Source organism: Onthophagus taurus, chromosome 6, assembly GCF_036711975.1.
Source record: "Onthophagus taurus isolate NC chromosome 6, IU_Otau_3.0, whole genome shotgun sequence".
In the NCBI taxonomy this organism is placed as follows: domain Eukaryota; kingdom Metazoa; phylum Arthropoda; class Insecta; order Coleoptera; family Scarabaeidae; genus Onthophagus; species Onthophagus taurus.
The window spans coordinates 27,422,138-27,494,226 of NC_091971.1; the positions used below are offsets into that span (position 1 = coordinate 27,422,138).

Genomic DNA, 72,089 nt, shown 5'->3' on the forward strand with positions numbered 1-72,089 from the left:
ATTTCTAAAAATAGACCCCTGTACACCGTTGCCAGTGATGACCGACTTAGGCCCCATTCACTTCTCATGATTCCCCTAAATTTATTTACTGCGACAATAATTTTAGTCTTCATGTGCTCTAAATGTGGCAGGAATATCCAACCCTCATCTAATATTACTCCTAAATACTTTATCACTTTATTATACTTTATTGCAACTTCATTAACTTTTATTATCGGATTTCGTTTTAGTTTCCCCTTTATTAATATCATCTGTGTTTTGTGGGTCGCTATTTTAAGTTTGTTTTCTATCAACCAACTGTTAATTTCACTCATAGAATGATTTCCTCTTACTTCCAGTTCGTTCCGACTATTCCCCTCAATAAGCACAAAGACATCATCTGCATAAGCCACTATATTTACGCCTTCATATTCATTCTTTAGCAGATCATCTAGCAAGATGGACCAAAATCGTGGGCACAATACCGAGCCTTGCGGACATCCCCTTGTTATTGGCGTTGTAATTCTGTTTTCTCCCGCACTTATTGTTAATGTTCTTTCCCTAAAATAGTCTGTGATTATGTTATAGATCACTTCTGTAATTTTCGCTTTTCTGAGCCTTTGAAGCACAGAAGGCCACCACACATTATCGAATGCACCTGCCACATCGATGCAAATACCTAAAACATATTTAGCATTCGAGTTATTTTTAATAGATCTCACCTTTAGTAGCGCATCCACAGTTCCTTTTCCGGCCTTAAAGCCGTATTGTCTATCGTTTTGCAAGCCCATTTCCTCATACTTTGTTTCTATTTTGTTCTACAGGATCCGCTCCAACAGTTTTCCAATCACAGGCAAAAGGGAAATTATCCTGTAAGCCTTAGGGTCATTTGACATTTTGTTGTGTTCTTTGGTTAAAAGCGCCGCTTCAGCTTGTTTCCATTTAGTTGGAAATTTTTGGGTTTCAATACACTTATTTAACATTGTCTTTATTATTCCAGGCCTATAATTCCAAAGACTCCGAAGATATTCGGGAAAAATCCCATCATTCCCCGGCGCCTTTCCCATTTTCATAACTTTCATGGCAGCATTAATTTCACCCATAGTAATCCAATCCTGATGATAATATGTATTGCATTTCATCACCTCTCCCAAGACCATATCGTCATTCGCGTTCCCTACAATCAAAGCATCAACAACGCCCCGAGCCATTTCCTCCCAGCCCCTTGTTTCAGTATCATTAACTCTGACTGAGTTGTAAAGATTTCCTATTGTTATTTTCTTCATAGTTAATCTATAAAGTACCCCCAGGGGTCATTACGGCTATTTTCAACTGATCTTTGTCCGCACTGCCTTTTCTCTCTTATAATCTTTCCCTTATATTCGTTTAGTCAAGTCCTGTACTCCCGCCTCATTCTCACTATCACCTCCTCGTCCGCGTCCTCAGATATTTTATTTCTTAATTCCTTTCGTACTCTTTTCACGATTCTTTTATCACTCTCTAATTCTCTGTTCCACCATCTATTTTTACTAATACTTTGACGACCTTTGCTTGGAAGTGTAACACTCATTACATGATTCATTGATTCATTTATCATATTAACCGTCTCATTTACATCTGTCAATCTATTTAACTTCCAGACAAACGGGTTGTTAAAGACACTTCTCAATTCCTCCTCCACCCTATCCCATTTAACCTTTCTAATATTACCACCTTCATTAGTCATATTAATCATATTTTCTGTTTCAGATTCAAGACCCGATTGGACGTCAAAGAGAAGGCTACCGTGATCAGAGGCAGTCGTGGACAGGACCTTCCATTCGGAAATCATAGACAGCGCCGGACCTGACACCATCGTAACATCGATAGCAGAATGCCCATTTACAGTCTCGAAAGTAGGTAAGTTCCCAGGTTCATTTATTATATATAAGTCCCTGGACAAAACATAATCCTGCAGTATTTCCCCCCTATAATCTAATATGCGGTCGTGCCACAATGGTGATCTGGCGTTTACATCGGCCCCTATTACAACGGGAATACCCTGAAACACATTAATTATTGTCTCTAATTTATGTAAATACCTGTCTATGTCCTCGTTGTATTTGCAATACATTGAAACAAATACTGTAATTTTTGAGCCATTTTCCACGGTTATAACCACACAATTTCCATCCGTGGACTGAACCGTTACAATTAGGCTGTTGTTTAGGACTAGAATTGCGGCCCCTATTTCACCAGAATCATTTCTTATAACTCGGCCCAGCCTATTATGCCACATCGGTCTACCGCTCGGTAAGTATGGTTCCTGCAACAAGAAAATATCCGTGTTCCCCTGCGAAGCAAGGTACTCTACCTCCCCCATTACAGCCCTGGCGTTCTGGCAGTTTAGTTGCATAATGCTTAACTTAAACATAGTTTGTCTTTTCACGTCTTAACGATACTTGCCGCAAAAATTCTGGGCACGTAGTGGAAGTTGGGGAGTGGTTATATTGTTTGTTTCGGTTCTGGCAGATTTTGCAAGTGGCTTCCTTTTGTTTATCCGGGCAGTTATTATTAGTATGTCCCGTTTTCGAACAATGTCGGCACGTATCTTCCCTTGCATACTTTTGATATATGACCATACTCCAGGCACTTAAAGCACCTGGTTACAAGAACATAATCCATTACTCTACAGGATCGTGGTCCTATGTACACACGCCCTAAATTCGTTAATACTTTCCAGACGTTAGTTGGTACTTCGAAAATTATATTTGATTCGCTTTCTCGTTTCGCAACTCTTGTTATTATTTTACAACCATTTTTGAAAGATTCGTACGTTATGCCTTCTTTGCCTTCGATATTTCGGTTATATATATTATCTATTCAATTCTCTTCTGTTACTTCATTAGGGACGTCAAACATTTGTACTGCCGGTCTCAAGCTTTTTGGTGTTTCAACTTTTAAGCCAACTTCTTGCAATTTTGCACAATTCCTTACTTTTTGAACCTCTTGTTCATCCGCCAACTCCACAACTACACCCGAATTGCGTATAGTTTTTATCTTATCGATCTTAACGTTGTTCAATTTCTTCTGTATTATTTTGCATACCTTTTCCTTTACAATTTCACTACTTACACCTTCCTCTTGGGTATTATTTTTAATCAAGACTTTTTTCTTTTTTTCAGGTATTCGGACATCATTAAGTTTTGCCACACCGCCTGTTTTCGCCATCGCACCAGCTCCAGCCACCACCTTCGCGAAGGATCGGGTCTGCGCCGATGGACCAGGAATCTGATCAGGTAAGTTACTCTTTATTTCATTAAGTTTCTTTAGATATTTATTCTGTTCCCCCAGCTTTATATTTTCTACTATAACTTCCCTCAAGTCGTCCTCAAGGGAGTTTCATTTTTCAAGAATAACTACAGAGGCTTCTTTAGATATTTTGGTCGCACTCGACAAAAGATAAGCCTGCAAAGCAGATCTTTCTTTCTTAATATGTTCTATCTTATCTTCTTCTCTTTCTTTCTGTTTATTTATGTCTTCATCTTCCTCATTATCTTTACGGCGTCTTTTATTCGAAGTCACAGAAGACACGGACGACGCCCGGCTTCTCGACTCTTCAACCTCCATCGACTCACCAGCCGAAGCGGCGACCTCTTTAGCTGTACTTTTTGTCTGTACACTTGTGGGCGGACTTCTCATCACTTTACTGTTCCTTCTCTGGAACACATTTGCTAACTCATCAAACGTGTCACCATCCCCTCCTCCCCCCATATATCCCGCATAGAACTTTCCCTCCTGTCCCCTACCTTTACCTTTATCCCCCTTATCCCCTTTATCCCCCATGTTGCCGAGAGCTTCGACCGGGTCGGCACCCCCGGTCTCCCCTCCCAGTCCCCTTCTGCCGGGGTGGCTTCCGCTGAGCGGTACCTTTGGCCGTACAGAGATACTTACGGCTCTAATGCGCTAGGTTTTGCCTTACCCAACTTGCCGGCACCCGCTTCGTTTCCGAGGTTACCGCGGGGAGGTAGGTTGTCCCCCTCAGCTGAGGTGCTACACACACACGTGCTCGCACAATTGCTAGGTCCAATACCCCTAGGACAAACAATAGCGACAAAAACAAAAAAAAATAAAAAATAAATAAATAAACAGAATAAATAACACTCAGTGTAGATAAACTCTGTGATGTATAAATATATCTATGACAAGCACTAAATATTTACTCTAAACACACTAACACACTTAGCACAGATGCAGTAACTCCATTGGTTACGATACTGCCACTGCGCAAAGTTTATCACCGTCACGTCGATGTTTGATTCTCCGTTGTCGCTGGAAAACGTCGTCAGTGGCCCCTCCTAATTCGCCAGGTGAAGACGGCTAGACAGCATGAAGTCCTGCAGCTTTTCTCCCTTCTCATCTAGAATCCTGTCGAACCAGAGCGGTGACCGCGCGTTCGCGTCCATGGCAACAACTACCGCTCCGTTCCCGAACTCGCGATCAAGATTCTCTAATTTAGTAATGTACTCATCAATTCTGTCTCTGTATTGACAGTACATCGACATAAAAATTAACCGCGCTCGCCTGAACTCACAGACTACCGTAATAACATTAGGGCCCCCGTGCAGGCCCAGCACGGTGACCACGAATGTCTCGTTCAGGATTACGATGGCCGCGCCAGAAGGATCGCCCGCACTCTTGACGAGTCTTCCCACTTTTGTCAAGGAAGCCTCTACCTCGCGAGAGAAGTAGGGCTCCTGCAACATCAAAACGTCTACCCCCCTCTCCGTCGCGCACTGCACTACCTCCCCCATCACTGCCTTTGAGTTTTCCCCGTGCTGAACAAAGCTTGCAACGCGCAGGGCGATCCTTGCCGGGACACTCGCTCTCGCTGTGGCCCTTGCCCGCACAGTGCCTACAGGCCACCTCCTCGGTACACATGCGGGCGATGTGGCCAAACTCCAAACATTTAAAGCATCGCGTAACCGGAACGTAATCGACGACTCCTGCACACACGACGGTCGATGTATATGCGCTGCAGGTTGATCATCTCCAGCCACACGGTCAGTGTCACCTCGAGAACAACGGCGCTGGTGTTGGTGCTCTCCTTCTTCCCCAGCCTCGTCACCAGTTTGGTCTCCCTGTTGAACGCGTCCCATCTCATGCCCTTCTCCTCCAGGTTCTTGTTGAAAATGTCCTCTTTTAGTTCATCGTCCTTCAAGTCGAGAGGCACGTCATAGATCTGGACCGTAGGCATCATCGCCTTCGGCTTCTCAACCCTGTAACCAAGCTCCCCTATTTTCGGGCATGTTAGTATCTTACTTACCTCAGCCTTATTAGCCGCCTCCAGCAGTATCCCAGTGTTTCTGGTCGTCCGGTATTCCGTATGAATAATCGACGAAGACTGAAGCAAAGAACCCCTAGACAATGGATCCTCAAGAAAGCGGATTGGTCACGTTTTGTTCTTGAACTCCGTCAACCGGCTTTCCGGGGCGACATCATGAACGATGTGGCCGCTTTCACGGAGGCAATTCAGAGCGCAGCCGAAGCGTCTATGCCACGTACGAGCGGACGCCTAAGAGCGGGATCCGTTCCGTAGTGGAACGCAGATATAGAGGAGGCCATTAAGGAGAAGAAAAAAGCGTTCAACTGTTTTAAAAATGTACCGACTCGGGAACGTCTCATAGAATTTAAAAAGCGCGCGCCAAAGCCAGACGTCTCGCTAACGCACTCCGTGAAGTACGACGGCAACTTCCTCGCTCTTAAAATGGCGAAGGAATCGGCGCGCGCCCCTTGATTTCGTTGACGAAACGTACAATTTGCCTTTTACAATTGGCGAACTCCAGGAATGCTTTTAAAATACTAAGCCGTCGTCCACTGGCCCCGACACGATCCCGTACGAATTCGTAAAACATTTTCCCATGATTGGCTGAAGCTGTTGCTAGACCTTTATAACGCTGTGTGGGCTACCGGGACGTATCCGGCTTTATGGAAGATTTCGATAATTGTCTCTATTTTAAAGCAGAGTAAAGACCCCACATTGGTGAATAGTTATCGTCCCATAAGCTTAATGTGTTGCCTAGGTAAACTGTTTGAGAAGATGGTGAACGCGAGGCTGATGTGGGTTCTTGAAAGCAAGCATCTCCTCTCCGATCATCACTTCGGTTTTCGTCGGAGTCGTTCAACCACGGACAATCTGCTGATTTTGGAGAGGGCGGTGCAGGACGCCTTCTTCAGACGTGCACATGTGGTCGCCGCCTTTTTCGATATCGAGAAAGCGTATGACATGACGTGGCGATACGGTATATTGAACCAACTCCACCAATGGGGCTTTCGAGGCATCCTCCCGCTGTTTGTCATGTCCTTTTTGGAAGACCGTAATTTTAGAGTGCGAATAGGGGACGTTCTGTCCGAAGCAAGGGTCTTAGAACGGCATCCCTCAGGGGTCTACCTTGAGCGTCACCCTATTCTTAGTGGCCATAAACCGTATAACATCCGGACTTAACCCGGATATCGATCGTTGTAGTTGTGTGGACGGCGTAGCCATATACTGCGGCGGCAGGGATATGGCCGAAGTAACGCAGCGGCTACAATCGTCGATTGATAAGGTCTTAGACAACGCGTTTTCCTCGGGTTTTAAGCTATCGAGGGAAAAGACGAATTACATGCATATCTCCAGATTGCGACGACCACACGCCGAGCCAAATCTGCGGATATCCAATTCACAGATCGGCTGTGTGGAATCGTTAAGGTTTTTAGGCGTCCTTTTCGATAAAGGCTTAAGATGGTCTGCGCATGTAAATGAGCTCGTAACCCGAGAAAGGAAAGCCCTTAATGTTATTAGAATGACATCTAATATGAGAAGGGGGGCGGATACGACCGTTCTCCTGAAACTATATAGGGCATTGGTACTACCTATTTTTGATTACGGGGCCGTTGTGTACTCGTCGGCCAGACATTCCTTGTTAAGGAAGTTGGACGTCGTGCACCACCTGGGGCTCCGGTACGCCATTGGCGCCTTTTCGACAACTCCCGTTGTGAGCCTTCTCTGCGAGACTGGCGTTCAGTTTCTGTGGAAAAGGAGGGAGAGAATTCTCCTTACTTACGCGACTAAAATTCGCGCTCGCCCGAACCACCCTGTTTACGATAGCCTCTTCGACCAACCGCTACGGTACCCCTCGTGTCCCACTGTTACTCGGCCTTGCGAGGTAAGAGTAAAAGAGCTTCTTGAGCGAATAGGTTGGGATCTACCGCCCGTTAGAAGGGTCGAGGTCTGCGGAGCAGCGCCTTGGGTTGTCGAAACCGCAGGCGCGACAGCCACCGAGCCTGACGATACCTTACCGCCCCAGCAAGAACAATTAATTAAAATTATTAAAGAGGGGGTTATGAGTAGATAGCAATGCGAGTGGGACGTCGACGGACACCCATATTTCCGTAGCGTAAAGCCGACAGTGGAGGGTTGGAAATTCCCCTCGGGTATTCCCAGGGCGAACCAGGTTCCGTTCCACAGACTAAAGGTTGGTTACACGGCCCTGACGTCCGCCTAGCTACTTAAGGTGCATACACATCAAGCGAACGAACAGCGAACTCCGAACAACAAACGTTTGTTGTTCGTTTGTTCAATATTTGGAAGTTTATACACACGAAGCACACGATTAACAAATCGAACGTTTTCTCCATGTTCGCTGTTTGCACTTACTACTCGGGGCATAATAAATAGGTTTTAAAATTGTAGCTATGTCGGATGAAGTAGTCATTGCCGCTGCTTGTTGTGTTATCCTTAGTGGGTTAAAAAATTGGCCTAAACAATATTTAGGCCAATTTCATAATTTCTGAAGGATGTCAGCAAGTGATTTCGAATTTTTAGTAAATCACGGTGTGTTTACTTATACTTATAAAATGAATACGTATATGTAGTACTAGTACAAACCTAGAGATGGCGCTGCGAGCGCTATTTGCAATCTGTATTATCTGCACAAAACAAAGAGCGCATGCGTGGTTATACTTTCAACAAGTATCAGTGTTTTGTTCGACAGATTCAATCATTACTATTATGCCAAAAGAGGCTTGTCAAACTGCTCAAATTTTAAAATTTTTTGATAATGTGTTTGACTCGGTGAATGGAACCTTAAAAAGGAACAGAGAAGGCAAACCACTCAAGATGGTTGTGACCAAATCGAGTGAACACCGAAACTTTTGGAGATGTATGGTAATGAAATAGTAAAATGCAATGTTCATCAACATTGCATTTTACTATTTTTTTTTTATGCATTGTTGTTTTAGATATCTAATTTTCTTTTTTATTATTATTGTTCGCTCCGCTTATATATTTTTAGTGCGCATGTGCGACATTCGCCCCCGCTCAGTGTGAGTTTCACCCGCTTGGTCCGCATGCGCACCCTTAACGCACTCCGCTTTTAATTTTAATACGTATTACGACTCAGTTCAGTTAAAACGCATTTTGAATACTACGCATCCGCTTCGCATCCGCCAAAAATTCAGTTTAGTTCTCTACCGCATCGCTACGCCGCTTCAGAAGGTAATTAATCAATTATCATTTGTTTTATTTAAATTTTTAATTAAGAATTATATTTTTTTATTACAATCATCTTGTTTTTTTTTATTATTGCTAATTTTTGAAACCAGCACCTCCGCTGTTATTGTCGCCTATAATTAGAGCGCACAATTTTTTGGTCCTTCGAGCCGGATATCCGGATTTAATTTCATTTTCATTCAATTTCATTTAATTTTATACGCCATTTTTGGACGAGATTTCGAACATTTACCGTCGCTACTTCTTTTTGGTTTCGTTCTCGTCCGTGTTCGCAAAACATCTGGTGCACATCTGCCAATTTTTGTTGTCTTTTATGGTAACAAACAACTCGGTGTTTCTTTTCTTTTATACAGGATCGTCATTTATTATTTTAATTTAAAAATTTTCGATCACTTTGAATTTTCTAAATTTCGCAAATATGGCCGACAAGTTACCCAAAATGATCCTGAAACGTAGTGGATTTTTAAATCGATTAATTGAAACCGTAGATGTTGGTAACGGTATAGATAATACTGAGCAGGAATCATTATTTATTGTTCGCGCTACTGATTCACATCACACCTATGATGAGTTTATAAAAATCCATAATTCAATTATTTCGTTGATCGCTGATGATGATTTTGAAACGCACGATGATGTACGTCGTCAAGCTGATATCGCATACTATTCCATAAAGGCCCGTATGGCTCGTATAACTGAGTCCAAACTTGCATCTGCGACACCTGCACCTGTGACACCTAATCCGATTACCACACCTAAACTACAAAAAATCACCTTACCCATTTTTTCTGGTGATTTTAAAACCTGGTCTAGTTTCCATGATTTATATCGGACAATGGTCCATGAAAATACAACGCTTTCCAACGTCGCCAAATACCAATATATGATGACGTCACTATCGGGAGAACCGTACCATCTGCTTCAGGGATTACCGGTGACCAGTGACAACTACGAAATTGCTTATCAAACATTGAAAAACCGCTATCAAAATAAACGGCATTTGGCCACAATTTATTATAATGAAATACAAAATATTCATATGAAACATGAGGACTCCTCAAAGGCATATCGGCTACTGATCGACACCTTCACGGAAAATCTCGGAGGTTTAAAAACGCTCGGTTTCCCGGTGGACGCTTGGGACTTTCTGCTCCTTAATATTCTGCTTCAGAAATTGGATTTGTCAATTCGAACGAAGTTTGAGACAGAATACAGTAAGGTTGAAATACCTACATACAATCAGCTAATTGAATTTCTGGAAAGTCATTCCAAAGCCTTGGAATCCGTGAAAATGATTTCCTCCTCCAAAGTCGCTAAATCCTCTCCGAGTCGTCCTTTGAAAACCTACCCAGCTACATTGGATACTGAGAACAAACAGAAATTAACAAATTTAGCATGCATTCTATGTGAAGATTCACATTACTTATATCAATGTTCAAAATTTCATGAAAGAACACCATCGCAAAGATTAGCCTGCGCCAACAGTCATAAGTTATGTAAGAATTGTTTAAGCTCCCGTCATACCACCAATAACTGCAAATCCACTCACACTTGTCGAGTATGCAATCGGAGACATCACACGCTGCTACACCTAAATTCAAATAATTTATCTCCGAAGCCAGAAGTTTCAAAACCTAGTCCTCCATGTGTCCCCGAAACCACGGCTGGATCTGTAATGAGTTCATTACTCACTGTTGTCCTGCCTGTCGCTGAGGTGGAAATTGAAGATTGTTTTGGGGCGTTTCATAGGGTCAGAGCATTAATTGATTCCGGCAGTATGATCAATTTCATAACCGAAGAACTTCAGAATCGCCTTAAAATCGCTAGAACAAAGCACTCCATTGCCATTGAGGGACTAAACCAAATGAATTCGACATGTAAGAAGGGCAGTGTCATTTGTGCCATCAAACCATGTAATTCTATGCAATCTACGATTAAATTTTCTGCTGTCGTAACCAGCAAAATTTGTTCCAAGCAACCAAGAGTACCTATTGAATTGTCAAGATATCCTCATCTTCGTAATCTCAACATAACAAAGAGTCAATTATTACCTGGATCTATTGATTTATTGTTGGGGTCCGAATTAGTGCCATATATTTTAACTGGAAATCGTCAAATAGGTAAAATGGACGAGCCAGCCGCTTTGGAATCTGTTTTCGGGTGGTTGGTGATGGGTAAACTGACTGATTTTCCACCGTCAACGTCCAATACGTCTTTAATGACTGAGCCGTCTCTGGACATCTGTATGCAGAAGTTTTGGGAGGTTGATCAGGTGAAGGGGATCATCGCTGGGTCACCGGAGGATAATCAATGTGAAGATCGGTTCAAATCCACGTACCAACGTACTGAGACTGGTCGATTCATGGTCATGTTGCCTTTCAGGACAACAGATTTGGAATTGGGTGAATCTTATTCCCAAGCTCTTCATAGATTTTTATCTCTAGAAAAGAGACTAATCAAAGCTTCTGATATATTTGAGAAATATAAGCAATTTATGGAAGATTACCTGTCAACGGGCCACATGTCTCCTGTTCCCAAGACAGATTATTCTAATACTACCGCATATTACATCCCGCATCATTATGTTGTGAATCCTAACTCTTCCAAACTCCGAGTTGTCTTTGATGCTTCCGCCAAGACTTCCTCTGGGAAATCTTTAAACGACATTCTGCTTACCGGTCCCAAACTGCAGCGCGATCTCGTTTCCATTCTCATTAATTTTCGCTGTTTTCCTATTGTATTCATTTGTGATATCAAACAAATGTACCGCCAAATATTAATTGTGCCTCATCAGCGCGATTTTCAAAGAATTATCTGGAAGGATTACAAAACTAATGAGCTACTTGAATATCGGTTGAACACGGTCACATACGAGGTTTCTTCTTCTCCATTCCTGGCACTGCGGGCGGTAAGAGAATTAGCTACAATTTACTCGGAGCAGTTTCCGGAAGCATCGCGAGTGGTTTTGAACGACATGTATGTTGACGACATCGTAACCGGCAGTTTCTCGGTACAACACGCGTTAAGTCTGCAGCAGCAAATTATAAAATTATTATCATTGGGAGGTTTTGAGCTCGCGAAGTGGGCAAGTAACTCGCCAGAATTATACAAATCAATCAACGGCTGCAAGGATGGGGTTGCTGTATCATTGGATCAAAAGGAGGATGGTTTCATAAAGGTGTTGGGTCTCCATTGGGATCCTCAGGCCGACGCCTTTGGGTTTTCCTACATTCCTCGAGAGACACCATGTAGCAAGAGAGCTATATTATCAAGCATAGCTCGTATTTATGATCCGATGGGGCTAATTACTCCTTGCATTCTCGCCGCTAAACATCTTATTCAGAAGCTTTGGCTGGAGAGATTAAATTGGGATGATCTTCCATCTCAGGAAATCCAGAATTATTGGCATCAATATAAAATGCAGCTGCCACTTCTGTCAAAATTGAAGATTCCACGACAAATACAACCATCATCAAGTGAAACTGTGGAACTTCATCTCTTCTCGGACGCCTCTTCAGTGGGCTACTGTGCGGTGGCGTATCTGCGTACTGTTTTATTTGACAATACTATTAAACTGAATTTTGTCTATGCTAAGTCTAGGGTTGCCCCGCTAAAGGTTATTTCTATACCTCGACTGGAGTTGTGTGGTGCTGTCCTGTTAGCGGATTTAGCAAGATTCCTGATGTCAAGCTTCCCATCATTCCTTAAACCGAAGATCTTCGCCTGGTGTGATTCCATGATAGTGCTGAATTGGCTTGATTCAGCTCCGCACCGCTGGAAGACTTTTGTTGCCAATCGGATAGGCCACATTCAGGACATCATCCCCAGAGATTGTTGGCATCATGTACCATCGCACGAAAACCCTGCCGATCCAGGTTCGCGAGGGCTTCTTCCCGCCGATTTGGTTCAGTGCAGGCTGTGGTGGCAGGGACCTGATTGGTTGTCACTCTCATCATCGAACTGGCCATCCAGACGGACCATTACATGCAACAATGAGGCCTTATCCGAAGAAAAACAACAAACTGTGACTCACGTAACAAAAAAACCTGATAACTTTCTAATTACCTTACTCAATCGCTTTTCATCTTTGAATAAAATTAAAAATATAACCGCATATGTTTTGAGATTTGTTTCAGGGTGTCGGAAACAGAACAAACATTATCACCAAGCTCTTTCCATTTTCGAAAAGCAACAGGCTTTACACACAATCGCACGTGAAGTCCAAAAGGAGTACTTTTCTGAACTATACCAACAAATAAAAAATAATAAGCTGCCTGCAAAACAATATAGAAAACTCGCACCTTTCATAAGCCGGGAGAAATTGCTAAGAGTGGGTGGACGTCTTCGGAACTCGGAACTCGGCTTCGACACTAAACATCCAATTCTTTTACCCGGCAAGCATCGATTGAGTGAATTGATCGTCGAAGAATTGCATCGTCAACATTTACATCCAGGGTTTCGTACACTATCAGCCATTATTGCCAACCAATTTTGGATTCTATCGCCCAGAAACACAATTTATAAAGTATTATCGCGATGTATTAATTGCTTTAGAAACAATCCAAAATCCTATACACCAATTATGGCCGATTTGCCAGCTTTTCGAGTGAATCAGATGAAGGCATTTACTACGGTGGGCATTGATTTCGCTGGACCTTTCACAACCACAGTACGGAAACATCGAGGAGCCAAAGCTTTTAAATCCTACCTATGCATCTTCGTTTGTGCCGTCACAAAGGCGGTGCACTTGGAATTGGTGACTGATTTGTCTTCCGATGCATTTTTGGCTGCATTGAGGCGCTTCGTGGCACGTCGAGGAAGATGTATCAGAATATTTTCCGACAGGGGAACTAATTTCGTAGGCGCCTACAATCAAATGTTACAGATTGCACAACAGGCGGGTGGACGACTTGGTATTGAGTGGCTGTTCAACCCTCCGGCTGCACCTAATTTTAATGGTTTGACGGAGGCTGGAGTTAAATCAGTAAAAACCCATTTAAAAAGGGTTGTGGGTAACCAAATCTTAACATTCGAAGAATTTTATACCGTACTTACCCAAATAGAATCCGTCCTCAATTCTCGTCCGCTTTGTCCTCTCAGTTCGGATCCGAATGACTGTCAAGCTCTCACTCCTGGCCATTTCCTCGTATTAACACCGCTAAATACTGAAATTCCCTGTAAAGATTTCCAGGATACGCCGTCCAACCGATTGTCGCGCTGGGAATTGCTTCAAAAAATGGTCCAGCATTTCTGGATGAGGTGGAGTCAAGAGTATCTTCATACCATCCAGCAAAGGGCAAAATGGAATAAAACGTACAACAATATCTCACCTGGAACACTTGTAATCATTCGAAATGAATGTTTTCCGCCCTTGACATGGAAGTTTGGCCGCGTTGAGGAATGTTTTCCTGGGCGAGATGGTGTCATCCGCGTCGTAACGGTTAAGACCGCGCATGGTCGATTACAGCGACCTGTTTCGCAACTTTGTCCGTTGCCAATTGAATATTGTTGATTTTTATTTTGTATCATGTTTTAAGTTGCTTGTACATTTACTGTTATTCGCGGCACAATTTATGTTTATTTACTTTTCCTTGTTGTTAAAAACATTCGTTTTTGGCGGGTGTTTGTTCGCTCCGCTTATATATTTTTAGTGCGCATGTGCGACATTCGCCCCCGCTCAGTGTGAGTTTCACCCGCTTGGTCCGCATGCGCACCCTTAACGCACTCCGCTTTTAATTTTAATACGTATTACGACTCAGTTCAGTTAAAACGCATTTTGAATACTACGCATCCGCTTCGCATCCGCCAAAAATTCAGTTTAGTTCTCTACCGCATCGCTACGCCGCTTCAGAAGGTAATTAATCAATTATCATTTGTTTTATTTAAATTTTTAATTAAGAATTATATTTTTTTATTACAATCATCTTGTTTTTTTTTATTATTGCTAATTTTTGAAACCAGCACCTCCGCTGTTATTGTCGCCTATAATTAGAGCGCACAATTATAATATATATATTATTATATTCAGTAAATTTTAAATAAAAATATTTAATTAATAAATGTAGCTTTTTTTATTTAAAAACAAATAAACAAAACCACTATACTATATAAAAATTATCCATCTAAATTTCGCGGCTTATCGAAAGAAGTACTAGTACATTCCGCTAATGGCGCTGAATTTCATTTCGACTAAATAATGGTGGGGAGTAAAGCTTCTATATACATACATATAATATATTTTTCTATGTAGTAAATAAAGTTGGTCCAAAAATTGTAAAGAAAAGTACAAATTTTCGACAAGCTTTCGCATTTCTGGCAACGGGGGATTCATATTCAAGTTTTATGTATTCAAAGATTGTTCCAGAAGTGTGTGCAGCTATAATAGAAGAATTACAGGAATTTATTAAGGTAAGAATAGCCATATTTCTAGGTTAATTTATTTATTTAAAATAGTTATCAAAATACATACATTAAATAAAAATTATTTTTCTTTAAAAGTACTTATCAATTCAATAATATCTGTTGGAGTTTCTTGATTATATAAGGAATCTGTTATTAAAGATGTGTGTGGTAGCTGCTCGTTATTGTATGAAGGAGATGGTAGTGGTGTTTGTCGGCTATATGATGATAATGTAGACGGATGGGGAGATGATACTGACATACGCGTATTGGCTAAGTATGCATGATGTGGATGTGTCAAATTGCCCATATCCGCTTCAAATAAAATATTTACATGATGTTCCACAATACTTCTGGTATGTTGATCATATTTGTGATGTTTATTAGCTACATGTTCACCAAATACAGTACTTTCGTTTCTCGTTAATTTGTTTCGAAAATTTGTTGTTTCAATCGTAGATTTCAAAATGTCATAAGCTTCATTCATTCTAGGATCCTCGTTGTTCTTCCTCCTTTTTTGATTTTGTGAAGAGAAAGATCTTGCTGTAGTCACTGCTTCTTTTAAGTTTTCCGATATTACCCAGATAGCTATATTATGAACAGCAAATCTGCTTTAAAGATGTCGGCCACGTTATAGACCACACAATATGAACTGAACTTGCATCTTTATTGAATGATTTTTATATGCTATAAGTATTTTCGTACAAAACCACACCTCAATACATCTATTGCCATATTACGGTTTTTAACGGTTACATCAAGGTCAACAGTGTTACCAACATAAAACATTAAAAAAAAAACAACTTAAGAAACTAAAACCCCAACATACCGGCCGCCTTGACATATCTATGTCAAAAAAAAATTAATATCAAATATTAAACTAAAGTCTTACGATCAGTTTGTGTTTTTTTTTATTCACTCTTAGGTAAAAAGCACACCTTTTTCACACCACGTTTCACCTCACCCCGATTAGTACGAACACTCACCACTCGTATTGCTCCATCATTGCCAGGATGCAACTCGGTCACTAGTCCTAAAGGCCAAAGTAGCGGAGGAGTGTTGTCCTCCTTAAGTAGTACCAAGTCACCTATTCGGATACCTTCTGGAACGTCGATTCGCCATTTGTTGCGTTGTTGGACAGTATGTAAATACTCTGAAGACCATTTTTTCCAAAAATTTTGGCACATTTGTTGTAATTGTTGAAAATTATTTAATGTATTGGTTGGTATTTCCGTAACGTTTCGTTGAGGTAGGGTAGTCAATGACTCACCAATCAAGAAATGCCCCGGTCTAAGTGCTTGTAAGTCATAAGGATCTTGGGATAAAGGGCACAATGGTCTGGAATTTAGGATTGATTCGATTTGGACTAGTAAAGCATAAAAAGATTCGTAAGTCAATCGCGCATTTTGTACAATTCTTTTTAGATGATACTTCGCCGATTTCACCGCTGCCAAAGACCTCCGAAATGTGGTGTACGAGCTGGGATGAATTGCCATTTTATTTGCTTTACCTCAAAATTTATCAGTTTTTCATCCTTCTGTAACTCGGTTACAATCTTAAACAATTCATTATTAGTTCCCTTAAAATTAGTCGCGTTATCAGAGTATATAGTTCCGCATAAGAGATTTATTGGAAGGCGCGGCTTCCAATAAATCTCTTCAAACAATTTAAAAATGCGTCCGTCGACAAGTCAGTCACCAATTCTAAGTGTACTGCTTTCGTCACAAAATATACAAATATACAGATATAAGCCTTTAGGAATTTGCGATTTCTCAAATGACTATTCTTTATTAAAAATGGACCTGCATAGTCTATACCCGTTATGTAAAAGGGTCTAACCGGTACGGTTCTGTCTCGAGGCAATTCGCCCATTTTTGGATTTCAAAAATTTGTCGGATTTGCTCTAAAACATATGATGCATTCTCTTAAAACCTTTTTTATTATGTTTTTACCGTTTATCGACCAAAATTTTTGACGAATGATCGTTAAAAGGGTTTGAGTTCCAGCATGTAGATGTTCTAAATGTTTTTGTTTTATCAACAGGTATGTAAATCTGTGCTGTGGTAAAATAGTAGGGTGTTTTTGATTAAAATCTATTGGTGCGTTTTTGAGTCTACCATCTACACGTAATATACCGTTTTCATCTAAATAAGGATCCAAAGAAATTAACTTGCTACTTCGATGTACAGTTCTGCCATTCTCCAAATCGCTTATTTCTCTTTTGTATACCGTTTTTTGCACAATTTTGATTAAAATGTCAAATCCAGTATTATATTCTGTTAGTGACAATGTATCTAATTTACGATCTGCTTTAGAAATCTTGCAGTTGTTGGAAAATCTGAAGCATAAAACCGTTACGTGCACCAATGTGCGAAGAGAAGAGAATCTCTCGAAAAGATCGAAGTCGAAATCTTGATGAGTTACTTTGAAAGATCTTATATCCGGTAGGCTTTCGTGTTGTATTCTATCATACTTTGTATTTGGCCATTCGTGTTCCATTAACTTCAACCAACGAGGACCTGTCCACCACAAATCAGATTCCTCTAGGTCGGTAGTAGAGATTCCTCTAGAAATAATGTCAGCAGGATTCTCTTTGGTCGATATGTGTCTCCAATGACTTACATTTGAAGATTGAATTTTAGAGACTCGATTAGCGACAAATGTTTTTAGTTTATCTGTCCAACACCATATGTCGTCGAATTTCATGTTTAAAGCTTTTATTGAACTGGTGATCAACTTCGTCAGCAATTCAGCTGCACATAGTTCAAGTCGAGGAATAGATATTACCTTTAATGGTGCTACTCGCGATTTTGCCGTCAGCAGACGTACTATAATTTTTCCTTTAGAATCGATGCTTCTTACGTAAACACAGGCTCCATACGCTAGACTGGATGCATCACAAAAACCGTGTATCTGAACATGAACGCTTTCTAACACTAATACATGTCGTGGTACACTAATTTTATTAACAATTTTTAAGTCGTCAAAAAGTGTAAAAGATTCGTTATGAATGTCTGGTGGTACTGTTTCATCCCATGATATTTTTAACAGCCATAATTTTGAAGCAATATTTTGGCTCTAATGATGATTGGACCGATTAAACCCAGTGGATCAAAAATTTGAGATGTAATAGACAATATAGTTCTTTTCGTAATACGTTTATTCTTAACATCCAAATCCACTGCATACGCAAATTTATCTATTTCAGCCTTCCATATAATTCCAAGCGTTTTTGTCTCTATTAAACAAACGTCATTCGCAAATCTGCTCATTATAATTTCATTGCTATTAGAATTAAATTTTCTAAGTTCAAATTTTCCTTTATGTAAAATGGAAATTATATCATCAGCCAATTTTATCGCATTTTCAATTGAATTTGATCCCGTCAACAGGTCATCCATGTAAAAATCCTCCTCAATAGCGCGTGCTGCTGCTGGGTATGATTGTTTATTTTCAATGGATAGCTGTTTCAGACAACGTGTACTCAAAAATGAAGCCGGAGCTGTTCCGTAAGTGTTTAAAACATAATGTTCAATCTCGTTATCCGGATCTGTGCGCCATACAATTCGTTGTAAATGAGTTTGTTCCTGTTGTATTTTTATCTGTCTATACATTTTTGTTAAATCTCCAGTGACCACGTAATTGTGTTTTCGAAATCTTAATAAAATTGAACAAAGATCATCTTGTATGACTGGTCCTGTATGTAAAACATCATTTAGTGATACACCATTGGTCGTTTTTGCTGATGCGTCAAACACTACCCTCAATTTAGTAGTTGTACTACTTGGTTTCCACACACAATGATGTGGTAAATAATTGTTATTACATTGCTACATTCGGGTGTTCAAGGAGTGTCATGTGGCCCAACCTTTTATATTCGTCCAAAAACTTTACGTATTCATTCCTTAACGATTCATTTTTTGTAAATTTTCTTTCCATTGCGTGTAAACGTTTTGTTGCATTTTCCAGTGATTCGCCTAACTGAACCTTCTTTGTTTTTGTCGGTAATGTTACCAAAAATCTACCATCTTCATCACGTCGATGAGTGTTTTGAAAATGGGTTTCGCAGTATTGTTCGTCTTCTGATAAAAGTTTCTCATGTGTTCTTACCTCTTCGAGTTGCCAAAATTTTTCAATACTATTTTGAATCTCCTGATTTACACTTAAATGGCAGTGGTTATTATTAAAATATATATTTAATAATTTATATTTTGGTGAATATGGATAACTTTCGTGATATTATTAAAATTATCATTGAATAATCCTCCTGATATTAACCATCCTAACTTAGTTTTCTGAAGCATCGGTTTGTTATGACCTAGCTTTATTTGACCTACACATAATAAATCAAAAAATATACCAACTCCTAATAATACCTCTATGGTATCAGGGTTATAAAATTCTGGATCCGCCATCGCTATATTTTGAGGGATACGCCAATCAGATATATCTAAGTTTTGTTGGGGCAATCGATCAGTGATTTTATCAATAATTAGGAAAGATAGTTTCTTCTTATAATTTTCATTTGTTGAGCTTATCTGAGCTTGAGTCATATGGGATATCTTGGCAGATGATTCGTTTATATCTACAACTGGTATAGACACGTTAGATTTTTTCAGTTTTAACTTTAAAAATAGATCCTTTGTTATGAAATTAGATTGAGAACCAGAATCTATTAGTGCACGACACTTTATCGGTTGATTATTAACATCTTTTATAATTATAATTGCTGTCGACAATAAAACATATTCGAACCTTTTGCACATTGTATGTCCGCTTACTACTGACGACTCAGCCGGTTTTTCAATTGGTTTCTCTTACATTTTATTAACAACGTGTTCAAAATGCAATAATGTATTATGTGGTTTATTACACTTTTTACATGTACTTGCTTTACAATCTTTGGTTACGTGATTGGGTTTTAAACAATTTATGCATAAGTTTAACTTTTTTATCGTTTCAAGTCTCGCCTTTATTGATAATTTTAAATATTTATCACATCTATAAAGAAAATGATTTTCCTTGCATAAATAACAATTAGAATTTGTTGTTGATAAACACGAATTTCTGTTTTGCTTTGATGTGGCTTTGCCCTTATCTAAAGTTTCCAGCAAAATGCATTGTTTAATTAAAAAACCCAAAAGTTGTTTTAATGTTGGCAATTCTGTGGTTGTTATTGAACATTCCCATGCTCTTTTAGTTTTATTATCTAGCTTAGAAACTATTAAATGAATCAAAATTGTGTCCCAACTATTGGTTGGTTGACCCAAACTGTCCAAAGCTCGTAAGTGTTTTCGAAAATGGTCGACTAATCTTCTTAAATGCGTATGTGATTCTTGGTTTAAAGCATTTAATTCAAACATTTCCCTTACGTAAGTATGCACGATGATACGTTTGTTTTCATACCGGTTTCTTAGTAATTCCCACGCGACGAGATAATTCGCGTCTGACGCTTCAAGCGCGTTTATGACCTGCGCCGCTTCACCCTTCAAACACGATCTCAAATAATAAAATTTTTGTGTTTTATTTAGCTGATCATTCTCATCAGTTAACGATTTAAAGGTATCCGAAAACATTAACCATTTATCATACCATCCATGAAATTCTGGTAATGAAATTTTGGGTAATTTAATATTTAACGTGTTATTTGTAAAATCGCCTGATGCCGAAAACGTTGCCGAATCAACGATTTTTGTGTTATTTAAAATTAAATTTTTTGATTTTGCGACTAATTCGTAATATTTGTCTTCAAATGTTTCGCGATCAGTTTCTTGAGTTTTATCGAGCGCTTCGATTTGATCTTGTAAAGCCTCATGTAAATCCGACAAAAAACCACCTTTCTAATCTAACCTCCAATTGATCGACTTTATCGTTCGTAAATTCATCAATAAACGTTTGAAATCGAGTTAATTGAGCTTTTATTGTTCCGCGTTTTCGTAATAATCTTGTAAATCCATTGTTGAACACGATAGTTAAAGGATTCACAGGAAATCAAGGAATAAAAAGGAGCCTTACTTACTTTTCCTTTCTCAAGTTCGTATTTCACGTGCTCTACGCCCTTAACCTCTCTTGCCGCTTCCACGTCGTTATGGTCGTCTCAAAAAATGTAGCTCGAAGGACCAAAATGAAAATGTTGATAGTAGAATTGCGTTGAAACGCAATATATATATGCTATAAGTATTTTCGTACAAAACCACACCTCAATACATCTATTGCCATATTACGGTTTTTTTACGGTTACATCAAGGTCAACAGTGTTACCAACATAAAACATAAAAAAAAAAAAAACTTAAGAAACTAAAATCCCAACACTTACGATGTTAGGAACAATAAAAAAAAATAAACGGAAGATACCCCCACAACTATTAGAAACGAAAGGAAGGAATCCTAAAACTTCAATGTTTTGTTTTGACCGAAACAAAACATTGGTGTCTTACGAACCGAAAAAAAATAAAATCGTTTTATTGCTATCGACGATGCATGACGGAGCGGAAATTTCAGAAGAAAATGGTGAACCAATGATGATTCCTAATTATAATGAAACCAAAGGAGGGGTCGATACGTTTGATCAGCTTTCTTCAAATATGAGTTGCAGTCGAAAAACCAGAAGATGGCCGTTATGTGTATTTTACGGAATGGTAAATTCAGCCAGTATTAATTCATATATAGTAATTTGCTACAATACGTTTAAGAGGGGCGGAAAACCTTTATCACGGGAAGGATTTATGATTGAATTGGCCTATCGCCTTGCAAAGCCGTGGATGGAGCACAGAATAAGCGTTCCAAGTTTGCGTCGAAATCTACGCCAAAACATTTGCGAAATACTGAAGGTAGATGTGGTGGATGAAAATACGGTTTCTCAAGACAAAAAAACGTACAATTTGTCTTTACTGCCCGAGCAAATTAAGGCGAATGACCACCACCTATTGTGTGCAGTGTAGAAAGGCATTTTGTGGAACGCATCGTGGAAATTACTGCACCGAATGCGCCTCGCATTAAGAATATAAGGTTTATTATATATTATTGTGTTACTGAATACGTAAGATATCTTCATAGATTGTACATATTTTGTAATAAAAATGCGCTTTCTATATAATGTTTTTTTAATGGTCGTCAAGTTTACGACAGTATAGTATTCACGTATATCAAAACCACTATAGTATTCTAGGGTTAATAATAAACAACAAATTCGACATTTTTAAGCGGTACTCTTCCCTTAAAAGGTTAATACGCACTGTAGCACTTTGTTTAAGATTTTACAATAATGTCAAGGGAACTTCAGAAAACAGAAAGCTGGGTGCATTGGAAAACTCGGCGATCGATACAGCAGAAAAGACGTTAATAGGGATAGTACAAAAACAATGTTTTGCCAATGAATTAGATTCTTTAACAAAAGAAGCTACAGTTAATTTAAAAAGTAAAACCAAAGCATTATCCCCATTCTTAGATTCTGACGCTATCATACGCGACGGCGGACGCATAATATTCTCTGAAACACCCAATCCTATTACCAAGCAATCATTCGTTTACTGAGCTGGTTATCGCATAAGAACATAAAAGAACACTTAATGCTGGAATGACAAACACTCTAGCACATATCAGACGAAAATTCGGGCCCTTAAATGGCAGAAAATTAGTAAAGGCTCACATAAATAAATGTTTAACATGTTTTAGAGCTCAACTCAAGTCTGAACAAACCAAAATGGAGGTCATAAAGGCGATCATAAAGGCTTATATTGGCACAATTGTATGTCTTGCTACTAAAGCTGTACACTTAGAATTGATATCAGATATAACGAGTAATGAATGTAAAATCAAATGGCATTTCATACCGCCTAAATCAAATAAATGTAAACGTCAGCTTAAACGAGTTTTAAACGGCATACCTTTAACCTACGAAGAATTTTATACTTTATTGACCCAAGTAGAAGCGACTCAATTCCCGACCAAACTATTCCACTAACTTCCGATCCAAACGACCTTGACGCTTTCACACCTGCCCATTTTTTAATTGGGCAACCACTCACGGCCATACCAGAAGATAATTTATTAGACACCGCATCAACTTTACGAAGAGGTACTTGCACTTGAAACGAATTAGACAACGTTTATGGTCACGATGGCATAAGGGATATCTGCATAGCCTGCAGCAGCGCACTAAATGGCAATTCCAAAAGGAGCCCCATTTACACATCGGAGCTTTGGTGCTACTCAAGGAGCACAACTTGCCACTATTACATTGGCCACTAGGCAGAGTTGTGCATGTTTTTCCTGGACAAGACTTAATAGTGCGCGTAGTGAATGTGAAAACAAAAGGTGGAATCTTTAAAAGAGCAGTGGCTAAAGTCTGTATTTTACCGAATGAACAAAACATGTATTAAAATTAGAATGTATGTATTTTGAAAGCCCAGCCTTGCAAGAGCGGGAATTATGTATAACATTATATACAGAGTTGTCGGCTTGGTTGCCTACATTACGGTTCATAAAGTTTGCTGGACCTCGTGCTCGACTTGAGGTCAAGAACGAATTCCTGTCGCTTACAAGACTCTGACCTGTTTACGTCACAGTCAAAAATTAAATTAAATTTTATACGTAATAGTTTATAAGTACATTAAATAAAACGTTACAATTCATCAAAAAGTAATTCATTCCATTTCAAACGAAATAAAGTAAGAAAATTGAATCAACATGGTGTTTGTATTGAAAACAAACTAGCAAACAAAAGACAGGTTGCTATATAAGGAATATTATGATAAGACATCAAAAAATTTAAAAGATTTAGATGTGGGTGATAATGTTTTGATGAATACTGATATATCACAAAATAAACAATGGCAAGGTGGTTGTATTATAGGTAAAGCATTTGAGCCAAGGTCATACATTATTCAAAGTGACAATGGTAGAATAGTGAGAAGAAATAGAGAGCATTTAAGAAAAACGCGCAAATAAAAATAAATCTAAAAGAGAAGGTACATCAGGATGAGCCTATCTTACGGTGAATCTAAAAAACAACTGTGTGAGTCTTTTGTTCTATCCCAGTGTAATTATATGGCGCCACTCTACCACCCGGCTGTTGATGTGGTAACTTCTAACCGCATACAGAGAGTGCAAAACAGTTGTCTGAGGTATATTTATGGTATTAGAAAATTTGATAGAGTTACTCATAAGCTAAAAGATATAAAATGGTTGTCAATGAAACAAAGAAGAGACCTTCATAGCTTATGTCTCTTCCATAAAATTATAATCTCATGTAAGCCAGAATATCTGTATAAAAAAATTAAGTTCAAACCGGCAACAAACCCATATGTTACGAGATTAAGCAATCCTATATATCCACCAAAACATCGAACGTCTCTATTTGAAAGAAGCTTCAGCTATCACATTTACAAATCTTATAGTAAATTGCCAAGTGATATGCGAACTCTGAGCTTATGCACATTCAAGAAGTGTTTGATGCGACCGTGGTTTCAGCAGCAAGGGGGAGAATAATATCTGATGCTGGGATATTTACCGTTGGCAGGTTGGAGTTTGTGAAGGCAGTATAAATTTGTGTTTTTTTTTTTGCTTTAATTGTTGAAGTATCTTATAATTAATATCATACGTTCTTTTTTCTTTTATTTTCTTTCTCATGTTTTTTTTTTTCGGTTAATTTATATTTTTTACTTTGCAACCAACTGGGTTGGTATGAGCAGACTTTGTCTGGAACCCGCCCATTGTGTTCCTTCTTTAATTTATATTATGATACAGAATGTTATTTGTATTCCGTGGAAGGCACAATAAAGATATATTATTATTGTTATTATGATAATGGTAATAAAGAGAATGCTGAGAATAATACTATAATTGTTGAACAGGAAAATAAAGAAAATGGCAGAATGGAAAATATTGTGTCACCGCCGCCACGTTTAAGTACCAGGCAACGAAAATTACCCGAAAGACTTAAAGATTATGTAGTTGGTTAAAATATATATGAAGAAAAAGGAAGATGTTGTAACGTTAATGTTAATGTTAGTTTCATTAAATATTTTATAAGCTCGCAATAACCTACGTACTACGTAGCACAAAGTGTGCCATGAAATGTTGTTTTTAATAAAATGATTTGTTATATAATTTACAAAAAACAAAAAATAGATTAAAAAAATAAATTATCCATTACCAACCTAAAATGTGGTAGAATAAAAATAATTTTTAAAATTCAATAAAAATATTGTACATGATATTGAACATCATCGTACAATATTTGGTGACCCCGACAGAAACACTGCAAAGTTGAGAATTGTTTGTCAAGAATTCTAAAATTGGACAAGTCAACCCAAACCAAAAGAAAAAAATTAAAAAGTTCACCAATCAACGATCCCGATATTGAAGCTCGCCAATCAATAGTCCGGAAACTCAAGTGTCAACGTCAACACGTTACTGTGCCAGATCGCTATCCGCTACCTCATATACATGATTTCAACAACATTCATTTGCACGGATGCAAAATCTTTTCTAAAATCGACTTGGTCAGAGCGTATCATCAGATACCCGTAGATGAAGAGGACATACCAAAGGCAGCTATAACAACCCCTTTCGGTCTTTTCGAATTCGTTCGCATGCCTTTTGGCCTTCGAAATGCAGCGCAAACATTCCAAAGGTTCATCAATGAAGTACTTTCAGGACTAACCTTCATTTTTGTATATATAGACGATATTCTTGTAGCAAATCGAAATGAAGAAGAACACATACTTCATTTAAAACAATTATTTCACAGATTAACTTCCTACAATATCAATATCCAACCGAAAAAATGCATTTTCGGTGTTAAATCATTGGATTTTCTTAGTCATCACAGCCATAACACATTTTCCAAAGCCAACGACTCTAAAAGAGTTACAAAGATTTTTGGGAATGTTAAACTTCTACCATAGATTCTTACCTAACATTTCAAATATTCTTGATCCCTTATACACACTTTCAAAATTACTTCACTATCAAAAACAAAAAACAATTTCATCAACTTCTTGGACTCTGCAACACGACAACGCTTTTTCTTCAGCCAAAAAGCTTCTATCAAAATCTATCTTTCTAGGACATCCCTCTTCACATGCTATTGTTACGGGGGATGGATTGCGCCGAAGAAGAAACAGGAAAAAGGCGCTCAATTCGTACTTGGTGACACTATCCTATCATTGTCAATTGATGCATCTAACACAGGTATGGGAGCTGTTTTAACGCAAACCGCCAGTGGAAGGTCTCAAGCATTAGCGTTCTTTTCCAAAAAATTTAATTCATGCCAAACCAAATATTCCATTTTTGATAGAGAACTTTTAGCGATCTACTCTGCTAACAAATTTTTCAAACATTCGTTACATGGAAATAAATTTACAGTATATACAGATCACAAACCCATTGTCGCATCAATTTTTTCGTTCACAGACAAAACTACTCGACAAACCCGATATCTAAGTTATATTGCACAATTTACTTCAGATATCAAATACATCAGAGGTGTTAAACGAAAACTTTCGCGGAATTAAAGGGGTATTTTTCGGGAATTGAAAATCGAAATAACTTTTGGGGGAACAGGTTTTGAATTAAACACCACGAAATCTGAACGACAAAAGAGGACATTTATTCGAAAAACAAGACTTTTATACAAGACAAACAGGAACAAGAAATACGATATGAAATAATATTTGAATTTAAAAATAAAATAATAATAAAATATGTGAATGAAACGAAAACAATACATTTTTTTAACAATTCTATAAAATAAACAAAATGAAAATAAATTAAACTTTTTAAACATACCGCCCGCCTTGCCGAATCGGCAACACAGACAACTGTAATTCGTAAGTAAGACAAAGAGAATTGAAATATTTACATTGAACACACAAAAAAAAATGAAAAGTTTATAATAAAATGAAAATGAAATTGAATAAATGAATGAAAAATAAAATGAAAGAAAAGAAAAAAAAATTCGACCGAGATCAACCGGTCAATCGAAACATCAATTGGATCCTCGCCATCTTTGTTAATCGCGTCATTCGCCATTTAATGTGGAAGAACGCACAACTTAACAATTGGACGCACCAGTGTTGTAGTAGGTGTTTTAATGGTTGCTACTCGTACACGACCATCGTTTCCGGGGTGGAGTTCTAAAACACGAGCCAACATCCACTTTGCTGGTGGAAGTCGCTCGTCCTTGACGAGAACTAAACATCCAAGCGTTGGTAAGTTCACCTCTTCAAACCATTTTGTTTTGTTTTGAAGGGATTGAAGGTAAAATTTTTGCCATTTATTCCAGAATTCATCGATAATTCTTCGAAGAAGTTGAAATCGGTTGAGACGGCTTAACTTTTCGTCCAATAATGAAGGCTCCGGAACAACAGAAAGATGATCCAACCAGAAAATGTGCCGGAGAAAGAACTTCATAATTGGTTGGGTCATCTGAAACAGCACAAAGGGGTCGTGAGTTTAAAATAGCCTCAATTTGAATGAGAACCGTAGTAAACTCTTCGTAAGTGAGTAAGCATGATCCTACGATTCTTCTTAAATGAGTCTTCACAGATCTGACGCCAGCTTCCCATTTTCCTCCGAAGTGTGGTGATGCTGGAGGGTTAAATTTCCAACGTGTTCCATCGTTGCTCAATAAGTCAGTTATTCCTCTCCACTCCTTGGAGGTTGCAGTAAAAAGAGAGCGGAGTTCCTTATCAGCTCCTACAAGGTTAGTACCGCAATCACTATATAAGCACTGGCAAAGTCCTCGTCGACCAGTGAAACGTTTATAAGCGGCTATGAATCCATTCGTTGTATAATCTGTAGCTACTTCTAGATGGATGGCGGAAGTAGCTAAACAGATAAATAGGATTAAGTAACTTTTATATGTCTTACAACCTCGTCCTTTAAAAGTTTTCAAAATGGATGGACCTGCGTAGTCAACCCCCGAGTGAAGGAATGGTCTGGAGGGAACAACCCGTGAAGGCGGCAGTTGACCCATCAATTGTTGACTTGATTGTAATCTTTGTTTTGCACAAACGATGCATCGGTGGATGAATTTTCGAACAGGAGCTCTTCCACCAATAATCCAGAATCGTCTTCGAATTGAAGATAACGTCAATTGTGTACCACCATGCAACGTCCGTTTGTGATGAGCATCGATAATCAGCTTGGTAAAATGGGAATCTTTTGAAAGAATCATTGGGTGCTTTTCATCCCAATGTAGAGAGGCGAAGTGAAGACGTCCGGTGATTCTTAGTAAACCATTACCGTCAAGAAAAGGGGTAAGTCGATATAGTGAACTTGACTTTGGAATAGGTCTTCCATTATGTAGACATTGAATTTCTTCGTTAAAGTTGCTTTGTTGGTTGTCACGAACCCAAAACAAAAGAGAATTTTCAATTTCGTCTGGATCAATATACTCTGTAACAAAGTCACGTTTAAGCTTTTTAATAAAACGAAAACACCACGTCGTTATTCGTAATAGTTTTATTAACGAAGAATATTTTGTTTTTAGATCCCAGCCTTGAACCAATGCCACATGGCATGAAATCGTAGTTCGCTTCTCACGATCGGCTTCTGGAGAATTTGGAATTTGCGAAGTTGGCCAAGAATTTGAAGGACCAGAAAGCCAAGGGGGCCGGACCACCAGATGGATTCGTTCTGAAGGCGGTTGATTGGAACACCTCGCGAAGCTAAGTCTGCAGGATTCTCTGAACTGGAAATGTAGGACCATTTAGCTTCCGGTAAGTCTTGAATTTCAATGACCCGATTACGAACAAAGTCTTTCCATCTGTTTGGGTGGCTGAGTATCCACGAAAGCGTTACTGTGGAATCAGTCCAAAGAAAAACAGGAAGATTGTCTAGTTTTAATGCAACCGAAGCGCGCTTTATCAACCGAACAAGAACTACCGCCGCGCACAGTTCCAAGCGTGGTATCGATACATTTTTGAAAGGAGCAACTTTTGTTTTAGATCCAATCTACACTACCCGCACCTCCGCCAATTTTTCTACCCGAAGATAAGCGACCGCACCAAAGGCACTCGAAGACGCATCGGAAAAACCGTGAAGCTCAATATTAATTTTGTCACTATCAATACAGAGCCATCGCGGAACGCGAATCGTTGGAACGTTTAAAAGATCGCGTTGAAAAAGGGTCCATTTTTTCGTGAGATCGCCCGGAAGTTCATCATCCCAATCGAGCCCGCGCACCCACAACTCCTGCATGAAGATTTTGGCAGTGATGATGAATGGAGATAAGAGTCCGAGAGGGTCATACAGTCGCGCTATGAATGATAAGACGGATCTTTTCGTGAGTGGATCTTTAATTTCGATTTTATTGTTTAACACGAATAAAAATTGATCACTTTCATTGTTCCAGAGAAGTCCCAACGCTCGTGGAGAATCATCCTCACTGAAATTAACCGTCTTAGTGACCGACACATCGTCAGGAGGTAATTGTGCGAGTATTTCAGGATGATTAGAAATCCATTTTCGCGCGTGAAAGCCGCCCGCCGTGAGAATAGAATTCAATTGTTGCATGATTTGGCCAATTTCGACAATGTTTTCCGCACCCGTCAAAATATCATCAACATACGTGTCGGTTAATAGTACCGCTGAATCGGATGGTTGAAGACCAGAATGCTGGTTGGCCAGCTGTCGAAGACATTAATGAGAGTCCGGAAGATGTTGGAGCAGACCCGTTGAAGACGACGCGCAATTTAGTTGTAGTACTGGATTCATGAACCACTCCGTGATGCGGAAGATAATAATTTAGAGCTTGTATGTTCGATGAAACGAGCTGCATGTCTCCGAGAGACAAGTATTCGTGCATAAAGTTGTGATACGATACAGATAGTCTCTCACTTTTCGCGAAACGCTGTTCCATTCGTCCGAAAGATTTAACGGCGACGTTATAAGAGGCACCGAGCGCTAATGGAGATCGCTTGAAAGGCAACCGAAGAACAAACCGACCGCTTAAATCCCGCGAATACGTCTGAAGGAAATGATTTTCACATTCTTCTTTGTCGGAAGAAAGCTTCCGGATCGGAACAGAATCGTCCTCCAACTTCCAGAAACGTTGAATCGTCCCCAAAAGCTCGCGATCGACCGAACACTGGAACCCGTATCGCTCTGAATTTGAGATAGAACACGAATCGGACACTGAACCGAAGAGAATCCAACCGAACAACGTTTTTTGTGCTACCATGAACCCATTATTAAATTTTCGGATGTTATTTTGAATGATACGCGAATAAAATTTAACACCAAGAATAAGATCGATTTTGCGATTAGAGTTGAACTCAGGATCAGCAAGATCAAGTGTCTTTAGTTCCGGAGGAATACTTTTCGACTGTACTTTAGGCACGTATGAAGTTAGTTTCGGAAGAATAAACGTTTTTTCTTCAAACGAGATCGAACCATCACGTCGCGACACCAATTGAATCGAAGCAAGTCCATTGGATATGCACGTTCGCGTCGATCCAACACCGTTAATTGGAACGGAAGCTGCACTACGAGGAAGAGACAAACGCTGCACCAACGATTCACTTATGAAGGAGACTTCCGAGCCCTGATGAATCAAGGCGCGAACCAGAAAAAGGTCACCACGCACTGATTTAACTTTAATTAAGGCTGTTGCTAACAGAACAGAAGAATGAATATGGAATGAGTGAACACGATGACTTGTTGAAGGTTCAGGTAAATTCGAATTAGTTTTATTGTTTTCATTTGAAATAACTTTGTTTATTTTTTCAGGGGGAAACTCATGTAATAGGGAATGATGTCGTTTCGCGCACGTGCGACATCGTGTTGTTACAAGACATCTATCGAGGAGATGACGACCGAGACAATTGTAACAACGCTTATGATCAGCGACGAATTCGGAACGTTGTTTTGGTAATTTCGCGAGAAAGGCTTTACATCGAGATAAATAATGTTCGTCTCCGCACAAAACACATGTCCAATTCTTAGCCGATGCATTGTGAGATTTTATCGTTCCCGATTTGTTGCCTGATTCTGAAGAAAAACTAAAATTTTTTCGTTTATCGGATAGCTTCTCAATAGCTTCGAGGGTTAAAACGCGCCCGATAAGAAATTGAGAGAATTCTGAAAATTTTGACGGAACCTTACGATCAGTTATCGACTTTTCCCATTCTTTGATCGATTCGCAGTCCAGCTTTCTCACGAGAATATGTATTAAGAGATGATCCCAATGATCAACTGGACATCCCAAACATTCCAACGCTCCGAGAGACTCTTTTACCTCCGAGATTAACATATTGAGCTCAACAGAGGACTCGGTTTTAAGAGCTTTAATGGATAACAGAATGGTAAGTTGGGTGTCAATTAAGATTCTTAAGTTTTCGTATCTTTCTACCAACAGTGTCCACGCGACGTCGAAATTATCGTTGATAATAAGAAGATTTTTAACTAATTTGGAGGGTTCTTTTTCTAAACTCATCTTGAGATATTGGAATTTCTCTACTTTTGTTAAAGAGGCGTTGTCCTTTACCATAGTTACAAAAAGATCGCGAAATTGCGTCCAATCCGCGTACCGCCCGCTAAATGTTGGTAAACTAATGCGCGGAAGCTGCTTGGAACGTGACTCGACGACATCCGGAGCAGTAGATACCGTAGCATCTGAAGGTTTTTTTATGTCGTTCAGCATATCTATGATAACGGCTTTAGAGTCTATGTAACTCTCTTCACAACAATTATATAAATCATCTGAGAAATATACGGTTTCTGAATAACTTGACCGATATTGATTTAAGAGCCGATGGTTTTTACTAAATTCGGCCCAATTATCGGTCAATCTCTCTAAACGAGCGACGAATTGGCCAGAAGTTCGCTTGGGTATGGCCAATTTACGAGCATTATCAGCTGCGCGAGAAATTGAACTGTAGAGTTCATTTTGACGCTCGAAAATAACGTCTAGTTCGCTCGCGAATGATTCTTTCGGCATCGCGAAGTCGAACACGAATAAGAAATGTTCGGAAACTTAAGTAAATTGTCACCTGTTGCAGATTTAACGAATTTCGTTGAAACGATGACACCTGATGGAGACCTGAGGGAAACTTAAAACACCTGGATGATGATGTTGAAAGGGCACCAGGAGAAGATTTGGAGCACGTTGACGGCGGTGTGGCACGTGGTGGAGACCTGAAACACCTGGACGACGACGTTGAAAAGGCACCAAGGGAAGGCTTGGAGCACGTTGAAGGCGATGTCGAACCTGGTGGAGGGTTGGAGCACCCGGATGACGCCGTTGAAAAGGCACCAAGTGAAGCCTTGGAGCACCCACGTTTTTGAAGACCACCCAAAAATGGCGCACTCGTGAAGAAACTAACGTGATTCCGCGAAAATCGAAATAATTCGCGATTATAACATCCGGCTCGAAGGACCAAAAAATGTTAAACGAAAACTTTCGCGGAATTAAAGGGGTATTTTTCGGGAATTGAAAATCGAAATAACTTTTGGGGGAACAGGTTTTGAATTAAACACCACGAAATCTGAACGACAAAAGAGGACATTTATTCGAAAAACAAGACTTTTATACAAGATAAACAGGAACAAGAAATACGATATGAAATAATATTTGAATTTAAAAATAAAATAATAATAAAATATGTGAATGAAACGAAAACAATACATTTTTTTAACAATTCTATAAAATAAACAAAATGAAAATAAATTAAACTTTTTAAACAAGAGGAAATTCAAATGTTGTTGCAGATACTCTATCCAGAAGAAACATCGGATCTCTAAATTCATCTTATCCAGATTTTCTAGCCCTTAGCAACGCTCAACTTGCTGACACAGAATTGGAAAACTTACTAAATAAGCGATTTTCCAACAATCCTTCAAAATCTTATCGTTTAACACATCAAACAACATCACAATCCGATATCAAACTGTGGTGTGAAACCTCTTCATCATCTCCAAGAATTTGTATTCCGCAACAGTTCAGACAAGCAATTTTTGACAAAATTCATAGCTTATCTCATCCCGGAATACGTTCCACCATTCATGCAATCAAAACAAGATTCTTTTGGCCACACATGTCAAAGCAAATTCATGTTTGGACCAAAACCTGCTTAAAATGTCAACAAGCAAAAATTCAAAAACATACAAAATCGCCAATCATCAACATCAAAATTCCTAAAATTAGATTTGATCATATACATATCGACTTGATTGGAACACTCACTCCATCCCTAGGTTGTGCTTATGTACTTACAGTTATCGAGCGCCTCACTCGATGGCCAGAAGCTTTTCCGCTGAAAGATATCACATCTTCTACTATAGCAAATACACTCTTCCGGCATTATTTTAGTCGATTTGGTATACCTACCACAATAACACATGATCAGGGACGGCAATTCGAATCAAACCTCTTTTCAAAATTTAACACATTACTTGGCACACGACAAATACATACATCATCGAAATAGATAAACATGTGTCATCCCCGAATAGAAAAATACATTTTAACATATAATCGTTATTTTTTATTACTACAACATATTACTTTCTTAAGTTGTACCATTGTTTTACCTTCCTCTTCTTATTAATTTCTTTTTCACGGAAGGGGGAGTATTGTAGTGTGCCATGCACCACACAAAGTGTGCCATGAAAAATTGTTTTTAATAAAATGATTTTTTGTATAATTTACAAAAAACAAAAAATAGATTAAAAAAATAAATTATCCATTAACAACCTAAAATGTGGTAGAATAAAAATAATTTTTAAAATTCAATAAAAATATTGTACATGATAAAGAACGGTTACAAACGATATTGTAAAGAAAATAAATTAAAGAGCGGGGTTTTACGTTATGTGCTTTCTCTGTTAGGCGCGACGTATTTCTCTCTAAGGCTCGGGGGTTACTCACCACAGAACAGTAGTATAGTATAGTATTACTCACAGAACAGATATATAGAAGAAGCGCCAACTACATGTTAAAATCAGAGCAACACATTTTACCCCCACTTTTGCATGGCACAACTAGGCGCGAAATTTGAACTGGTTAACTCCGTTATTATTTTTTTTTTCATTTATAAAATAAGAAACAAAACACAAATTTAAAAGTGAACTAAACAACATTTTTAACAAGCTTTTAAGGAAGGGTGTTTACAGCTCCACTTATTTCTAGACAAGGATGATACGGCGAGACAATACAAGAAATTACAATGCAGTAATCAAAAAAATTAATACGAAATTAATTAAAAGAATATTTTACCTTAAAACTAACATGACTTAACCTCAAACAACAACGGTTATTTCTTTTCGATTCTGTCATACTCGTCATACTGGGGCGCGTGCGTGTTTAGGAGAGACCATGCAGAAGTGGGGGTAAATTGCCAGTAAACGGTGCGAAACCGGTGATATTTGAAAATTGCGGTGTTGTCAAACCTAAGCGAGGGAGAATTGGCATTTGCGCATGCATGGCATGAATGTGACGTAAGCGTTGCCGACTTTTAGATACTACCTTCACCCCCCTGATGCTACCCCTTGGCCGTCCTCTTTTCCGCAAGGAATGTGCTGGAGTGGGTAGTATTCCGGCTTCTTTGTCTTCAACGTAGGGAGTCAAGTCTGATACGTGATAACGACCCATCGGATTTTTGTCATCATTCACGGTTGTTACCTCGTAACTAGTAGGTGAGTGTCATCTCAGGACCTCCCTAGCTTAGCGTTGCTAAGGAAATGTGTTCTCACCATGACTCAATCCCCTTCCTGGTAACAGACGGTTGGGCGACGCTTAGCATCCACGTAAATCTTCCTGCGGTCCTGTTGGTGTTCACTCTTTTCTCTAGCTTCCGCTAGAACTCCGGCCAATTTTTTTAAGTATGGGGTCATCTGAGGGACGAAATTCTCTGCGTCGACGATGGCCCTCAAATCCCTCGTGACATCGTCCGGAGTACGTAGCTCTCTACCAAAAGTCATGTATGCAGGTGTCGCACCCGTAGATAAGGAAGTGGCCGTGTTCATCGAGAACCGTATGGATGGTAACTTTTCCACCCAATCGCCATGGTCGTCGGCTACTAGGATAGACAGTTGCGTCTTCAGATCCCGGTTGTTTGTTCGACGGGATTGGCTTCTGGATGATATAACGGGGTGCGAGCCTGCTTAATTCCAAGACAATATGTCATCTTCTGCATCACCGGACTAATAAATTGATGAAATTTTAGGATGATTTAGGGGATGCCTTTAGCAATTTAAATCGACCATCCAAACACCGTAAGGTATAATGGTTTCCGAGAAAAAAAATTTGTTGTTAGACTCTATAGGTATATTGCGCGACGCGGACTTTGGGGGTGCATTTGACCCTGTTGGGCACCTCCAAAATTGATGACATTTTAGGATGATTTTGACGATGCCTTTAGCGATTTAAATTTACCATCCAAACACCGTAAGGTATAACGGTTTGCAAGAAAAAAAATTTGTTATTAGACACTATAGGTATACAGCGCGGCGCGGATTTTGGTGGTGAATTTGACCCCGTTGGGCAGCTCCAAAATTGATGACATTTTAGGATGATTTAGAGGATGCCTTTAGCGATTTAAATTTACCATCCAAACACCGTAAGGTATAACGGTTTCCGAGAAAAAAATTTGTTATTAGACTATATAGGTACACTGCGCGGCGTGGACTTTGGGGGTGAATTTGACCCCGTTGGGCACCTCCAAAATTGATGAAATTTTAGGATGATTTAGAGGATGCGTTTAGCGATTTTAATTTACCATCCAAACACCGTTAGGTATAACGGTTTCCGAGAAAAAAAAATTTGTTATTAGACTCTATAGGTACACTGCGCGGCGTGGACTTTGGGGGTGAATTTGACCCCGTTGGGCACCTCCAAAATTGATGAAATTTTAGGATGATTTAGAGGATGCGTTTAGCGATTTAAGTTTACCATCCAAACACCGTAAGGTATAACGGTTTCCGAGAAAAAAAAATTTGTTATTAGACACTATAGGTATATTGCGCGGCGCGGACTTTGGGGGTGAATTTGACCCCGTTGGGCACCTCGAAAATTGATAAAATTTTAGGATGATTTTGAGGATCCCTTTAGCGATTTAAATTTACCATCCAAACGCCGTAACGGTACGTTCACACACATACTGTTTACAGGACCGCTTTTTGCGGATCCGATTTTATTTCTGCGAAGACGTATATATTTAAACGGGCGCGTTCAAATACATGACAGTATACCGGATCCAGTAAAAAATACGGATCCGTCAAAATGTGTCGTTCCGTTTTGCCAACAAAAACTGGACGTCGAAACAGTAAAAATACGAATCGGAGCCCGATATTGGCGCCTTCACCTTTTCTTGTGTAGTGAAAGACGATAGTACCAAATAACACAAGAACATCCATTCTCCGCGACTTTCGGTCGCATAATGATCGCCCTCCCATTAGTGTGTGAGTATAAATAATACTCTGATCCTGTAAATACGGAACCGTTGTATTGTGTGTGAACATCACATCCAGTAGTGACGGATCGGGGAAAGAACGGTCCTGTAATACCGGGCCACTGTGTGAACGTACCGTAAGGTATAACGGTTTCCGAGAAAAAAGATTTGTTATTAGACTCTATAGGTATATTGTGCGGCGAGGAATTTGGGGGTGAATTTGACCCCGTTGGGCACCTCCAAAATAGATGAAATTTTAGGATAATTTAGAGGATGCCTTTAGCGATTTAAATCGACCATCCAAACACCGTAAGGTATAACGGTTTCCGAGAAAAAACATTTGTTATTAGACTCTATAGGTATATTGCGCGGGGCGGACTTTGGGGGTGAATTTGACCCCGTTGGGCACCTCCAAACTTGATAAAATTTTAGGATGATTTAGAGGATGCCTTTCGCGATTTAAATCTACCGTCAAAACACGGTAACCCTTAACGGCTTCAGAGAAAAAATTTTGTTATTAAATTGTACACGTATGTAGAGCAGATAGTAGGTGCCTTTAGCGATTTTAATAGATTATGAAAACTGCGAAACTCTTAATATTTCATGGAAAAAATAAATTTTGTTAAGAAAGGCATTTTGTAGTTTTACGGGCTTTTAATCGTTACTGGCAAAGGGTAAGAACTCCGCCACGTGCAGTTACTAAAGGCGCAGGTATTAAGGAAAAAATATATCCATATTTTTTGCATTATAAGGGCATTCCGGGAAAATAGTTGCCAACTTATTCGGTGTTGTTTTAGAGCGTCATACACATTTTTTAGATTTTGCCAGAAGGGTGAGGAGTAAACTTATAAATGTGCTTAAACTATTCTATTGGGGACGGAGATCACTAGTTGATATACTCTGCTGTAGTTCGCGCTTTATGGATATTTTATCGTTTCTTTTTACAATCAATCTGCTTCGATATTTTCGTTAATATTTTTGTGTATATATTGTGTATAAGTGTTGCTATTAAATATACAGGGTGTATCCGAATGACTGCAACAAACTTCAAGGGGTGATTCTTTAGTGAATTTTAAGGGTACCTTGATATATGAACCATGGGCGCCTTCGGCTCCCCTAAGGAGTGTTGTGAGTTCGAAGGGGTTGATAAAAACTCAAAACTCCTTAATTAACCTTTGTTTATTTTACTAACTAGACAATATGTTTACCTGTGTGGTAACTTAAGAATAATAAACGTCGAATAAGTATGACGTAAAGAGGTTAAATAAAAAGTGATCTCTCCTCGCGATCTTTCCCTATTTATAGACAATAGTGGTACGATGTTTCGAAGACGTATTTGACCAATAGAAAATGAAATTGTACGTCACAACTGACCAATGAAAAAGAGGATACCAAATTGCTGAAATGGTATCACACGATCTAGGATCGAAACATTGTACGTGATTGTAAATGCGATATCTGCATTTATTTCCTAAGAATTCGAACAAAGAAAATAGTTCTCTGTTTCAATACTCAGGTCAGAAAGCGATTTACTAGCTTCATTTAAAGAAGTTAAATCTAATGGATTTACTAGAGTAGGCGTTGATAAATGATGTGAAATGGAAAAATTAAAATTATTGTAAAAGGTTGCATTCAATCGTATATTAGGTATAAAATTTTTATAAACAGAAGAATTTGACTTTTCCGCATAAGCTAAAATAATAGATTTTAAAAATACTTTGCAGTCACCACCTGCCCGTAAAATGCCTGAATATTTGATATAAGTGAAAATTGTATTTTCCTTACAATCAAAATTTACTTTTACTTGTTCGGGAGTAACAAATATCCAAGTTTGGGTTTGTTCAAGTTGGATAAATAAAGGTTCGTTAACGTTAATGATTCTTATTTGACAAACTTTTGGAATAGAGTGTCCATGAGATATGAACAACTCTGATTCGCACGAGGGATGAGAACGAGTTAATAGTAACGGTGTAGTTTGTTTACAAATATAATGATTTTGAATTTTAAAACAAGACTCTAATTCATTATCAAAAAGAAAATAATATTGGTGCACGTTATCAATTACAAGAAAAGGCTTCTGAGGTGCAATGAACTGGTAAGTTTTTCTTTTAAGATTAATTATAGAAGGCATTGGAGAGATTTTATATAAATCGTAAATTTTTGACTCTATAATTGGTAAGGTAAGTATGAATGTTATTTTGTCATTGAGTACATATATATTTGGTTTCAGCATCTGCATTAGGATATGAGCATTTTCCAAGGAAACGTTGAAAGGAAAGGTAGTGCCTATAGGTAAGTAGGATTGAATCTTTTGTAATTCTTCAATAAGTTTAACAGGATTCATAACAAATGGATGAATAATTCCTTTTTGTGACATTGTAACGATTTGTAATAAATTCAGTTGCTCTTTAGATACCTCATTAAGAACCAATGAAAATAAGTTAACCAAGAGTTGAAATTCATTTAACTTCGTATTGACTACCATGAGTAAGATTAATTAAATATTCTTTCATTCTTAAAAGTTGGGTTTCAATTAGGTACATTTTATTTCGCATTTCAAACCCTGTTTTATTAAACGCTTGCATTGACATGTTGAAAACAGAAGTTTGTTGTTTCATTAATGTCAGCAAATGATTTTGATTTGTGTTTAATGTGCTTAGTAGTGTATTAATGCCGATTCTGGAGCGGAAGTTGCGCCCCCTGCGCCCTCTGCGCCCTGCGCATGCGCAGGAAGTGACGTCACAGCGCGGGAAATTTGGTGGGAAATTTGAAATTCAAAATTCATATGGCGCCATCTGGTGGTGTGTAGAGAAACTAAAAAAGGAGTTGTTTACCGGATGGGTGATAGATGGCGCTGTTATATTTTTAAAATTTAAATTTACCTGATGGGTGATAGATGGCGCTGTTATATTTTTAAAATTTAAATTTACCTGATGGGCGATAGATGGCGCTGTTATATTTTTAAAATTTAAATTTACCTGATGGACGATAGATGGCGTTGTTATATTTTTAAAGTTTAAATTTACCTGATGGGTGATAGATGGCTCTGTTATATTTTTAAAATTTAAATTTACCTGATGGAGGATAGATGGCGTGCGAAAATTTAAAATCATGGAAAAAAATTTGGTTGGTAGAAAAATATAAACAACAATTATATGTTAATACATTTATTATTTAATTTTTAAAACAAATTTTATGATACAATTATGGTTTAAGAAATTTATATACATACATCATGGAAAAAAAATTTGGTTGGTAGAAAAATATAAACAGCAATTATATGTTAATACATTTATTATTTAATTTTTAAAACAAATTTTATGATACAATTATGGTTTAAGAAATTTATATACATACAGATGAACAGATCAGGGTCATCGGTAGGAAATTTTTTACGTTTCAGGTTTCTTGATGAAATCCAATAAATATACAGGGTGAGTTTTACCAATGTCTTTTGCACCCTTATAAATTATGCACATTTTCCTGAGTTCGATGATTTCCTCGTCAGTAATATCTTCAGCGATGCGTCTTGGTAAATAAATGATGAATCCAGCCTCCAACTCAAGTACCACGGACGGCCAAGAACACTTTTTAAGACGTTTCGCGCACTTAATTGGATATGGAGTGTCCGGTTGAAGCTCAGAAATTGACTTTTTCGGTAGGAAATTACACTGACCCAATTGACTGAGACGAGACATGGTTCGTCCCTTGAACAACTGTTTCGTAGATTAATAATAATAAAACGTAACTTGTTAGCTTGCAAATAGCTGCCACACTGAATAAATTATTAAGAACATGTAATTATATGCTTGAAAAAGAGATTGCGGGGAGTGGGGAAATGGGCAATAGAAGTTTCTAGAAGGATGATGTAATTCACACGTTCAATTGCAAAGAAAAAATTAGAAATAACAGGTGTTATTGTCGTATAAAATGTAAATTCAGCAGTTTTTATTAACATTAAATTACCACGGTTAAGTAAAGTTCGATGTATCACGTCGGCAGAGGTGTTAAATAACAAAAGTTATGTACGTGAAAAATACATTTAAGTAAAAGAAGGAAAAGGTTTCGGCGGCTCAGTGGTGGTGTAAATTAACGAAATATATAATACAGACTTATTTAATTGAATTTTGCGCGAATTGAACTGATAGCTGCAAGGTGAAATATATAAATACTTTAAAAGCAATAAACCACTGAACCATCGAAACCTTTTCAATTTAATATTAAAAAATGATGAAATACATAAAACTTACTTATTTAATTGAATTTATGCGGATTGAATTGAGGGTGAAATACAAACAACAGAATGATGTGTTTAAGAAATACATTTATTATTATTTAATTTTTAAGTATACATAACTTTTATTATACAATTACATTTTAAAAAATATATATCCATACATATGAACATCAGGGTCATCGGTCGGAAATTTTTTTACGTTTCATAAGTAAAACGTAAATTTTATAAAACTATTAGTTAACATAAGTATGAACAATAGGGTATCAGATTACATATTAGATTTCTTGAAAAACAAATTTCTAGAAATAACAGGTGTTATTGCTATATAAAATGCGAATTAAGCGGTTTTTATTATTAAATCACCGAGGTTAAGTAAAGTTCATTGAACCTCACCAACACTTGTTTCAACTTGTTTAAACTTGTTTGAACTTGTTTAAATTAACATAAATATAATTTTTTAACGAATAATAAAACTACAATCAATTTTTTTAAATTATTATTTATATTTACAACTTAAATACAAGTAACATTATTTTGATTACATACAAATTTTTTTAAAATTAATACATTGTTTTGTGAACATACTGCTGGAGAGCCGGTGTGGAACCAACATTGATTGGTGGTTGAATTTAATTTAGTCTTATCCTCTTCAGCAAATTCTAACACAATATCCGTTAGTATTGATTTGCTGTTACATGTTTCCAAAAACTGCTTCTTTTGATTTCCCTTAACAAATATTTGATCGTAGGAGGAAATTAAGGTATCAATTACATTTAAACCTTCTAATTGATTTATCCACCCATCACTATATAACAACCTGTGATGGTTACGTTCCAAATATCTCACTGATCGTTGATCTCGAACGTTTAATTGTTGGAATGGTACACTAGCTTTCAAGTGTAAATGTATTATGCAGTCGGTGGTGATATCCAGAAGAGTAAATTCTTTAACTTCGAATTTAGAATTGATGTAAAACCCCTGAACGTCTACAACCGCGATTTTGAACTTCATATTGTAAACTAACATATGACCTCATGTGTAATTTAATTTATAATTACAGATACCTCCCCACTCAAAGGCTTGTACGTATACATGGATTCTTGAAGTAGTATACAGTATGCTTTTGTATCAGGCGGAAAATCTTTACCGCTTTGAATTTCGATGCGCACCTCACATGATGCGGATGGAGCGGCTTCTTCATCGTTATTCTTAGTGGTATCCACCACGAATAAAGGTCTCTTTTTAAAGCTTGCGAAATCCATAATCGGTTGTTTTCGAGATGTTTCCCAAATATACGGTTGAAATTCGGTATACATTTTATATAGTTCAACATAATTTTCTTTCGCAAACTCCAAATTCATCGACTCGAATGGATAGCAGTATGAGTTTAGATATACTTTAAGATCTATAATGTTCAAGTGATCGAAAAGTGTACAATCTGAATTCGGCTGATCCTTTCGATTGGTTTGGAATGCAACTATAACGTATTGAGGTCTACCTCTGTTAGTTGTTGACGTGACCGACCAAATCTCTTTATTTCCCTTTCTCATTGAAGGCAGCTCATAAAAAGACCACTTCCGAAACGGTACGGGAATGTTTGCGTTTTTATTTAAACCATCTAACAGCTTCATCTTTATAGATGGGCTTGGGTACACATGTTTCGCCAACAATGTAACCGTTTTTACAGTAAACTCTGCGGTGCTAGAATCGGCTTTTGATGTAGATTTATAACAATTGGAGTCTGTACGACTTCTAACAAATCTAAATTTAAAGCGACCTCTCATAACGTGATTATAGTCTCTAAATAATCCGAAAATATGACTTAATGGGATTTGAAACGTGAAATCCTTGTTCACACTAACTGTAGGCAAATTTCCTTCGGGTGGCCATTTTAAACCAGCTATTTCTAAAGATTTGCATTCCACTTCGTTTTGCTGAAGTAGAGTTCGAATCAATGATGTTAAACCAGGTTCACGTACCCGTTCGATTTCAGTACCGTTATGCTCAAATGCGATATACTCAAATAGATATGTTGGTAAGTTGTGCGTTAGTTGGATGGTATCAGTTGGATCGTTTAATTTTTCTTTGTAATCCCCCTCAATACGTATATAACTTTCGAAGAACGAAAATAAAACATCTTCTTGGTTCAGTTCAATGGTGAATATATCATTGTTTTGAAAAGAATTTGTGGATGGATGATAACTATGCACTTCTTCTCTAGCGATCGAATTATCCACGGGTTCGCGGTATATATTTAACTTTTGTGTGGACATGATAACCCAACTGCTCGAGAAAACGTCTGTTGTCCGCTCGCAATGAAGTCTCTCTTTTAACTGATCTAGATGTTCTCTTTCCACCTGAGTTATAATGTTTTCTTTTGATAGATGATCGCTGTTGAGGTTCGGTGGCTTTTAATTGGAACAACAGCCCCATTATGAAGTTCGTTTTAATTCCAATCTAATAACAATTTCTTCTCCACGAAAGTTTACCAATTTACCACGCTGATCAAGTAATCTTAGTGTAATGTTCGATATCGGACGATCGGTGTCCACTGGCAAATAAATGGGGTTCCTTGGCTCTATATTTATACTGAAACCAGGATCCACAGTTGGAGCGAATTCATATAGCGTGTGAGATAATTTGTTATTGTAATACGAGCCGGAAATTATATTACATTCCACTCGAACGGATGTCACACGTATTATATTTACCGGAAGATCTGATTTATGCTTTATCGATACATCTAGTTTACGATTGGAAAACCCCAATATAGAAGCTATCGTATTTGGTTGAGAGAAATCTATCTCAAAATAATCACTTTTTATTTCACACTGTAAGGTGTTATTGTTAGCCTTAAGTGAAAAAAAATTTTCAGGATCATCAACCGTATTCAATCCGATACGACGTAAAATCTGTTTTTGTAAAAATTTCTCAATGTCCGTTATTTCATATGCACCAGTAGGAATTTTGATTTCCTGTGGTAATGCCCCCTCGTCTATAGTCGATTGTCGGCTTTTATTAATGGGGAATTTTTCGGTAAAGTAAAATTTATCGTTTACTCCTTGTTCAATGTTTGGTATACTGTTATACGTATAGAATCCAATAAGACCAAGCGAGTAACTCGAGTTATGGTCTAATTCTATAGGCGGATAATAGTCTTCGGAGATTTCGCTTTTTGTACTGACCAGTGTGAACGTCTGTGACATTTTCACTCAAATGAGTTATTTCTTATGTTAAGTAGGAAATTTATACATAATTGACCGCAGTTATACGGGTTATCCTTTTGAAAATTATCGTGGTTATACTCAATTTGATATTTTTTAAAGTATTTTAAAAGTTCTTTAGGTGGTTTTAGATCTCCATAACTGTCGAAATATAACACCCTATTGCCAATTTTTTTATAGGCTACCCAATGGGTTCCGCTACCTCGGTGATCATCTAAATTTACAACAGCTGACTCATAATATTTAGGACCTTCTTTAGGCAATCCATTTCGCATATACACTCCGCGAAAATTTGGAATTTTAAGTGTTTTAGCGTATTTTATTATATCGAGATTTGTTAGAGGTCTATTAGGTAGCCTAGTTACAAGTTTTTTTGTTGCTTTTTACTTAAATATAAACCCAATCCTTTTTTATACTTTTTAATATAAAGCCCACTTCCGGTTTCGCCAATCGCGATAGCTTCCATCGCCTTATTGTGTCGTTCAGCTTCTTTTAACTTCTCGTTAGCCTCTTGACCACTCTTCACCGCACGATACACACCAGCCGCGCTGCCTGATAACGCTCCGAGAGCTGATAGTCCGGCAAATATGGCTGGTAATATCGGTAGTATACCACCACTTGTAATAGGTAACGGGATTGTACGCGGAATTTTAACTTTTTTCTTTCCACCCGCGGATTTAACAGCTATACGAGCACTTTTCAAAGCTAATCTAGCCGCTTCCCGTAAATTATCTGTTGTTTTGGGTAAATCTTTAGCGATTTGCTTTACCAACACGCTTTTAAATGCTATCGGTTTATTTTTTTTATCTTTTAATCTTTTAATTATTTTTTGTCCCTTATGACCCATTCCCAATTTTCGTTTCACTTTCATAGCGTTTGTAACTAACCAAGCTGATGCTTTTTCCCCCAATGTCGAATCTTTCGCTTTCACTCTCTCCCAAGCGTTTTCCTCCAAACGTCTATCGGCCATGTGACGTTGTTCTAAAGAATTATTTTCCGAGTACGCTATATCGTGTTCTCTACAAGCCCGATCTAATGGATTTATTCCTTTATCACCTCTCGCCAAACGTTTCTTCAATTTTGTTCCTGGTCCACAAAATTGATAGCCTGGAACGTGTAACTCAACGGGTAGTTTATTGATAAGTGTATTAAGTATTCCGCTTCCCCCCGCCGTCGCAGATGTACTATCTCGAGTAAACAGCATACTCAACTGATGCGGTTTACGTTTTCACATCCCTTATATACCCGCACATGAAGATTAAAACTCATTTTAGTTTCATAATGCGTGTAGTGCAACACCCATCTCTCACAATGTCATTAACCGATCTCGATCGGTTAACGATGATGAAACCGATAACCAGTCGTAGGCATGGCGATCTCATACCGAACAGTATACGAGCAATAGTATGCGGTCCGAGCGGATGTGGGAAAACCAACTTGATGTTAAATCTCATTTTCGATAAAAATGGTTTAAATTTTGAAAATATTTATATATACTCAAAATCCTTACATCAACCGAAATATGAATTTTTAGAAATGATTATGAAACAGTTACCCGAAATAGGACTTTATAGATTCATCGATAATGATGCCGTTATAGATCCGTCTGAAGCTAAACAAAACTCAATTTTCATATTTGACGATGTAGCATGTGATAAACAGGATAAGATTCGATCATTTTTCTGTATGGGACGACATAATAATATTGATTCGTTCTACCTTACGCAAACCTATACGCGGATACCTAAACACCTAATACGAGACAATGCAAACGTCTTAATTCTATTCAAACAAGATGAGGTTAATTTAAAATATGTGTATGATGAACACGTTAACACCGACATGAAGTTTGATGTTTTCAAGGACGCTTGTAAACGGTGTTGGAATGATGATAAATATAACCCTATGATTATTATGAAAGATTTTGAAGTAAAGGATGGAAGGTATCGTATAGGAATGGATAAATTTATTTACCCGGACTAAATTATTGCATTGTTATCTGGTATTTGTGAGAGTAAGCATGTCACATAACGATGAAATGACTAAGCGTTCCATACGTGAGAGGGATAAAGCTATAATTAACATAACAAATACTATTAAGAAAAAATATTTAGCGCTTAAACTCGGTCGAGAAAACGATGACCGTCTTATCGCTAAACTACATCAGCCTTTAAGCGATTCATTAAAAGATATGACTAATAAATTAAGTGAAGTGAAACCTTCTTCTTCTGTACATTACCATCACCACTATCAACCTACTGATGATGTCGGTGTTGACGTTAAAACGAAATTTGATGAAACCGATTTTAAAACTCCGGCATTTAGGAAAAAATTAACTTTTCCTGAAAGTGATGATGAATTTAAAACGCCGCCGGATGCAAAACAAAAATTGAAGGCGGAGGATTTACCTATAGAAAATCTACCGAATCAAATTCGGGATTTATATTATACGTTTGGTAAAAGAGGAGAAATTGATGAGAGAATGGGTATACGTTATGATCCTGATGAAAACGATTGGATGATTGGATCGAAGACTGTCCAGTTTAAACCTTCTCATATTGTTCTCGGAGGCGAAAAACGCATACAATCCTCTACGGGGTTATATGAACTTATACAGTTAAAACGACCTACGAACTATACCGAAGAGGATCTACAACGTTACAAATCTGTTCTAGCGTATACGGGTGCGCATAAGCGAAATTTTACGGGTCCTATAGTTGGAAATAAATCGTACAAGTATACTAAAATTATTAAACCTTTATTTACATTTAATAAGTCGGGGGATGGATTAATACCCGGACGACATCTTGAAGTGAACTCGAAAATCGTTGAGTATAAATATTGGGATGATGTTAACGAATTGGTAGATCGATTGAAATTGTTGTACGCTTCACATGCGGCAGGAAACAATTCCCATATTAATGAAATCACATCCATTATAGAAGAACTGAAGGAGAGCGGTGTTATATCATAATAATAATAATTTATGCGTACCAATGAACGGTGGATCAAGCGTGAGTGGTGTGAGCATTGATAAGTTTGGTCGTACATTACGTTCTGCGCGGAATAAAGTATTGAATGATGAGAATTTAACTACATCTCAACGCCATATTGGATTCCCTTTAACCGTAGATGGAGATTATGATATCCAGGGGCGTAAACTATCTAACGTTCAACAACCGACGGATGAAAATGATTGTGCGATAAAAATTTATGTAGACGAAATATGTGAAACATTGAAAGCTACAATCTTAAACGAAATTAAGGTCATAATAGCGGACGTTCAAAGAATTATTGGCGATCATAGTAAACGTATACATCAGGTGTCAACAAAAATTGATATTAAAAACTCTACACTCTTACGCGACATTAAAAAAATTAACGCGGAAATCCTATTAAATGGTCAGCAAATTACAACTCTAACAAAATCATTCAACACTAATTTAAATGCATTTGATATACTCACAACAAATCTACGAAATGGGATACAGGGTGTTGCAGATCGTCTACTTGATATGGAAAGCACTATAAATTCACGACTAGATATATTGGAGAAAAAAAGTTAGACCTAATCCATGAACGTAAGAATGCTGGTATCGAAAGCGAAACAAACTATAGTTGAAGAACTTCATCGTCCCGCTAGACGTTTATTTCCTAGACGAAGAACTATACTGAAGGGGATCGATGATTTATGGCAAGCTGATCTTATTGAAATGATTGAATTTGGTAAAATCAATGTTGGACATAAATACATCTTAGTGGTTATCGATTGTTTTTCAAAGTATCTCTGGATGCGTCCGTTAAAAAATAAATCTTCAACGGATGTAATATACGCGTTACGTTCAATTCTCTCTGAAGGTCGTGTACCTAAAAATCTACAAACTGATCAGGGAAAGGAATTTTACAATACACACTTCAAAAAGTTGATGATGGAATTTAAAATTAATCATTATTCAACGTATAGCGTAATGAAGGCTGCAATAGCTGAACGCGTAATTAGAACCATAAAACAAAAGTTGTATAAAATGTTTAGTCTTTACGGAAATCATAAATGGTTACACTTATTGGATGCTATTACAACTCAATATAACAATTCAAAGCATTCAACCACGAAAATGAAACCATCTCAAATAAATTCGAAATCTGTAGAAAATAAACTTCTCAATACTGTGTACAATCATATTAAAATTGCCGGTAAGGGAAACTTTAATGTTGGAGATGTAGTTCGTATTAGCAAGCATAAACATGTCTTCGATAAGGGATATTTACCCAACTGGACCACTGAGTTATTTAAAATAGTTAAAACACAAATTACGAATCCAATTTCTTATTTATTAGAAGATATGAATGGACAACCTATTAAAGGAGCTTTTTATGAATTCGAACTTCAAAGATCCAAACAACCTGATGTGTATCTTGTTGAAAAAGTGTTAAAGAGAAGAAAGAATCAAGTGCTCGTTAAGTGGTTAGGATTCGATTCATCCAATAACAGTTGGATACCTAAAGACAACATCGTTTAGATTTAAGTGTTTTTTAAATATATGTATTTAGTTTTATCGATGAATGTAAATAAATACTATTATTTTTTTAATCTAAACTTTTAATTTATCATCTCCGTAATATTAATTAACCTATTAAATATCTATTTTTTGTATACATTTCATTTGTATTAATTAATTATAATTTATTAATTGATTAAAGAGGATTGGTTATTCTTTGATGATTATAAAATCCAAATACATGAAATTCCTCTTGATTTTGTATTTATTTATTGTTAAGTCATTTAACGTTTCGAACTATTTACATAGTTCATCATCAGAAATCACTATAAAAAAGAAATTTAAAAAGCAACGTCAACGAAATTATCTCCTTTACGGAAATCGTTAAAACAAATCGAACGTACAACGTATAGATTATTACAAAAACAGAAACAAAAAGAAAAACAAAAAGGAAAACAAAAAAGTACCTTTGTCGAGTATCCTTATTGATTTATATGGAGAGTTTATCGAAAGGATGAAATTCTGTATGTTGGTAGTGATGAAGACTTTGAAGATCATCGAAAATTTAAAGATTTCCTAAAAGATAATGGATACTTTCCCGATAAAGAATCCGCTAAATTAATTATTGATGACCGTATTAATTTTAATGAGTTTGAATACATTAACGATTGTTATTACAATTATCACTACTGGCAGGTTTTTCGTAATGCAAATACTATATTTGCTACTTTTACCGATTATTAAATTTTATATTTGTTTAATTGTGATAAACTGCTAAAATGTTGTCCGAAAATAATTATTAAGTTAATAAAACCTATTATTTTAAATTTAAACTTTTCATTTATTTCATCCTTAATATTAATTAACGTTTCAAATTTCTATTCATCTATATGTTTTTCCTTTGCACCAATAATTTGATTACTCAGCGTTATTGCAGCTGCACACCTTTTGACTTTACTTGACCTAGATAGAGCAAATCTAATTTATGTAATTTGAGTATTAGAGTATGCCCATCGCGTACTGGAACGCAAATAGCATTCGTCCGCGGTTGCGATAACATCGTAGTAGTTTCACCTATTTTATCTTAAATTACTATACCAAGTGTTTTGATATTTCCGAAATTTAAAAACTCTAAAATGTTTATTTGCGAGCGTTGTCAAGCATCTTTTACGTTAAAACGTAGTCTTGACAGACATGTACAAAGTAAACATGGTCAAACCAAATTTGATTGTTCGGTGTGTGGAAAATGTTTATCGAGGCGAGATAAATTGGTTAAACATCAAAGATTATTTCATGGATTACCAATTATATCCAAACGTCAAGCACCGCAACCACCATCAACTCAAGCACCACCGCCACCATCAACTATTGAAAATCAATCGAGTTTAGAGATGGAAGGTCCTTCATTATCATCATCATCATCATCAACACCATCCACTAAACGCCGTCGAGGATCAACACTACCACCACATTCAATTACCAAGAACAAAGGTAAGGCATGCGAGGTTTGCGGTGAGTTTTTACCGTCACTTACGTCACTTGAAACTCACCTTCAAACACAGCATGCTGAATTAATCGATAGGAATGTCACAAAAATGATGTCATGCTATAAAAATAGGGTAGTTTGCTATAAAATTAGTGGAGCTCAATCTGACGATGATATACCATCATATCTATTGAAATGTTGTGAAACAGTTAATAGACTGATTGAACAACATCTCAATGAGAATGGTTCGATAAAAGCTCAGATTGAGTTATTAGCTAATTTTATTAAGTCCGGGTTTGATGGTGATGGTAATGAGGAAGTCATAACGTCAGAGAAAAATTTTAATACCAAATTTAAAATTATCACTTCATCTACCATGTTGAATGAGGTTTATGATGAGATGACTCGTGATATTTTAACTCAAAGCGAGGAGTTTCAGGAGTGTGGGTCTGGGTGGGCTTTTCAATCAATATCTTACCTCCTGTTAAACCTCAACAAATTTGAGCCTATTCCTGGGTCATCGTATATTCATTTACCTCATGAAATCGTTAATAAAAAGGCATGCATCAATATTAAGAACTATGAAGATGGTGCATGTCTAGCGTGGTGTTTGACGGCGGCTCTTCATCCAGCGAATCGTAGTCAAGACCGGACTTCAAGCTACCCTCATTATAGCCAAGTTCTTAATTTACAAGGGATTACATTCCCTATTAGTGTAAGAGATATTGTTAAAGTGGAAAAATTAAATAATTTAAGTATTAATGTTTATGAATTAGTTAAGGAATCAAAAGGTTATTCGGTGGAAGGACCAATTTATTTTACCAAACAAAGACGTGATATTCATATAAATTTACTTTATTTATATGAATCCGGGAAAGCTCATTTCGTTTTAATTAAAAATCTTTCGAGGCTAATATCAAGTCAGGTTACACACCACGGACATTCTATACACCTTTGCGATGGATGTTTAACACGGTTTTCATCGGCTGAACATTTAACTGCACATCAGATTAATGATTGTAATCATACAAAGACAGTTGTACCCTCCACAAATTTAAAATCAAAACCAAATTATTTCGGCTTATATACCCCTCAGAACATTTTAGAGTTTAATAACTACAAATTCACTCAGATGGCCCCCTTTGTCATATACGCCGACTTTGAATCGATTTTAAAACCGATCGATCATTGTGAGCCACATTCTTCCAAGTCTTTCACGGAAAAAATTGAGATGCATCAACCGTATAGTTTCGCGTACTATATCGTTTCCACCATTGATTCCAATTTCAATAAATTTGAAACGTATACGGGTCCTGATGCACCTCAAGTTTTTATCTCTAAATTAATTGCTGATGTCAAATTTATTTATAATAAATACTTTAAAACCGTAAAACCAATGCTACCTTTAACGGTCGATGAGCAACGGAATTTCGATTCAGCTGAAAATTGTTTTATTTGCCAAAATCCTTTCACTTCAGATCAGGTTAAGGTTCGCGATCATTGTCACATAAGCGGTAGGTACCGTGGGCCCGCTCATACAAATTGTAATTTAAATTTTCAACTTCAAAATTTTATTCCAATATTTTTTCATAATTTTAGCGGTTACGATTGTCATTTATTTATTAAAGAAATGGCTGATGCGGATGAAGATGGGCTTGATGTATTACCTAATAATAAAGAAAAATACATCAGTTTCAGTAAACGGATATTAGTCGATAAAGCGCCAATGAAGGGAGATCGCGTTGAAAATGTTTTTTTTTAACTAAGATTTGTAGATTCATTTAGGTTTATGGCCTCATCATTAGATTCTTTAGCTGGTAACCTTGACGAATTTGATTTAATAAATATACGTAAATTCTTTCCACACAATGATCAGTTTAGATTATTGAGCAAGAAAGGAATATTCCCCTACGGTTATATGGATTCACTCGATAAATTAAACGTAACTTCATTGCCACCTAAAAACGCTTTTTTCAACAAACTATCATTTGAAGATATAACCGATGAGCAGTATTCCCATGCTCAAACTGTGTGGGAAAAATTTAATTGTCAAAATTTAAAAGATTATTCGGATTTGTATCTAAAAACTGATGTCCTTTTACTTGCTGATGTATTTGAAAAATTCAGACAAGTTTGCTTCAAAACGTATGATTTAGATCCCGCTCATTATTATACTGCCCCAGGACTTTCTTGGGATGCAATGTTGAAATTTACCAAAATTAAATTAGAATTATTGACGGATATAGATCAAGTCCATTTTATTAAGAAAGGCATTCGTGGAGGCATTTCCCAATGCTCCCTACGGTCCGCTAAAGCCAATAATAAGTATATGGATGATTATAACCACAATTTACCGTCAAACTTTTTAATGTATTGGGACGCTAATAATTTGTATGGGTGGGCGATGTCTCAATTTATGCCCGTTTCCAATTTTAAATGGCTGAGTGAAAATGACATACAAAAATTAGATTTTAATAATATACCCGATAATTCCGATTTTGGGTATATCTTAGACGTAGATATTGAATACCCTACAGCTTTACATGATTTACACAACGATCTCCCGTTTTTAGCTGAGAATTTAATTGCCCCCAATAATCGATGTGAAAGTGAAAGGAGATTAATTCCAAATTTATTTGATAAGAAAAATTATGTGATCCATTATAGAAATTTGAAACAAGCTGTTGCTCACGGTCTGAAAGTTCACGAAATTAATAGAGTTTTATCGTTCAGACAGTCTGCGTGGTTGAAATCTTACATCGATAAAAATACGGAATTACGTCAATCCGCAAAGAATGCGTTTGAAAAAGATTTTTTTAAATTGATGAATAATTCCGTATTCGGCAAGACAATGGAGAACGTCGATAAGCGAGTCGATGTGAGATTAGTGACCAGTTGGGATGATATGCATACTGGTAAAGCCGCAGGTAGACCTCGTTTAGGAGCTCGGAGTTTAATAGCAAAATTAAATTTTAAAAGTATTAAAGTATTCACAGAAACGTTTTCGGCAATTCAAATGGATCGTCTTCATGTCGTTTACGATAAACCTCTATACGTTGGTTTTACTGTTTTAGAACTTTCAAAATTATTAATGTATGATTTTTATTATGATTTCTTAAAACCTAAATATGGCGAGGACGTTCGGTTGTGCTATATGGACACCGATAGTTTCACTGTATTAATTAATTCTGATGATATATATAGAGATGTGAAATTAAATTTAAATAAATTTGACACATCTAACTACAGTCCCGATAATCGGTTTGACATACCCTTGCAAAATAAAGCGGTTTTAGGTAAAATGAAAGATGAGAATTGTGGAAACATAATGGTCGAATTTGTTGGTTTGAGGTCAAAGGTATATGCTAATAGGGTCGCTGATGGGCGGATTACCAAAAAATCCAAAGGTGTTAAGAAGGCTGTTGTTAAACATCACATCTCTTTTCAAAATTATTTAGATTGTCTAAATTCCAAATCGGTTTTATTTAAAAAACAAACATTATTTAGAAGTTTTAATCACAGTATATTTACTGTATTACAAAATAAATTGGTTCTTTCACCAAATGACTCCAAGCGATATATTTGTAATAATGGAATTAATACATTAGCTTGGGGTCATTATAGTATAACGTGTTAAGTAATGTTAATATAATTTTAAGTATATAATTATTAAGTTTGATAGTTTTATTGTACAATTTTAATACCTTTTATAATTAGTATGTCGGAGGTTCATTAAACAAGTTTAAACAAGTTGAAACAAGTGTTGGTGAGGTTCAATGAACTTTACTTAACCTCGGTGATTTAATAATAAAAACCGCTTAATTCGCATTTTATATAGCAATAACACCTGTTATTTCTAGAAATTTGTTTTTCAAGAAATCTGATATGTAATCTGATACCCTATTGTTCATACTTATGTTAACTAATAGTTTTATAAAATTTACGTTTTACTTATGAAACGTAAAAAAATTTCCGACCGATGACCCTGATGTTCATATGTATGGATATATATTTTTTAAAATGTAATTGTATAATAAAAGTTATGTATACTTAAAAATTAAATAATAATAAATGTATTTCTTAAACACATCATTCTGTTGTTTGTATTTCACCCTCAATTCAATCCGCATAAATTCAATTAAATAAGTAAGTTTTATGTATTTCATCATTTTTTAATATTAAATTGAAAAGGTTTCGATGGTTCAGTGGTTTATTGCTTTTAAAGTATTTATATATTTCACCTTGCAGCTATCAGTTCAATTCGCGCAAAATTCAATTAAATAAGTCTGTATTATATATTTCGTTAATTTACACCACCACTGAGCCGCCGAAACCTTTTCCTTCTTTTACTTAAATGTATTTTTCACGTACATAACTTTTGTTATTTAACACCTCTGCCGACGTGATACATCGAACTTTACTTAACCGTGGTAATTTAATGTTAATAAAAACTGCTGAATTTACATTTTATACGACAATAACACCTGTTATTTCTAATTTTTTCTTTGCAATTGAACGTGTGAATTACATCATCCTTCTAGAAACTTCTATTGCCCATTTCCCCACTCCCCGCAATCTCTTTTTCAAGCATATAATTACATGTTCTTAATAATTTATTCAGTGTGGCAGCTATTTGCAAGCTAACAAGTTACGTTTTATTATTATTAATCTACGAAACAGTTGTTCAAGGGACGAACCATGTCTCGTCTCAGTCAATTGGGTCAGTGTAATTTCCTACCGAAAAAGTCAATTTCTGAGCTTCAACCGGACACTCCATATCCAATTAAGTGCGCGAAACGTCTTAAAAAGTGTTCTTGGCCGTCCGTGGTACTTGAGTTGGAGGCTGGATTCATCATTTATTTACCAAGACGCATCGCTGAAGATATTACTGACGAGGAAATCATCGAACTCAGGAAAATGTGCATAATTTATAAGGGTGCAAAAGACATTGGTAAAACTCACCCTGTATATTTATTGGATTTCATCAAGAAACCTGAAACGTAAAAAATTTCCTACCGATGACCCTGATCTGTTCATCTGTATGTATATAAATTTCTTAAACCATAATTGTATCATAAAATTTGTTTTAAAAATTAAATAATAAATGTATTAACATATAATTGCTGTTTATATTTTTCTACCAACCAAATTTTTTTTCCATGATGTATGTATATAAATTTCTTAAACCATAATTGTATCATAAAATTTGTTTTAAAAATTAAATAATAAATGTATTAACATATAATTGTTGTTTATATTTTTCTACCAACCAAATTTTTTTCCATGATTTTAAATTTTCGCACGCCATCTATCCTCCATCAGGTAAATTTAAATTTTAAAAATATAACAGAGCCATCTATCACCCATCAGGTAAATTTAAACTTTAAAAATATAACAACGCCATCTATCGTCCATCAGGTAAATTTAAATTTTAAAAATATAACAGCGCCATCTATCGCCCATCAGGTAAATTTAAATTTTAAAAATATAACAGCGCCATCTATCACCCATCAGGTAAATTTAAATTTTAAAAATATAACAGCGCCATCTATCACCCATCAGGTAAACAACTCCTTTTTTAGTTTCTCTACACACCACCAGATGGCGCCATATGAATTTTGAATTTCAAATTTCCCACCAAATTTCCCGCGCTGTGACGTCACTTCCTCCGCATGCGCAGGGCGCAGAGGGCGCAGGGGGCGCAACTTCCGCTCCAGAATCGGCATTAATACACTACTGTGCTTATTTGTTTGTGGAAAAATATGGCATCATTTTCATCTAGAGTGCCAAATAATTGTTTAGAAAGAGATCCTACGATATTGAAATAACCTCGCTTTACACGATTAGTTACTTTAGAATCAACGGTTTCGCTAATGATATTGTCGGTTTGTATTAATTCAGCACGGATGTTAGAAAGAACAGGTTTTAATGCTTTACATTCGTGTTGGAGAATATCTTTTTCCAACGCTTTTGAACAAAAGAGCATTAGATGATCGTAATAATCTAAGATTGTTGAAACTAATTGTTTATAATTTTGATAATCGTAATAGGTCATTAAAGTCCATTTAGCATTGTAAATCTTGACCTGCGCAATTTCTTCGTAATATAAACCGGCGCTGTAGTTGTAATAGGATACGATGTATTCGTGGTCTTGGCCTTCAAAGGAATGTACGTTGCTGAACTTGCAGAAAATCGCGAAAAGAAGTAGTAATGAGGTCATTATCTGCAGGGCAGAAGAAAAGGTACGAATGATTAATGAATGAATACCCATGATTTACCCTAATTCTAATTTATTAAATTTTATCTATTTACTACAATTATTCTATTCATGGTAAAGCTTTAGTCTATTTTTATGAACCTTAACGTGTTTCTTTTTAACTTTTATAGTGACATTAACGGGTGAATCAATTGATACTACTGGATAAGGTCCTGTAAATAAAGGTGCTAACTTTTTGCTTGTACCGGGCCCACTGGTTTCATTTCGTAACCATACTAGGTCTCCTACATTCAATTCTAAATTGTTAATGGACCGGTCATACTGTGATTTAGATATTTCCTTGTTTTTAATAAGAGTTTCTCTAGCTCGACTATGACAATTTTGGAGTCTGGATTTTAATTCGTTCGCATAATCATCATAGTTATACGAAATTTCTGGATTTTTAGCAATAGAGGATGGTAAGGAAGCTTTATGACCATATAAGGGTTCGAACGGTGTAAATTGAGTAGATTGATGAGGTGTAGTGTTGTACGTAAACATAGCGTACGGTATGAATTCCTCCCAATCTGTTTGATCACTGGAAATAAAATTTCGTAAATATTCTTTTAATGTGCGATGGCTTCTTTCTAAAGCTCCATTCGATTGGGGATGATACGCTGTACATTTTATATGATCGACGTGTAATAACTTACAAACATTTTTGAACACTTCGCTACAAAAATTTGTTCCTTGATCAGTAACGAGTGTTTTAGGAATACCATACACACAAATTATCTTGGTGACGAATGCTTTGGCAACTGTTTGTGCCTCTTGATTTTGTAAAGGAATTGCTAAGGCGTATTTCGATAGATCATCTTGGAAAGTTAATAGGTATTTATGCCCAGAATATGTTGTTGTTAAGGGGCCAACGATATCTAGAAAAACTTTTTGGAATGGTTCAGTTGCGGTAGTGGTCACCTGCATAGGACACTGTGTCGGTCTCGTTTGTTTGTTTTTCTGACAGAGATCGCACGATTTTATGAAGGTTTTTATATCTTGATGCGCTTGTACGTTCTTAACACTCCTTCATGACCACCTGTTGGCGTAATGTGTAAATCCTTCATAATTTGTTCAGTTTCTTCCTTTGTGAGTGATTCGATGATCTTATTATGGTGAATTTGAACCTTAATGTCGGAACCTTTAAACACATATCTAACGATAGAACGAATGATATCATTTTGTAGCTGATCTTTATGAGATGAGAGTTTCGGCAATGCTAAAGATTTTATGTTTTCTTGGATACAAGTTTTCTTTAAATTAAGAAGACATTGGAATATTTGCTCGTATGTGATTTTCTGATATACGCTATCACCAAGTAAAAGATATAGAACTAGACGATTTTTGTTTAGCAAAGGGAGAACGCTATAAAGTGGAAGATCAGTAATTACATTCTCATTCAATTTTCCATATGTTGTAAAACACTCTTGAGTAAGTTTACTCGCATTGTGAACATCTCGTGTGATGGGAACAACTGGACTAAATTCCTTAGGAACTCTTAAAATAGAAGTATCAACGCTAGATCTATCATTAAGATAATCCTCATATGATTTATTAAATTCATTGGATTCGAGTGATTCGGGTTGTGTAAGACAAACTTGACGACTAAGTGCGTCGGCTACATTATTAAATCTTCCAGGTTTATATTTTACTTCATATTGATATTCTTCTAACTTCAATCTAAACTTGGTTAAACGACTACTAGGATTCTTGATAGAAAAGAGGTAAATGAGGGGACGATGATCTGTATATATTGTGAACTTTTTCCCAAAGAGATATGGTCGTAAGTGTTCCACTGACCAACAGATTGCTAAAAGCTCTCGTTCAATCGTGGAATAGTTACATTCCGCTTTATTTAACTTCCGGCTGGCATAAGCTACAGGGAGGTCATTTCCGATATCGCCTTGTGACAACACGGCTCCAATGGCTATACCGCTAGCGTTTGTGGTTAAATTAAACTCTTGAGAAAAATCTGGATACTTAAGAATAGGATATTCTGTCAATTTTTTCTTAAGTTGCTGAAAAGCGGAGTCGCATATAGGTGTTCAATTAAATGGTACATTATTACGTAGTAAAAATGTAAGAGGATGCGCAATCGTGGAGTAATTTGCAATGAAACGACGATAATACGAGGTTAGACCTAGAAATCCTTTAAGTTGCCTTTGGTTATTTGGTACCGGAAAATCGGTAACACAGGATACCTTAGATGGATCAGGATTTATGCCTTCTTGACAGATGATATGGCCTAAATACACGACTTCTTTGCGGAGAAAGGAACATTTATCAGGTTGAAGTTTTAAATTGTTTTCTCTCAATCGCTCAAAAACATCAATCAGCCGTTTATTATGTTCTCGAAGATTAGGACCATAAATAACAACGTCATCAAGGTAAACAACACATTTTATACCCTGCAATCCGCTGAGTACACAATTTAAAAGTCGCTGAAAAGTGGCTGGTGATCCTTTTAGCCCCATTGGTAATCGATTGTATTCATAGTGTCCAGTGGGTGTACTAAAAGCTGTCAAAGGCTTGCTGTCCTCGTGTAAAAGAATTTGATGGAATCCACTTGCTAAGTCTACTACTGAAAAATATTTTGAAGACCCCAACTGATCAAATATTTCAGAAATATTGGGTAGAGGAAAAGCATCTGCAATTGTAAGATCATTAAGTTTACGAAAATCAATTACTATCCTATATCGTTTATTTCCTTCCGAATCAGCATTTTTTGGAACAATCAATAAAGGACTGTTCTAAGGACTTCTGGATGTACGAATGATGCCGTCTTGTAACATTTTATCCACTTCTCTATTAATGTCGGCTTTTTGATGCTCAGGTAACCGATATGGTTTAACGAAAACTGGTGGTACATTATCAAGCAAAGGAATTTTATGTCTAATTGCTTCTGTGTACGTTAAATTATCACCAGGTAAATGAAAGATGTCCTCGAATTGGCTGCAAATTTCAAGAATGGAACCTCTTTCTTCCGGATTCATATGAGATGTGTCGAGAATGGACTCAAGATGTTGTTTACGATTACCACTAACATGCGTATTAAAGTTTAAAACATGAAATTCGGACAATTCAAAAAGATCCAAGGAAATATCGTCGAGAGTAACTTCATTTTGGGTAGAATTTAGAACATTTATGAAACAAGTACCTTCATGACGATCTCATGAAGGTTTAGATTAGACAATTTCCAATGTGTATTCCTGGTTTAATTTCCTTGGCTACACACAATTTATCCGTTGTAAGTTTAATAGGTAGCCTAGCAGTGATTTCTGATCTGGCAGGAACTTTGATTTGCATTGGTTTTGAAATAGTTAAAAAAATTTTTTATCTCCAGAAGTAAACGAAAATTCACTCAATTCATAATTAAGATGAGCTTTGTACTTAACAAAAAAATCCTGCCCAATAATACCTTCACTCATTATGGGAAAATTTCGAGGAACGACGTGGAAAGGATGTGTAATGAAATAATTATCTGCCAATTTTAATTGTATATGTGCTACCCCTAACGTTGGTTGACTATCTGTCGTAATACCCTTTAACTGAATTTTATTATCTACGAAAACCACTTGATCATCACTAATAAATTGAAGTTTAATTAAACAAATTTCGCTTCCGGTATCTAAAAGAAAGTTACTTTTTCCTTCTTGGAATCCTGAACTTTTGAGATTTACGCAAGGTGACTTTAAAGATTCCTTTAGTTCGATTTGATAAATATTATGCGAGGATTTTGAAGTTGAGGATAATAACTTCGAACACGATTTAGAATATTCATTTAATGATTTAGGATACGAATTAGCATATGAATTTGACGATATAGAACATGATTTCGACGATTTAGGATACGATTTAGACGATTCAGGATACGATTCAGACGATTCTGGATACGATTTAGTACATGAATTAGACGATTTAAAATACGAATTGGAACATGAATTAGACGAATTAGAATATGCATTAGACGATTTAGAATTTACGTGAGACGAATGAAATGATTTCCAGGAATTTCTGCACAAATTCGAAGAACTTTGTACAGGGTCAGCCAAACTCGACGCCCCACCTCTTTTATGGGAAACAGGTAAAATTTTCGAAAAAAAAATTTATACTATTTTAAATAGTATCTTCTCAGCTTTAAAAAACATCAGACGTTACAAATTCTGGACGGCGACGCTATGCGTCGCGACGCTTACAAATTTATTTTTTCAACGATCACATTTTTTTCTGTTTAGAAATAGGATGCCCATATAATTTTTAGCAATATTGAATAAAAAAGTTTTTTATATCTGTAATAGTTTTTTATATATAGCGGGATACGTAAATTAGTATTGACGAGCATTATTCTAACAATTCTTCCATCACAGGTAGCCATGGATTGAAAATGTATGAACATTTCTTAATTTGACTCAATGTCAAATAGTCTTGCATTTGTTTCTTAGAAATGGCAAATCACCAGGAAAAGGTTGACATACTTTTAATTTACGGTGAAGCTCGCCGTAATTCAAGGGCAGCTGTCCGACTTTATCGCGAAAAGTATCCAGACCGCGCTGTTCCGGACCACAAGTTTTTTACCCGATTAGAACAAAATTTAAGAAAAAATACAGACGCGTTTTCCTGTAGGAAACATGTTCCTATTAAAAAAACCGTATGCAATGATGGCGTCGTAGCTGAAGTTTGTCAGTTTTTTGAAGATAATCCTAGAGCATCTGTTAATATGGCAAGTCAACAATTAAATATTTCCTTTTCCTCCATACGTCGAATACTTAAGAAGAACGGATATTTTGCATACAAATTGAAGAACTTGCAGCTTTTAAATGAAGATAACCGTAATAAACGCATAGATTTTTTAGCGGATATGGCCATATTGGAAGACTACAATAGAAGGATATATAACAACATTTTATGGACTGATGAGAGTCGATTTGTAAGTAATGGGCTTCCAAATAGGCAGAATGAAAGATACTGGGCCACTGAAAATCCTAATGTGATTAATGAAGTCGAAAATCAAGGCCACTTTGGAATTAATGTATGGTGCGGCATAATCGATCGATATTTAGTGGGTCCATATTTTTTCGATTACAATTTTAATGGACCAATGTTTCTCCATTTCTTAGAAAATGAATTGCCCGATTTATTGCAAGATATACCTCTCATGCAGGAAAATGTATGGTTTCAAATGGATGGAGCACCCTATCACAATTCTGCAATTGTTACGCAATATATGAACCGCGTATATCCTGAGAGATGGATAGGAAGATCTGGTCCAGTACGTTGGCCAGCTAAGTCACCAGACTTAAGCTGCCTGGACTTCTTTTTATGGGGCACAATCAAGAACATTGTATACAGTACTCTCACAAACAACATTGAACATCTTAAACAAAAAATTCGTGATGCTTGTAATACGATAAGTCGTGATACTCTTAGAAAAGTTACTCATAATGAAGTGAGAAGCCGGTTTCAGCACTGTTTGGCGGCGAATGGCGGTCAGCTTGAGCACACTTTGTAGGTGCAACATATTATGTTTCTGTTGTTTTAATTTATTAAAATCAAAATTTATTGTTTTAAGTTTTAAAAAAATTTGATGATTGTCTCAACAAATTGTTCTATACTTTTATTTCGTTGTTATTTTGTTACTATTCAGTTTATTAAAATGTTTTGTAAACCAACTTCCTGATCTATTATATTATTATTTTATATTAGTAAATTTTTAGTCCATGGCTACCTATGATGGAAGAATTACTATAATGATGCTCGTCAATATTAATTTACATATCTCGCTATATATTAAAAACTATTAGAGATATAAAAAAACATTCTTATCCAACATTGCATAGAATTATATAGGCATCCTATTCCTAAACCGAAAAAAATGTGTTCGTTGAAAAAATAAATTTGGGTACGTCGCGACGCCTAGCGTCGTCGTCCAAAATTTGTAACGCCTGATGTTTCTTAAAGCTGAGAAGATACTATTTAAAATGGTATACATTTTTTTTTCGAAAATTTTACCTGTTTTCCATAGAAAAGTTGGGGCGTCGAGTTTGGCTGACCCTGTACATACGATACGGAGGAATTTTCTATCGGTGTCTGGTTACTGCTTAGGCAGACATTTTTAACGAAACCGGTCTGACTGCATATTAAATTAAATAAAGCAAGTTTAGAAGTTTTTTCGTTATATTCTTTAGACATTTTTAAGTTTGCCCCGGTCATGCTGCCTGACGGACCAGGTGCGCTCCCGTTTCCCGGAACAGAGTTGATTGTTTTTGTACGATGTTCATTGTTATATTGCCGTTTCCTAATCTTTAATGTGGTGTCCCGGTTTTTTATAATATGCACACGAAATGACCCGGACCCCATGATGATTCCCTCCAGGTTCCTGTTTTATTTGAGTATGAGGACGAAAACTACTGGGTCCTGAATTAGAATTTAAAAAACACTTATCTGAGGTGTGATAAGTGTGAACCTGGTTTATTCCATCGATAACATTTTATAACCTTTTTGTTATGATTTTGTTTTTGGTTTGGAAATTGTGGCTTTTTTTGAAATTTTGAAGATCTTTCCTCCAAAATCGCGGCTTCTATCGCGTCTGTTAACTTATCATGCCTACTAGCCTTTATGATTAATTTGAAGGGATCGAGAAGACCATTTTGAAACGCCATGAGCGCGGTTTTGCCGTTAAGACTAGTGATAGTGGCTGCTGCTTCTTCACCTTCGCTTTGTACACAGGTCTCATTTAAATCTGAATAAAGGGATTCTATCCTATTTGCAAATGTTCTAACATCCTCATTAGGATACTGTCGACAATTGACGAGTTCTGTCTGAAGTTGAGCAACGGTTCTCCTTTCAAGGAACTGATTTTTTAAAATCTCTTTTAGGGTTTCCCACGAATCGTACGTGCTATATTTAATTAAACTATAAATTTTTCCTGATAACTTACTTTCAATAATCTGAAGCAATAATTGTTTGTCGTTAGCAGTTACTGCGGAACGCGCTACTATGTCACAACAAGAAATAAATTTAAGAAATTCATCCCTATTTTGTGACGACTTATGAACACAAAAAAAAGGAACGATACAGTCGATTAGCAATTTAATAACTAACGCAGGTCCTCGGCCGGCCCAGTGAAGACGGGTAGGGTTATTTATAAGGCGCCACACAGTTAACCCTGCGTTGTCCACGAACTGTGACGTGAGGTGGTAAAATGATGCTATCGACACAAGTGGACACAAACACAAAAAAAATAACAAAAAACAAAAAAAAGTTCGAGATATTTTAAGTTGCAAAAAAAAAAATATTTATTCGGTAAAAAAAAAAATAATAATAAGGTAAATAAAAAATATTATTATGATATACGTAAGTAAAAAAAATGTTGTTGTCCAGCAAACGTGAAGCAACAAAAAAAAAAGAAAAGAATTGTTGGCGTACCAAAAAAAAAAAATTGTAATAAATGACCAAAACAAGTACGCAAAAAGAAAATAATAAATTGAATTGAATTACGCGTAAGACCCGTACCCCTGATATCAGTGTGGCGTCGAGAAAGAAAATAAAAAAAACTAATTCGTGAAACAAAAAAAAAGTACGCCAAAATTTTACAAGAAAAATAAAAATTATTTTGTTTGATTTAACAGACAACAATACTGAATATTTTCAATCTATTATAATTTTATAATATAATAAAATATATTTAATTAATTTAATTGATTTAAGATTTAATGAATTTAATTTAAATTGTACTAATTAATTGAACAAAAGCTCACCGGGAAGCGGTATATAACAAAAAAAAAAAACGTTTAGGTCTGACCTTGTCTTGACCACGTGTAGACGATCCAAGTAAATTCTTCCAGCTCCAGCGACAATCTCCTCCGATTCAGGGAAAGGAAAACTTAATAGGTGGTGGCAATGCAACCTCGACCAAAATCCTCAAGGAAGAACCCCTCCGAAAAGGTAGAACTTCGAAAATGGATTGAAAATCTCACAAAATAACCAAACTTCTGTCTCGAAAATGTTACAGAAAGGTTGCCAAAATTTATGCTCTTCAATTGAAACTTTAAATGAACACGAGGAAATTAGAAAAGAGAAAAAAAAAGTAGAAAGGATGGAAAAATAAGATTAAAAAAAAATGATGATAATAGTTTAGCTAATTCGGTGGTAAAAGGATGTATGTTTGAATAAATGAAGGTATGAATGTGTAAGGGAAAATATAAAATGTATTCAATAAAAATATCTTACTTCAGATCTTCGAGGTTTAGTCAGAAAAACTTAGAAAAGTTTCAAAATACGGTTTAATCCGGAGTAATCCGATAATTGGACGTGCAAAAACGTTACCAATACGTACAACAACAATATTGCACAACACGTAGATGAATCCTAAAAATTTGGATTAGGAACCAATCACCACGCGAAAAATTCAAAATGGCTTTACCAAAAATCCTAACTCTACGTGCGTACACGTACTGATCTGACTTGAAAAGAGGAAGAGAAAATCTTACACAGACGATAAATATCCTCAAGAATTCACAAAAAATTGATACTTGCGCACAAGCAAGAATAACGAAAGAATTAACACCATCTTTTAGGGGAAACGAAGAAGTAAAATAAGTTTACAGGAAAATAAATTGAAAAGGAAAAAGGAAAATTATAAAAGGAGATCTTCGGAGAATTGTCGCTGAAAAAGAAAAATTAATTAAACAAAAATTCAACAAAATAAACAAAAAGTAAACAAAATAAATCATCGCGAGATTTATGCAACTCAAAATACTCGATAACAAAATAAAATATCTAACCCAAAATAAAATTAAAACGAAGAATTAGGAAAGTAAAGGTTAAACACTCAAATGAAACATTAAGGAAAAATACAACCGTAACAATTTCCTGAAAATTCGGGAATAATTTTGAATGCAAATTCGGATTTTAAAGGCATGTCTACGTTTACAGGGGCTTGTCCGTCGTCAGACATGAGAATCGCTTTCTGCCATAAGAGTTTGAAAGAAACAAGAGAGACTTACCGGAATTTTTATTTTTCAGGTAATCCACGACGATTTTGACGACTTGGATACGACACTTTAGTAAAACTGACACTTCACAGGTGCACTTTCTTGACGATTACGATGTGGTATGAAGACGAAGGATATCGTCTGAGACAGATGAGATGAGTCGGCGAACTCGGACGCTTGATTATGAATCCAGGGGATGATGCGACGACCCGGAGATTGGACAGGAACCTCTCGTGATGATGAATTTTCTTTTGACGACTACGACGTTTTTTGAATAATGTGATTTTTCTTTAAGTATACGCAACAATACCAAGGTGTCTTTGTCTAGTAGAAATCGAATTTTCCAGCTGTGTTCTTCGGTTTCTTGACTCCGAAGAATAAGATTGACCCGAAGGTAACTTCTAACACTAACTGCCTCTTCTAAAATCGACTTCGTAGATTTTTGAATTCCAAATTAATTTCTGTTTGGAATCAACTTCGTAGATTTTTGAATTCCAAATTAATTTCTTTTTGGAATCGACTTCGTAGATTTTTGAATTCCAAATTAATTTCTTTTTGGAATCCCACCGCTGCCACCAAATTTTGTTGTGAGTTCGAAGGGGTTGATAAAAACTCAAAACTCCTTAACTAACCTTTGTTTATTTTACTAACTAGACAATATGTTTACCTGTGTGGTAACTTAAGAATAATAAACGTCGAACAAGTATGAAGTAAAGAGGTTAAATAAAAAGTGATCTCTCCTCGCGATCTTTCCCTATTTATAGACAATAGTGGTACGATGTTTCGAAGACGTATTTGACCAATAGAAAATGAAATTGTATGTCACAACTGACCAATGAAAAAGAGGATACCAAATTGCTGAAATGGTATCACACGATCTAGGATCGAAACATCGTACGTGATTGTAAATGCGATATCTGCATTTATTTCCTAAGAATTCGAACAAAGAAAATAGTTCGGATCGCGAGGCATATTTCTAAGAAAAATAAGAGTTCATTATACTAGACTAAAATAAAATAATAAAAGAATAAAGTAATACTAAAATAACGCTACTACACAACAGGAGCTACACCCCTCAAAAATGGCGAAAAATATTGGTTTAATTTTTTTTCTTAAAAACCATAAACGCTAGGAAAATGAAATTTGAGGAATATGTTTAACTCATAATAGGGCACGTTTTGACCCTATGCAATATTCTCAGGAAAGAAGGAAGCGTCCTTCTTTCCTTAAATCCTAAAGGAATACAAATTTGCACAATTCCTCCCTGCAAAAACTTCGAGTTCTATGTCATGCTATAAATAAATACTCTCCACGCCTTTATAGGAAATCAATCGTTACATTCGACGGTTTTGTGCTGAAAAGCAAATCAATTGTACCGACATTGAAGCAATTGTTAACAGAAACATGATGGAAGGGTAACACAACGTAAAAATGTTTCTTTTCGTATGTATTTAATACAAATTTCTACATATGCATTCACTTAAATGAACAAGGGTTGGAAGCGGTCTAGAACGCGGTAGCAAGTAATTATAATCATATTCTCAATCCATTAAACAATTTAATTATAAGTAAAACAGACCATTAATATAATAAATTTTTTTTCTATCAAAAAGCCACCCTCCAAATCATCCTAAAATTTCATCAATTTTGGAGGTGCCCAACGGGGTCAAATTCACCCTCAAAGTCCGCGCCGCGCTGTGTACCTATAGTGTCTAATAACACATTTTTTTTCTCGGAAACCGTTATACCTTACGGTGTTTGGATGGTTGATTTCAATTGCTAAAGGCATCCTCTAAATCATCCTAAAATTTGATCAATTTTGGAGGTGCCCAACGGGGTCAAATTCACCCCCAAAGTCCGCGCCGCGGTGTATACTTATAGCGTCTAATAACACATTTTTTTTCTCGGAAACCGTTATACCTTACGGTGTTTGGATGGTTGATTTCAATTGCTAAAGGCATCCTCTAAATCATCCTAAAATTTCATCAATTTTGGAGGTGCCCAACGGGGTCAAATTCACCCCCAAAGTTCGCGCCGCGCTGTATACCTATAGTGTCTAATGACAATTTTTTTTTCTCGGAAACCGTTATACCTTACGTTGTTTGGATGGTTGATTTAAATTACTAAAGGCATCGTCTAAACCATCCTAAAATTTCATAAATTTCAGAAGTGCCCATAGGGGTAAAATTCACCCCTAAAGTCCCATCCGCGGTTTATAATACTGATTTTTTTTCTCGAAAACCGTTAGGGCTTACGGTGTTTTGAAAATTGATAAAAATACTTAGAAGTGTGTTCTATTATGTGGTAGAATTTCGTTTAATTCGAAGGTGCCCATCGGGGCGAAAACATCCCTTTTTCGGGGGTGAGAGTTGAAAATTTTTTTTTTACCAAATGGGGGTGGTTAGCTGTTCTTGAGGGTAAGAGTGACCTGTGTGTGAAATTTGGTTACCCAAATCGTATTGGTTACGGAATTATTAATGTTTTAAGTTTATGGCTGGGATTTATAGATAACTTCACACCAGTGATACATAACCTATTAGGACTATTTGATCGTCCGCGTACGCCTGCAGCAAATCACTTTCCTCATCTAAACAGCTTTTTACCTTACTGAACCATTCATTCATGCCGATTATCCACAGCACCGGTCCTAAACTTGAACCCTGTTTACAACCCTTATTCACTGTCACCTGAACATTCTCACACCTTTACAATCTGTCATTCAAAAAATTACCTACCGTACACACCAAATATTCAGGCACACCCATCTTAACCATTCCTTCCAGTATCCCTGGAATCCAAATCGCATTAAAAACGTTGGAAATGTCCAAGGCTACCACAACGCAATACCATCCTCTCTCCTTACACCTATTCATACCTTTGACTAACCCATCCAATGCCTGAATCGTTCCTCTTCCTCTCCTAAATCCAAACTGCCTATCATCCAGTCTTCCATTCCTCTCTACAAATGTCAACAACCTGTCTGCCAACACCTTATCGAGCACTTTACCCAGTACTCTCCTTTCTTGTATCTCCCTTCCAATTATCATTCCCTGCTCGTTCGTGCTTCCCATCATCGGCCTCGTCGTCTTCCTTCTGCCTTCCCTACACACCTCGTACCAGCCATTCTTTTTAACTTTTTCTCCAATTCTCTTCACTACCTCTCTCTTCGCATTCATTATTTCCTTCTTGTAAGTGTTTCTATGTGTGATGTAATTACCCTTATTCTCCTTTTCCTCCACCCCAGTAACTCTACTCTCTTGATATGATCGTCTCGCTTCTCTTACTTCTTTTCTGAGTTCGCCTAATTTGTTGTTCCACCACGTCGCTCCCTTTTCCTTTCTTCCCGGTCTCCTCGCTCTACCTACCAACTCTTCGCAAACCTTTAACACGCATTCATTCCAAATTCTTACCCTTCCCTCACAATCACCGTTTACACCTCGATCCACTTCATCGTCTAACATACTCCTCATTTTTTCCTCAAATGTATCCCAATCCATTCGACGGAAATTAAATACAAGTTCCTATCCACCCTCCAGTCCTTCCTCCAAACATACACGCCATTCAATCATCCTGTGATCACTTAGGGAAGCCTCTTCCAACACCATCCATTCCTACTCGTGAAACCCCCTTGATAAAGTGACGTTGATCCAACTGGACCCATTGGCCGTCTCGAACGTCGGGATCCCTCGTTCTAGGATCAGGAGCTCCCATCCATACCTTAATACACTTTCACTCAACAGCTCACCCCTTTCGTCAAACATTCTATCTTAGCAAGCGTCCCTTCTAGGTCTCCAGATGGCCTGGCATATACGCATCCTACTCGTATTTTAGTATCCCCCCTTCCGCATTCAACAACCACACAATCATCATCATCCAATACACCTACTGCTTCCCCATCCGCTAACCTACATCCACTCATTAACACAATCACGCAGCTTTCCCTACCCAAGACTACTTCACCACTCTCCCACATCTCCTCTCTCAAAAAAGGTGCCTGCACCATCAGAATCTGAGCGCCTATTTCTCTGGCTTTCTGAATCGCGTTTAACATAACCGCTCTCCCCTTCCCTACGTTTATCTGAATTCCCTTAACACCTTTATTTCCTTTTCTACGCATAATTGGTTGCTTTCTCCACCATCGCCAACGCAGTCCTAAATTCTCCACATGCTTTATCCCTATATCATGCGCACTATCTTTTCCCCTATTTTTAAAATTTACGCACACCGGTGGTTCGTCTTTTTTTCGGCACTCTTTGAATTCATGGCCTCTTACCGCACAATGGCCACACACTTAATCAGTTTTACAGAATTTCTGCAAATGTCGGAACCCCTGACAATTGTAACATCTTTTCACATCTGCATAGTCCTCAACCCTACAAGACTGCAGTTTTATATAAGCTCTGCCAAACTGTAATAATTCCCTTCTGACCCTCCCGATCACCTCCAACACCAAATTGTTTACATCTTTATCTCAATTTCCCGTTCTAAAGAGAACCTTACATTCTTTCACAAAATCATTCCAATCTATTCCCGCATCTCAAGGTTCTTACCCCAGAGCTGTTGTAATACTGTCTCATCTTCAGTCTTCCTATCCACGTCGTATACTATGACTTTCTGTCGCACAGTTGCCGGCGGTCTAATGGTCACTCCCGGCCCCTTGACCCTATCTTTGATCATTTCCATGTCTCTTCCCGTTGCTCCCTCAATTAACACCCTTTTGTCTTTTAATTTAGCAACCCTTTTGACCTTTATCTCCTCTATGTTCAATATCTGACGATCCGAACAATTTTGATGTTCTGACTCCGGCTCACTTTCTCATCGGTACCGCTCTCACCGTTGTTCCAGAGCCGTCCGTCTTCGATGAAAAGATATCGAGACTCTCTCGATGGCAGCTTCTTCGTCGCATGGTCGAAGATTTCTGGAAGATGTGGGAAAGGTTTTATCTACAATCTATTCAGAACGCTACGAAGTGGTTCAATCAACGAAATTTTCCTCAAATTGGACAGCTTGTACTCATCCGAGATGAAAGATTACCTCCGGCGAAATGGTCTCTAGCAAGAATTCTTCAAATTCATTCCGGTGCCGATGGTAACGCTCGTGTCGCAACGCTCAAAACCGCAAATTCAACGCTTGTTCGTCCGTTCACTAAGTTAAGCATTTTGCCAGATTGTACAAATTAGTAATGTTATTCAACTATAGTTACAATTTTCTCTTATTTAGTTTGTAATCATTTCAGTTAGGGTCAATTTTCAAATTATTGTATAATTTTTTTTAATTTTCTGTTGGCAAGGCGGGCGGTAATGTTCAAAGTTTTTATAATTTAAGTATTAGTCGGCCGTTCCGTATTTTATTAGTTTTTGTTATTCACTTGTTTTCTCGAGTTGTTGAAATCAAAAAGTGCAATAAATCGTGCCGTTCAATTTTCGTTAAAAGTAATTTCAATTGTGTTGGCAATCTCTGGTGCGATAGGCACAACGCCAGGTCTAGCAATGGAGGTTCTGCTTGGCCTATCTCCTCTGCATTTGCATATAGAGAAAGTGGCTAGAACAACCATTTACAGATTTAAGCAATATGCTCAAAACTGTTCCGACATGTCCTACCAATGGGCTGCGGAAGACATTATAAGCACTGATACTGTGCTATCAATGCCGTCAGATTTGGCGGTATCACTATCAGTGATTAATGCTCGATACCAGATTGTACTGCCTGAGCGGCAGTCCTGGATCGAAAATTGGCAGACATTTGCTTGTACACAGATGGATCAAAAACGCCTGAAGGGGTAGGAGCAGGAGTATACTGCCAGACACCTCGAATTAAGCAAGCTTACAGCCTGGGTACGTACTGTACTGTATTCCAGGCGGAAGTATTTGCTATTGACATGGGTGCTAAAATCCTTCTTGAAAGAGGGGTGAAGAACATGACAGTACGAATTTTCTCAGACAGTCAAGCCGCTCTCTAGGCGCTGCAAGCCGTGAAAACGGTGTCGGCTCTGGTTAATGATTGTAAGAGAACATGAAACACACTGAGTTGTGATAACAGAGTCTCTCTGATGTGGGTCCCGGGTCACTCTGGGGTTGCTGGCAATGAAGCGGCAGATAAGCTAGCACGAGATGGCAGCGCTGAAGCGTTTGTGGGGCCGGAACCAGCAGTTGGTGTATCATTTGCGATGGCCAAATATAGGATTGGACTGTGGGCTGAAGAGACTGGTCCGCCTACAGTGGACCAGTTCTCCTGGAATGAGACATGCTAAGGTGTTTATTAACATCGCCACTGTCAAACCCGGGAATATTTTAGCACACCTCAACTTGTTGGGTTTAGCCGACGATGTTGAATGCCGACTATGTGCGGAGGAAGCAGAGACGGTTGAGCATGTTTTATGCCACTGCCCTGCCGTTAACCGTATCAGATTCTCGATTTTTGGGTCGCAGTTTATCTCCTCAAAAGATCTGAATGACCTTTCGCCGAGCAAGGTATTAATGTTCGTTAAGAGCATTGGACTGCACGGTGAAATTTGATAACGATATCTATCGGGGTACAATAGATCCTTAGGGTCGCGGTGCAATGTTGGTTGGTCCGCCTACCCGATATGTATTCTATGTAATGTAATGTAATGTTAATAGATACACACGTTCGTTAAAAGCATTTCGGCTTTTATTTTCTATTCGAAGAGATACTTCTACATTTTCTACAAGAACAGTAAGACTTTTCCCTTTTTTGACAGTTTTTCTAACACCAGGGTCTCAGATTTTTCCCGCGCCGGTCTCAACTATTTCTTAACATTTATTATGAAGTCAAACTTTGCTCATTCCCTAGTCTCATTAAACAAGTAAGTTGGTTTTTTGCTAGTTATTTCTGTAAATGATTATCAAACATTTAATTGTTGGTGTTTCTCTTGTAAAACCTTTTAGCATTGAATAGCTCTGAGGAAGATTGAATAAACAATCGAAATATTAGCACTTTTAGAAAGTTGATTCATTAATGATCATTTTGACCGTTAACCCCGACAAATTCGTCGTTTTTGTTGCTCACGTACGGTCGTGGATACTTCTTGCCGTTATACTTCTAGATATGGGTTTTTACGAAGAGAT

The 72,089-nt window shown here is 37.1% G+C and overlaps 6 protein-coding genes across 6 annotated transcripts; 2 read left to right on the plus strand and 4 right to left on the minus strand.

Moving 5' to 3' along the window:
- Nucleotides 1–8,930: 8,930 nt before the first annotated feature.
- On the plus strand, nt 8,931–14,509 carry LOC139429977 (uncharacterized). Its single transcript, XM_071196496.1, has 2 exons — nt 8,931–14,366; nt 14,474–14,509. The coding sequence occupies exon 1, from the start codon at nt 8,931–8,933 to the stop codon at nt 14,022–14,024; it is 5,094 nt and encodes a 1,697-aa protein (XP_071052597.1). The 3' UTR covers nt 14,025–14,366; nt 14,474–14,509.
- A 1,313-nt stretch (nt 14,510–15,822) lies between these two features.
- Nucleotides 15,823–16,407, minus strand: LOC139430154 (uncharacterized). The gene has a single exon (XM_071196808.1). The coding sequence runs from the start codon at nt 16,405–16,407 to the stop codon at nt 15,823–15,825; it is 585 nt and encodes a 194-aa protein (XP_071052909.1).
- A 2,326-nt stretch (nt 16,408–18,733) lies between these two features.
- On the minus strand, nt 18,734–25,583 carry LOC139430155 (uncharacterized). Its single transcript, XM_071196809.1, has 5 exons — nt 25,460–25,583; nt 22,798–22,997; nt 19,800–20,721; nt 19,288–19,727; nt 18,734–19,063 (listed from the first exon to the last, which is right to left on the minus strand). Exons 1-5 carry the CDS (start codon nt 25,581–25,583, stop codon nt 18,734–18,736), a joined length of 2,016 nt encoding a protein of 671 aa, XP_071052910.1.
- A 3,897-nt stretch (nt 25,584–29,480) lies between these two features.
- On the minus strand, nt 29,481–31,859 carry LOC139430156 (uncharacterized). The gene has a single exon (XM_071196810.1). The coding sequence runs from the start codon at nt 31,857–31,859 to the stop codon at nt 29,481–29,483; it is 2,379 nt and encodes a 792-aa protein (XP_071052911.1).
- A 9,730-nt stretch (nt 31,860–41,589) lies between these two features.
- LOC139430157 (uncharacterized) lies at nt 41,590–42,819 on the minus strand. Its single transcript, XM_071196811.1, has one exon. The coding sequence runs from the start codon at nt 42,817–42,819 to the stop codon at nt 41,590–41,592; it is 1,230 nt and encodes a 409-aa protein (XP_071052912.1).
- Nucleotides 42,820–51,544: 8,725 nt separating this feature from the next.
- LOC111420296 (uncharacterized) lies at nt 51,545–53,392 on the plus strand. The gene has a single exon (XM_071196812.1). The coding sequence runs from the start codon at nt 51,545–51,547 to the stop codon at nt 53,390–53,392; it is 1,848 nt and encodes a 615-aa protein (XP_071052913.1).
- Nucleotides 53,393–72,089: the final 18,697 nt, after the last annotated feature.

Coding starts and splice junctions, on each gene's coding strand:
- LOC111420296 (XM_071196812.1), top strand. CDS start 51,545: ATGGCCTCATCATTAGATTCTTTAGCTGGTAACCTTGACGAATTTGAT.
- LOC139430155 (XM_071196809.1), bottom strand. CDS start 25,583: ATGAAGGTTAGTCCTGAAAGTACTTCATTGATGAACCTTTGGAATGTT. Junction 22,998..25,459: donor GGTTGTTATAGCTGCCTTTG/GTATGTCCTCTT, acceptor ATTCGTTTCAAG/TGCAAGTACCTCTTCGTAAA. Junction 19,064..19,287: donor ATAACCCTGATACCATAGAG/GTATTATTAGGA, acceptor AGTGTAAATCAG/GAGATTCAAAATAGTATTGA.
- LOC139430154 (XM_071196808.1), bottom strand. CDS start 16,407: ATGGCAATTCATCCCAGCTCGTACACCACATTTCGGAGGTCTTTGGCA.
- LOC139430156 (XM_071196810.1), bottom strand. CDS start 31,859: ATGCCGAAAGAATCATTCGCGAGCGAACTAGACGTTATTTTCGAGCGT.
- LOC139429977 (XM_071196496.1), top strand. CDS start 8,931: ATGGCCGACAAGTTACCCAAAATGATCCTGAAACGTAGTGGATTTTTA.
- LOC139430157 (XM_071196811.1), bottom strand. CDS start 42,819: ATGTCCACACAAAAGTTAAATATATACCGCGAACCCGTGGATAATTCG.